Source organism: Leptodactylus fuscus, chromosome 1 (genome assembly GCF_031893055.1).
Source record: "Leptodactylus fuscus isolate aLepFus1 chromosome 1, aLepFus1.hap2, whole genome shotgun sequence".
NCBI lineage: Eukaryota > Metazoa > Chordata > Amphibia > Anura > Leptodactylidae > Leptodactylus > Leptodactylus fuscus.
Genome location: NC_134265.1, coordinates 233,373,861 through 233,445,949, shown reverse-complemented (window position 1 = coordinate 233,445,949; position 72,089 = coordinate 233,373,861). Strand labels below are relative to the sequence as shown.

General features: G+C 42.5%; 3 protein-coding genes across 4 annotated transcripts in view; 2 read left to right on the top strand and 1 right to left on the bottom strand.

Moving 5' to 3' along the window:
* Nucleotides 1-30,065, top strand: part of CHRNB3 (cholinergic receptor nicotinic beta 3 subunit) — a 39,667-nt gene extending 9,602 nt beyond the window's left edge. Inside the window, exons 2-6 of the mRNA XM_075284253.1 lie at nucleotides 14,423-14,574; nucleotides 19,758-19,802; nucleotides 21,304-21,413; nucleotides 22,886-23,768; nucleotides 29,633-30,065. Of these exons, the coding sequence (XP_075140354.1) occupies nucleotides 14,423-14,574; nucleotides 19,758-19,802; nucleotides 21,304-21,413; nucleotides 22,886-23,768; nucleotides 29,633-29,770 (1,328 nt within the window). The 3' untranslated portion in view covers nucleotides 29,771-30,065. The remainder of the gene's footprint in view (nucleotides 1-14,422; nucleotides 14,575-19,757; nucleotides 19,803-21,303; nucleotides 21,414-22,885; nucleotides 23,769-29,632) is intronic.
* A 4,891-nt stretch (nucleotides 30,066-34,956) lies between these two features.
* LEPROTL1 (leptin receptor overlapping transcript like 1) lies at nucleotides 34,957-49,795 on the bottom strand. The gene is made up of 4 exons (XM_075284240.1): nucleotides 49,620-49,795; nucleotides 46,372-46,447; nucleotides 44,389-44,575; nucleotides 34,957-40,363 (listed from the first exon to the last, which is right to left on the bottom strand). The coding sequence occupies exons 1-4, from the start codon at nucleotides 49,633-49,635 to the stop codon at nucleotides 40,247-40,249; spliced, it is 396 nt and encodes a 131-aa protein (XP_075140341.1). The 5' UTR covers nucleotides 49,636-49,795; the 3' UTR covers nucleotides 34,957-40,246.
* A 133-nt stretch (nucleotides 49,796-49,928) lies between these two features.
* On the top strand, nucleotides 49,929-63,431 carry SARAF (store-operated calcium entry associated regulatory factor). Of its 2 annotated transcripts, none has more exons than XM_075284431.1 (6): nucleotides 49,929-50,116; nucleotides 52,473-52,651; nucleotides 53,056-53,476; nucleotides 56,723-56,819; nucleotides 57,615-57,721; nucleotides 61,280-63,431. In XM_075284431.1, the coding sequence occupies exons 1-6, from the start codon at nucleotides 50,041-50,043 to the stop codon at nucleotides 61,303-61,305; spliced, it is 906 nt and encodes a 301-aa protein (XP_075140532.1). In that variant the 5' UTR covers nucleotides 49,929-50,040; the 3' UTR covers nucleotides 61,306-63,431. The 2 variants fall into 2 exon arrangements, with proteins under 2 accessions (XP_075140532.1, XP_075140522.1); XM_075284421.1 differs by having other exon boundaries at nucleotides 49,930-50,116; nucleotides 56,693-56,819; nucleotides 61,280-63,429.
* The last annotated feature ends 8,658 nt before the right edge of the window (nucleotides 63,432-72,089 follow it).

Sequence of the window (72,089 nt, the reverse complement as noted above, 5' to 3'; positions counted from 1 at the left end):
TGTCAACTCCAGTTTTTTTGCACACTATTCAGCTTCTCCCTGAAGTTCACTTCTCTCTCCTAGAAGAGTATCAGATGCTGTATACCAACCACTGATATCATACCAGTGTCCCTATAGTTTTACTCTCCTCATTTTCTGCAATAGATGTCTGCATTATATACAGTCCTATGAAAAAGTTTGGGCACCCCTATTAATCTTAATCATTTTTAGTTCTAAATATTTTGGTGTTTGCAACAACCATTTCAGTTTGATATATCTAATAACTGATGGACACAGTAATATTTCAGGATTGAAATGAGGTTTATTGTACTAACAGAAAATGTGCAATATGCATTAAACCAAAATTTGACTGGTGCAAAAATATGGGCACCTCAACAGAAAAGTGACATTAATATTTAGTAGATCCTCCTTTTGCAAAGATAACATCCTCTAATTGCTTCCTGTAGCTTTTAATCAGTTCCTGGATCCTGGATGAAGGTATTTTGGTCCATTCCTCTTTACAAAACAATTCAAGTTCAGTTAAGTTTGATGGTCGCCGAGCATGGACAGCCCGCTCTCAAATGATCTGAAAACAAAGATTGTTCAACATAGTTGTTCAGGGGAAGGATACAAAAAGTTGTCTCAGAGATTTAACCTGTCAGTTTCCACTGTGAGGAACATAGTAAGGAAATGGAAGACCACAGGGACAGTTCTTGTTAAGCCCAGAAGTGGCAGGCCAAGAAAAATATCAGAAAGGCAGAGAAGAAGAATGGTGAGAAGAGTCAAGGACAATCCACAGACCACCTCCAAAGAGCTGCAGCATCATCTTGCTGCAGATGGTGTCACTGTGCATCAGTCAACAATACAGCGCACTTTACACAAGGAGAAGCTGTATGGGACAGTGATGAGAAAGAAGCCATTTCTGCAAGCACGCCACAAACAGAGTCTCCTGAGGTATGCAAAAGCACATTGGGACAAGCCAGCTTCATTTTGGAAGAAGGTCCTGTGGACTGATGAAACAAGGATTGAGTTGTTCGGTCATACAAAAAGGCGTTATGCATGGCGTCCAAAAAAAAGAGCATTCCAAGAAAAACACTTGCTACCCACTGTAAAATTTGGTGGAGGTTCCATCATGCTTTGGGGCTGTGTGACCAATGCCGGCATCGGGAATCTTGTTAAAGTTGAGGGTCACATGGATTCCACTCAGTATCAGCAGATTCTTGAGAATAATGTTCAAGAATCAGTGACAAAGTTGAAGTTACGCCAGGGATGGATATTTCAGCAAGACAATGATCCAAAACACCGCTCCAAATCGACTCAGGCATTCATGCAGAGGAACAATTACAATGTTCTGGAATGGTCATCCCAGTCCCCAGACCTGGATATCATTGAACATCTGTGGGATGATTTGAAGCGGGCTATCCATGCTCGGCGACCATCAAACTTAACGGAACTTGAATTGTTTTGTAAAGAGGAATGGTTCAAAATACCTTCATCCAGGATCCAGGAACTGATTAAAAGCTACAGGAAGCGACTAGAGACTGTTATCTTTGCAAAAGGAGGATCTACTAAATATTAATGTCACTTTTCTGTTGAGGTGCCCATACTTTTGCACTGGTCAAATTTCGGTTTAATGCATATTGCACATTTTCTGTTAGTACAATAAACCTCATTTCAATCCTGAAATATTACTGTGTCCATCAGTTATTAGATAGATCAAACTGAAATGGCTGCTGCAAACGCCAAAATATTTAGAACTAAAAATGATTAAGATTAATAGGGGTGCCCAAACTTTTTCATAGGACTGTATAGCTGTACTTCCTTCAACCTAACAAATCTCTAAATGGCATTTTACAGTTGTTTTCGTAAGCTCAGGGCTTATTCTAACATTTCTGCTACCTGGGGCAAAAGTTGAAATGGTCTCTCATCCCGAATTATAACATTAGGCTTGACTACCACTGTACATATGCACCACTCAACAGTAAAGCCGTCTGACTGAGATAAGACATACTATAAGGGTGCATTCACACTGAGTATACGCTGAGCTGATTCTGAACGTAAAACACGTTCAGAATCAGCACGTACAAAGCAGATCCCATTCATTTCAATGGGAGCCAGCAAATGAGCGCTCCCCATTGAAATGAATGGGCTGCTTTTTTCCCTATTGGTTTCAATGTGATACGCGCCTATCACATTGAAACCAATAGGGGAAAAAGCAGCCCATTCATTTCAATGGGGAGCGCTCATTTGCTGGCTCCCATTGAAATGAATGGGATCTGCTTTGTATGTGCTGATTCTGAACGTGTTTTACGTTCAGAATCAGCTCAGTGTATACTTAGTGTGAATGCACCCTAAGGGAATGTAGATTGTGAGTAGAGATGAGCGAACACTAAAACACTAAAATGTTCGAGGTTCGAAATTCGATACGAACAGCCGCTCACTGTTCGAGTGTTCGAATGGGTTTCGAACCCCATTATAGTCTATGGGGAACATAAACTCGTTAAGGGGGAAACCCAAATTCGTGTCTGGAGGGTCACCAAGTCCACTATGACACCCCAGGAAATGATACCAACACCCTGGAATGACACTGGGACAGCAGGGGAAGCATGTCTGGGGGCATAAAAGTCACTTTATTTCATGGAAATCCCTGTCAGTTTGCGATTTTCGCAAGCTAACTTTTCCCCATAGAAATGCATTGGCAAGTGCTGATTGGCCAGAGTACGGAACTCGACCAATCAGCGCTGGCTCTGCTGGAGGAGGCGGAGTCTAAGATCGCTCCACACCAGTCTCCATTCAGGTCCGACCTTAGACTCCGCCTCCTCCGGCAGAGCCAGCGCTGATTGGCCGAAGGCTGGCCAATGCATTCCTATGCGAATGCAGAGACTTAGCAGTGCTGAGTCAGTTTTGCTCAACTACACATCTGATGCACACTCGGCACTGCTACATCAGATGTAGCAATCTGATGTAGCAGAGCCGAGGGTGCACTAGAACCCCTGTGCAAACTCAGTTCACGCTAATAGAATGCATTGGCCAGCGCTGATTGGCCAATGCATTCTATTAGCCCGATGAAGTAGAGCTGAATGTGTGTGCTAAGCACACACATTCAGCTCTACTTCATCGGGCTAATAGAATGCATTGGCCAGCGCTGATTGGCCAGAGTACGGAACTCGACCAATCAGCGCTGGCTCTGCTGGAGGAGGCGGAGTCTAAGATCGCTCCACACCAGTCTCCATTCAGGTCCGACCTTAGACTCCGCCTCCTCCAGCAGAGCCAGCACTGATTGGCCGAATTCCGTACTCTGGCCAATCAGCACTGGCTAATGCATTGTATTGGCGTGATGAAGCAGTGCTGAATGTGTGTGCTTAGCACACACATTCAGCTCTACTTCATCGGGCTAATAGAATGCATTGGCCAATCAGCGCTGGCCAATGCATTCTATTAGCTTGATGAAGCAGAGTGTGCACAAGGGTTCAAGCGCACCCTCGGCTCTGATGTAGCAGAGCCGAGGGTGCACAAGGGTTCAAGTCCACCCTCGGCTCTGCTACATCAGAGCCGAGGGTGCGCTTGAACCCTTGTGCAGCCTCGGCTCTGCTACATCAGAGCCGAGGGTGCGCTTGAACCCTTGTGCACACTCTGCTTCATCAAGCTAATAGAATGCATTGGCCAGCGCTGATTGAAGCAGAGCTGAATCTGTGTGCTTAGCTCAACTACTCCACCGGTGTAGTTGAGCTAAACACACACATTCAGCACTGCTTCATCACGCCAATAGAATGCATTGGCCAGCACTGATTGGCCAGAGTACGGAATTCGGCCAATCAGCGCTGGCCAATGCATCCCTATGGGAAAAAGTTTATCTCACAAAAATCACAATTACACACCCGATAGAGCCCCAAAAAGTTATTTTTAATAACATTCCCCCCTAAATAAAGGTTATCCCTAGCTATCCCTGCCTGTACAGCTATCCCTGTCTCATAGTCACAAAGTTCACATTCTCATATGACCCGGATTTGAAATCCACTATTCGTCTAAAATGGAGGTCACCTGATTTCGGCAGCCAATGACTTTTTCCAATTTTTTTCAATGCCCCCGGTGTCGTAGTTCCTGTCCCACCTCCCCTGCGCTGTTATTGCTGCAAAAAAGGCGCCAGGGAAGGTGGGAGGGGAATCGAATTTTGGCGCACTTTACCACGCGGTGTTCGATTCGATTCGAACATGGCGAACACCCTGATATCCGATCGAACATGTGTTCGATAGAACACTGTTCGCTCATCTCTAATTGTGAGCCCTATATGAAACAGTGATTGACAACGTCTGTAAAGGGCTGTGGAATATAATGTTGCTATATAAGTAAGCAAAATTAATAAATATGTCACTGAGGCCACAGTACATGTACACTGATTTTTTGGGGGGCTCTGGGTCCAGATCGATTACACCTACGAGTACTTAGAGAACTCAGTCCAATCATTGCTGTGCCCTCTTCTTATTTAGGGATTGTCTGGTGCCTGGTACAGTACCAAGGGACTGGCACAGAGAAGATGTGATGCCTAATTTTAAAAATTGCTTTAAGTCTTCCCCAAGTAATTACTGCCAGTGAGTTTAACATCCATTGTGGGGAATCTGTTTTGAGAGGCTCTTAAGACATTATATACAGGAGTATGTGACTGTACGTAATATTATGAGACAGACAGTGTGGTTTTACTTAAGGACATAGGTTATCCCACTAACCTGATTTGTTTTTTATGAAGAGCTGAATAGAAGTCTGGACAGAGAGAAGTCTGTGAATATAGCATTCCTGCAAAGACTTTTGACACTGTCCTCCATAGACATTTAATGAGTAAAATCAGGTCCATCGGCTTGGAAAATATAGTTAGTAATTGGATTGAAAACTGGTTAAAGAATTGTATCCAGAGAGTTGTGGTCAATGACTGCAGCTCAGACTGGTCCTGTGTTGTAAGTGATGCAGCCCAGGGTTCAGTGCTGGGTCTGCTGTTATTTACAGGGATCCTATCATTAGAATCCCTTTTTTTCTAACACATAGGAATAGCCTTAGGCTATTCTTCCCCTACCTTAAGATGTCTTCTCCACGCTGCCGTTCGGTAGATATTCCTTCTCCCGTCTTTATGCAAATGAGTTCTATCGCAGCACTGGGGGCGGGCCCCAGCGCTCAAACAGCACTGGGGTTGCCCCCAATGCTGCGAGAGAACTCTCCAGCACCGCCTCCATCTTCTTCTTGAACCGGCCTCTGCGCGTCTTCTTCCGGCTTGGCTTTCAATCTTCGACGCATGCGTAGTTGGCTCTGCCAGCGGGCCACGGGCAGAGTCGACTGCACCTGTGTGCGGCCATTTTTTTACATTGCACAGGATCTGTAAAACCAAAAAAAAAATTAAAATCCACACTACATTATGCATAAAACATGTATATTTTATTATTACATAATATTAAAAACCATATATAAATATATATATATATATATATATATATATATTTCTTATACCAAAATACAATGGTATAAGAAAGAGGAGGGGGGATGGACATGTTTATCCAAAATACCAGAGAACCACTGCAATGGTGGTGTGTAGGAAAGAAAATGCCAGAATGTGAATTATAATAATATATACATACCATTAGGGACATCATAAACGGAGAGGGGGGAAAAAAACACATCAACTGGTCCAAATAGTCAATATAGAAAAGGAATGTATAAAGCAGATATATAAGATGTGAACTCCCATTCACTAACATCCCATACAGTGTTGGCCAAAAGTATTGGCACCCCTGCAATACTGTCAGATAATACTCATTTTCTTCCAGAAAAAGATTGCAAGCACAAACTCTTTGGTATTAATATCTTCATTTATTTTGCTTGCAATGAAAAAACACAAAACAGAATGAAAAAAAAAAAAAGTCAAATCATTGATCATTTTACACAAAACTCCTAAAAGGGGCCGGACAAAAGTATTGGCACCCTCAGCCTAATACTTGGTAGCACAACCTTTAGACAAAATAACTGCGAACAACCGCTTCCGGTAACCATCAATGAGTTTCTTACAATGCTCTGCTGGAATTTTAGACCATTCTTCTTCGGCAAACTGCTCCAGGTCCCTGAGATGGGAAGGGTGCCTTCTCCAAACTGCCATTTTGAGATCTCTCCACAGGTGTTCTATGGGATTCAGGTCTGGACTCATCGCTGGCCACTTTAGAAGTCTCCAGTGCTTTCTCTCAAACCATTTTCTAGTGCTTTTTGAAGTGTGATTTGGGTCATTGTCCTGCTGAAAGACCCATGACCTCTGAGGGAGACCCAGCTTTCTCACCCTACATTATGCTGCAAAATTTGTTGGTAGTCTTCAGACTTCATAATGCCATGTACATGGTCAAGCAGTCCAGTGCCAGAGGCAGCAAAGCAACCCCAAAACATCAGGGAACCTCCACCATGTTTGACTGTAGGGACCATATTCTTTTCTTTGAAGGCCTCTTTTTTTTCCCCTGTAAACTCTACTGTATATTGATGCCTTTTCCCAAAAATCTCTACTTTTGTCTCATCTGACCAGAGAACATTCTTCCAAAACGTTTTTTGGCTTTCTCAGGTAAGTTTTGGCAAACTCCAGCCTGGCTTTTTTATGTCTCTGGGTAAGAAGTGGGGTCTTCCTGGGTCTCCTACCATACAGTCCCTTTTCATTCAGATGCCGACGGATAGTACGGGTTGACACTGTTGTACCCTCGGACTGCAGGGCAGCTTGAACTTGTTTGGATGTTAGTTGAGGTTCTTTATCCACCATCCACACAATCTTGCGTTGAAATCTCTTTCAATTCATTAATTTTTCTTTTCCGTCCACATCTAGACAGGTTAGCCACAGTGCCATGGGCTTTAAACTTCTTGATGACACTGCGCACGGTAGACACAGGAACATTCAGGTCTTTGGAGATGGACTTGTAGCCTTGAGATTGCTCATGCTTCCTCACAATTTTGCTTCTCATGTCCTCAGACAGTTCTTTGGTCTTCTTTCTTTTCTCCATGCTCAATGTGGTACACACAAGGACACAGGACAGAGGTTGAGTCAACTTTAATCTATTTCAACTGGCTGCAAGTGTGATTTAGTTATTGCCACCACCTGCTAGGTGCCTCAGGTAAGTAACAGGTGCTGTTAATTACATAAATTAGAGAAGCATCACATGATTCTTCAAACAGTGTCAATACTTTTGTCCACCCCCTTTTTTATGTTTGCTGTGGAATTATATCCAATTTGGCTTTTTGACAATTCTTTTTGTGGTTTTCCATTGAAGACAAATTAAATGAAGATAATAATACCAAAGAATTTGTGATTGCAATCATTTTCTGGAAGAAAATGAGTATTATCTGACAGAATTGCAGGGGTGCCAATACTTTTGGCCAACACTGTAAGTCCCTATGGAATAAACAATGCAACAAATAGTCAAGGCATACCTAACACACCACTTGTCCCAACGCGCTTTTCACCTTAATACAAGGCTTTGTGACTAAGGTCACTGTTGTGGCCAATGAAAGGCTGCAAACTAGCACGGCGCATACGATCCCCGCTCCCATTGAAATCAATGGGAGCGTGTATGGCCCGCAAAGGCTCCCGCGGCATAGACGTGCCACATCACGCGGCACGTTACACCGTGTGAACCCTCCCTTATACATATGTTGGAGCCATAAGGTATATAATGTTACATGGTGCTTTATGGTTACAGAATCTTTTCAGTGTGGTACAGACAGGGCGTGTTTTATTGGCAGGGATCAATCAGTAGACCCACATTTTATGACCATCATTGTTTTCAAGGACTTCCACATAGATGTCAGTTCAGGGATATTTCTTTGCACTTGAGTATGAATCACAATTAAATCCTCGTGTGTTCTCTATCAGATGTAGTTGCTGTACGAGTTAGCATGCTCCAGTAATTCAATTACATCTTAGAGCAGCAAAGACTAAGTATGACAGCACTTGATGTTTATTCGGTTTTCATCTGTTACTAAACGCTATCAATAAATAATGTCAAATAAGCTACTTTCAGCAAGTATCCTGGCCCTGAAGAAAGAAAGTCATTTACTGAATATTACATAAACAATAGTCTTGCAGGACTAAATACAGAAATAAAAAAGGGACAGTTCACACTACCATTTTTTCAGTCCATTGCTCTCATCTGTCATAGGCTGTTGTCAACGGTTATTGACGTAATGGTAGTGGAGGAATGGATACAGACAAAACCTCCTCCATTTGGATCCATTTACATTGACTATAATGTAAAAAAAAACATGATCGGTGTTTGTTTACTTTTGTAATGGAAGAAAAAGTCCTGAAAGGCCACAATGTATATAAATAATTTGGTAATGCAATTAAACTATATACCTAGTATGAAAGTAATATTTATAATACAGTATACACAGGGGCATAACTTGAGGGGGTGAAGAGGGTGCTGCCACACCAGGACCCAGGAGCCTTAGGGAGCCCAAAAGCACTGGCATCAGTATTTGGGATTACAGCATCCGTTTGGCCCATAAACCAAGGAGACCCACAGATTACCCTAATCACACTAAGATTGATTAAGCTCCTTAGTATCCGTAATCATCTCCATCAAAAATCCGCTGTAATGATGAAATAGGGGGCCCGGGACAAAAGATTGCATCGGGGCCCATAAGACTTTAGTTACACCACTGAGTATACATACTCCGACATGCGATCCAGGCATGACTGTCCCACTTATACCCCATTAGAAAGGTCATAAAGGCCAAAATATTTGGAATTAGATTCTGTTACCTTAATTTCTGCCTGGATGTTATATGTACAAAGTCTCAATAAATACTTGACATTTATTTTTTTAATGTAGACTGTAAGCCCCATATAGGGATCACAATGTACATTCTTTCTTTTCCTAACAGTATGTCTTTTGTAGAATGAAAGAAAATCCACACAAACACGGGAAGAACATATAAATTCCTGGCAGATGTTGTTCCTGGCAGGATTTGAACCCAGGACTTCAGCACTCCAAGGCTGCAGTGATAACCACTGGGCCACCATGTTGCCCCTAAAGATTTTCCATTTATGCCAGACTTTTGAGTGCAGTGGACTTTCTACTAATGGTTCATGACTTTCTTTCTGGAACCTTCCTGTAGTGTGTAGTACATCTTGATATAATACGGTATACATGGATTTTAATATAATATAGAGAAAAGCAGCTTAAAGGAAGAAGCAAATTGTGTACATCTGTCCTGTAGGCAAAGTTTAGACCAATATTATGGTAGCCCTTTAATAGGCTGTGGAGACATCACAGGGAATTTAATTTCTCTATGGAACTTGCCCTGCAGCTTTGGAGCTCACTTGTAACAGAAGTTATTCCGCTAAGAAAAGTGTAGTATATTAGGGCATTACACATAATGGAATTCCCTGATATATCAGTCATTGTAGCTCTAAAATGCAGGTTGAATTTCAAGGATTTTATAACTTAAAACATATGCAAGAGATAAAACAGACTTTCTTATTTAAATTCAACCCCTCCAACGATACCTTACTGATCCTCTTGTCTGTATCCTTTCCCTGATCGAGGAGTTTGTGTGCCATTAAAATGGAGGTGTTGAATATGCTCCTTGAAGACAACCTGGTTGCCCATGTTGCTTATTCTTTTTATTTCAAATGGCAGACTGGCCCTCTCAAATATCATAGCATTCTCGTACTCAAAACTCACACAGACTATAAATTATCGCCCCATTTTGCAACGTACATTACAGAATTTAGGAATACAATGCTAACCTTTCCTGGTTTAGTACAATAAATACCGTCAAAATATATTTTCTTCCACATTTTCTATATAAACGACACTAGTTGTAACTCAACCTTCCTTTTGTCTCGCCTTGTCAGAGCAGTAAGTAAATTTGTGCTGGGCACAACTAGACCTCAGATTCAGATGTACATCCTATGTAGACCGAAAGACAAGGGTGGACAGATCTCTCCAATTTCAAAAATATCACCACAAAGAGGTACTTATGTGAACTGGTTTTGCACCCTTGTCGCTAAGTAGTGGGTTAAAATAAAAGAGGCCTTGACCCCTTATTGTTGATATCTTTTCATTAGCTATCAAAAACCATTAGAGACAAGTCCTTTTTGCCATTTATTACACAACATTTTTTACATTTACAGGACAAGGTATTCCATTCGTTATATGGGACTCATATACCAGGCCCTTTTAGCCCTCTTTTTGATTAGCCAGAATTCCACCCACGCGATTTGCTCATACCTTCCTCATAAGACATTGTTGAGACTGTATACAACACATACACTTATAAACACAGACTTTGCAGACTTCTTGGCCTCCTGCCTGTAGATGGTAATCTGTTTGTTTTCCTACATGCAATTACATAATTTCTTCTTGTTCCTTGGGGATATCCTTTTTGAGGAAATGCACCCCATTGGAGAAGTTCCTCCCACAAGGAGTCGCTGAGCAAATTGTTTTTGCAGGTATGGGCCCTAATGCAGCTCTCATCTCCTGCTAAGCCTTGCTTTTGATAAGTTTTGAAAGACAGGGATAAGATCTCTTTTTTTGGCACAAGGAATTTATATTCACCTATAAGATACAAATAGCCTGCTGAGCACAAGAGAACAATTATAAACATTTTTAGGAATGGTACCATTTCCCCACATTGTTAAACAAGGTTTACCCCTTGGTCTCAAATATATGCTGGAGGTATGTGGAATATTGTTCCAGGTGTTTCTCTACATGGTGGGACTGTCCCATTCTCTCTATCTTTTAGACAAAGATTTTCTCTCTCTATAACAGGCTTGTGGGATTGTCTAAATCTGCTTCTCCAAGAGTGGACTTTCGGTTGATTTCTCCCAGGTCCCATCAAAGTTTGAGATAAATTTTCTGATGGCTGCTTGCGCTGTCATTCCTCACCATTGGAAGTTGACTTCCTCTCCTTCCATACTGAAATGTCTGGTAGAGATGAACCTCCTGCGAGAGACGGAGGAGCTCATAGTGATAGATCATGGCACTAGGGCAGCAGGGTGACTCAGTGGTTAGCATAGCAGCCTTGCAGTGCTGGAGTCCTGGGTTTGAATTCTGCCAAGGACAACATCTGCAAGGATGTTTGTATGTTCTCCCCATGTTTGCGTGGATGTCCTCCCACACTCCAAAGATATGTTTTGCAACACTTGGATGTATTGGATTATGCTTGGCGACAACAAAGCACTCCCTCACTGATTTATAGTAGAAATCCCACAAAAATGTTTCATCTCTGGCCTGTTGGACAAGCACATGATGTAAATTGTAATGAAGGTAATCTTGTGAATGGTGGCTGTATTAGCGAGTAATCCACTCTTTTCTGGTCCACATCTGTGTCACATCAGCAATGAGATTCTTAACTGCTTCTTATGTGTGGACAGGAAGTCTCTTTCTCTATCCATTCCTAGGACAGCCTTGATGTAAGTCTCAAAGTAATAAGTGTAGAAACTGACTTCCTGTCCACACTTGAGAAGCTGTGGCAAATGAAGAATCTTATTGCTGGTCACATGTCACAGCTGTGGACCAGAAAAGAGTGGATAACTCACAACTACAGCCACCATTCAAAAGCTTGCCTTTACTACAATTTACTCCTTGTGCCTTTCTAAGAGGTCAGAGAATAACAATGTAATGAATAAACAATAACTCCACCTATTTAGATCTGAGTCGGTGAAGCGAGCTGAATGCAGTATTCCCACGAGCAGAGCCATATTTAGATTTGTGGACACTTAGTTAAAGGGGCTCTATCAGCAAAATTATGCTAATAGAGTCCCACATATGCGTGAATAGCCTTTAAAAAGGCTATTCAGGCACCGTAAATGTTATATTAACCCCCGGTCCCGTTTTTAAATAAAAGCATTAAAACATATATGCTAATCGTACCTGAACGTGCACCATAGGCAGGGATGCACGGTGCGACGTCAGCTTCGGGCACGCCTACCTCTTCTGTCTTCTTGTAGTAACGCCCTCTGGTTCCGTGTCTTCTTCCGTCTTCTTGTCTTCAAATTCCACGCCTGTGTAGTAGTGCTTCCCTCCGGAGCGCTACTGCACAGTACACTCGCGAACTGCCATTAAGTAAAATGGCAAGTGAGTCTGCACAGTAGCGCTCCGGAGGGAAGCGTTACTACGCAGGCGCGGGATTTGAAGACAAGAAGATGGAAGAAGACACGGAACCAGAGGGCGTTACTACAAAAAGACAGAAGAGGCAGGCGTGCCCGAAGCTGATGTCACATTGTGCATCCCCGCCCATGGTGCACGTTCGGTAAGATTAGCATATATGTTTTAATGCTTTTATTTAAAAAAGGGACTGAGATTTAATATAACATTTACGGTGCCTGAATAGCCTTTTTAAAGCTATTCCTGCATGTGTGGGGCTCTATCAGCATAATTTTGCTGATAGAGCCCCTTTAAACATTTTTGCAAATATAAATTTATTAAAAACTTTGTTGAGTTTTCAAGATTTTCACTAACCATCTAACTAGTGACAGTCTTTTTCTGTATTGGTTGCCAGTGAATACAACCATGAAGGCAGGAACTTTCTGTGGTCTGGCACTTGTCAGAAACTCAGCCATGATTTCCTTATCCTGTCCTTGGACAGTTTATCAGGCCGGGACAGTCCATTAATGGAAAGAAAACCCGGCCACAGCAAGCAAGTCATGGCTGGGTTTCAGAGTACAGAAAGTTCCTGCATTTATGGCCATATGTATTGGCAACTGATCAAGACAACAAACTGTCACCATTAAGATGGTTAGAGAAAATAATAAAAAATCTGCAAAGTTTTTAATTTATAGGTTTAATTTTTAATGGTCTACAAATTCAAATACAGTTATGTTTCCAGGAAAACCCTTGGACCATCACACCCCTTTTACCAAAACCTTTTTCTGACCCCTTCTTTTCTATTTTTCTCTCCCCTCCCCTTTATTTGTTTCCCCTCTTTTCTCTCACATAATCCGTCTACTTATATACTTTTTTTCTAGTTTTCTTTTTCCTTTTATACAGTACATACCTACTCATATTTCTGGCACTTTATTCTATATACTTATCTTTGATTGGGTTTTTTGTTGTTATAATTATTACTTCTACAATGTAATTAGTAATGATTATATTACTAGATAGGAGATTATTGTCAGTGTACTGCTTTTTACTTATGAGTGCATCCATTACGGTGATTATTTGCATGTCTTTGGAAGCCATTTATTGTTCATCTAGTAAAACCTTAATAATGTAAAAAAAAAAACTTCACATCCACTGAAAATAGATATTGTAAATATTGTGTACAGTTTTTAGAAATGTACATAAAAATGATGTTCCATTTGCCACTTACCCAAAAAATCGGTGAGGCATAGGAGGGGCTTCTGGCATAGTGTCACATCTTTCCCATGGTCCAGAAAATTTACTACAATTTATGCCAGAAACTGGTGTAAATACAAGCTCAAATCTATGCCAACTCTTAGCTAGCATAGATTTGAGTTTCTGGTCATTACACATATGCACGAGATGCAGGTAATTTATTATTACGACTCACATGTCTTTAAGGGAGACTCTTACCCAGAACTCAGCATATGAACTCAGCATGCAGATGGATAAGTTCGGGTCATCTGAACCAAATGGTGTTTTCCCCTTGCAAATTGGTGCCTCTGTTGCTGAGATATCGCTGTTTTTGTCAATATGGAAATGAGCTCTTTGGCACAACCAGGGTATTGCCATTTAACTTAACTCTTTGGAGCAACTTCAAAGATCTATTACTAAAAGATTGTAGGCATGAATATCACACTGCAAAGTAAAAGTGGCTATGGGGACCCTCATTCTCTCAAATGATAAGCATCCCTAAGATCCCTAATATTTTATTAAGCCAAGAATATAACCTATAGTTAGCCTTTATAATTTGGTGTCTCTTCCCACAATCCTACAGTGAAGGTAAGTTCAGATGGAGTATTTTGGTCAGGATTTTGAGGCCGTATCCGCATCAAAACCCTAACCAAAACGATGGCTCCCATTGAAATCAATGTGAGCCGCTCAGGTCTTTTTTCCGGGAGCCATTTCCGGAAAAAAGAAGCGAGATGCTCATTCTTCAGGCCGTTTTGCATCGTGATTCGCGCACCGGCTTTCAGTCGCAGCTACCCGATTCATACCCCGTATGAACTTACCCTTACAGATACATAGGTTCTCCTGTGGCTATGTAGTAATTGCTCACAGAGTATGTTTGATGTAATTCTCACAGTTTATGGACTGAATATCGTCTGAATATCTGGGTATGGTAATTGGGGCCATTATAGATCTCGGGTATCAATGTAATTCATAAACAGTTAAATACATTAAATAAATATAAATCGAAAAATAAAAGCCTTTAACCATATGTATACAGAATCCTGAAAAACAATGAAATATTTAGCTAATTCTGTATCTTGTCTTTCTGTGTCCCTCCATGTGTTTAGTGTTCTCCATTATTCACCCTCTGGCAGAAATAGAAGATGCTCTCCTAAGGAACCTTTTCATAGGGTACCAGAAATGGGTAAGACCTGTGCAGAACCCCAATAGGACAATAAAAGTCAATTTTGGCCTGAAAATATCACAGCTTGTAGATGTGGTAAGTATTATAATTAATGCATTCATTTCACAAACTCTGGATAGCAGCAAATGGATGGCAAATGATACAGATGTCCTAGTCTAATGTTCATGAGATCAGAATGGGACGTCCTATGTCTCTGACTATTCAATTTAATAATACAATAGGTTACATGGAATAAAAGTTTGGGAACTTTACTAGCGTGAAATAAAGGTTCTGCAGAGCCTAAAAAAATTACTTATCTAAAAATAGCCCCCCATTGCAGACTGCTAGAGGTCTTGGGCTGTAGTGATGACATTATCCATTTACCAGTCAAACAATGGCCTCTTCTATGTACAGCAGCATGAGACCACTGAGGTCAGCGATTGACTACAATGGTCACACACGACCAGGCGCATCAATGCTACATTATCATAAACAAAAAACAATGGGGATGACTGGGATATTGACACTAATACAGGGGCATTAATCAGGTGAGTAAAGCTAGGGCTACATGGCTAATTCGGCTCTGACTCTGTTTGTCGGACCAAAGATCATTGGGTTACGTGGTGATTCCTTCATTCATGTTCAGTAAATCGAGATGCAATGCAACCCAAGGATGCTGCGACTGCGACAAGTTGCAAAATTCTCAAGCGATGTTTGACTTGAAGTTATGGCACTCTGAGGGTCACAATGTGAAACCATTCACTAATATGAGTGAAGGATTTGCAAGGTGACCTGGCGATCTATGGTTACACAACAGGAGTATTGTAGCCCTAGCCTAATGGGTCTTTTATTTTATGGCATTTCACCTATCAGGAGAACCAGTAGAGAAAGGACCACAGTTGCGCTCACAGAAACAAAGGTTAAGGTGGAAATATACGTCTCATTATTCGCTACGAACAGGTCACAATGTATTTCGGGGATCGGCCTCCCCTTTATCAACTGCAACAATAAATACCACCAGCTCTTTTGAGTCACTGAGGATACTTACCTACTTAACCATATGTGAAAAAGCTGAAGTAAATTACTTTAGATGAATACAAAGATTTGTATATTTTTGTGCCGGAAACTTTCTAAAAATCCTAATTGTAAATGATAAAACATATTAGATTGATGCACACAAAAAATACATCAGTGGCAGCTTCATGGTTACGATTGTCTTATAAAAAAAAAAAAAAAAGCAATTCAAGTTAGTTTTTCTGAGAAGCATTTCTACAGACAAAAGAAGGCAAGTATTAACCCCAACTCAATATATTGAGGTGAAAGGATTCTATTACCTGAAATATACTGACAAAATATGAACTTGTGGTTTATTACTGCAACATGTGCGTCACTCCTGAGCCACGAAGACCAATCCAATATAGCGTTATCAGAAAATCTTGTTACCTGTGTCAGTGGTTCGGAAACAAGATATATTACAGGGAGCTCGTGTAGCAAATCCTGAAGTCATTCTTTTCACTAGCCAGGAACAATGGCAGCAGGATTTTGGTCAGTGTTATGCACTTATTTTTGAAGCAAAGGGAACTTCTGCAGAATATCTTGATATTGTACAGTGTAAAGTAAAAGCTGTTATGTGCATATTAGTATTTAAGCTATAGACATATATTATATATATTCTTCAGGCATTTTAGTTCCCTAATTCATCATTAAGGCTAATACCCCACGTAGCGAACCACAGCTGGAAAACGCTGCAGAAAAGACCACGGTGGAAACATCTCACGGTTTTTTTTCCATACCATCTTTCACAGTTTTCCTCTGCCGACTTTCTGTCTCTATTATACCTATACAGGAAACGCCAGCATTTCAGTCTACTGTAGGTATAATTGACATGTTGCTATTTACAAAAACGCAAGCGTTTTTGACATCTCAGCATTTCCACTGAAGGTTTTTTGCCAATGTGTGGATGGGATTAGCCAGAATCCCATCCACTTTGCAGGTATTGTACGGCTAAGGCCCCATGGGCCAGAAACGCCTCGCTAAAGCACTGCAGGAACAACTGCGGCAGGAACGCATCGCGGTTCTTCCTGCAGCGCTTTGAACAGAAAGTTCATGGATTTTCCTCCACGGACATTCAGCTAACATTCTATCTACAGGAAAGCCGATGGCATTTCCGTAGATGTAATTGACATGCTGCGATTTCAAAAACCACTCCAGTTTTGGAAATCGCAGCATGTCTGTGCTGCAGTTTTAAATGCAAAGTGGACATGGGATTCGGATGAATCCCATCCACTTTGCAGTTAATGTATAATGCCGCAATTTATTGCAGCGTTTCCAGCACGTGGATCCCCAGCCTAATACACAGTATTTTTTGCCATTGCTAAAATGCTGTGTATACACAAGGCGGGGCCCGATCTAAAGAGGTTTTCCACCATTACATATATTCATTGTATAAAACCTAAGAAATGAATGGTTACCATTTACAAGCTGTTAAAAATGATCCAGTGAAGTTATGACATTTATTTATTCAGTATGGCATCCCTTGTATAACAATGTGCATGACCACCTGATGAGCTGAGTGCTGGTGGACACACGTGCTTAGTCGGCGCCAATGAAAACGATCTCCATGGTGGTATCACCGAGAGGGCTCCTCTTACAGAAGTAAGAATGGGCAAAGGGTAAAGTCCAGAACCAGGCAACACAGATTAGCAATAGCACCATCAAAAACATTAATTTAGTTCTAAATATGATTTTATGTAATACTTTGAGCATACCTCCCAACCGTCCCGATTTCCGCGGGACAGTCCCGATTTGGGTGACATGTCCCGCGGTCCCGGTTGGAGGGAGGTATGTCCCGATTTCAACTCAGATCTGCGTCCAGAGGACGCAGATCTGAGTTGAACACACATGCGGCTGAAGGAAGGAGCTGACACAGGTCAGCTCCTCGCTTCGCCGCTGCCCGCCTCTCTCCCTGACACACGCGGCTGAAGCTGCTCGCGTGCTCGCTTCGCCGCTGCGTCTCTCTCTCGCTGACACATGCGGCTGAAGCGAGGAGCTGACCTGTGTCAGCTCCTCGCTTCGCTGCTGCCGCCGGCTCCTGGCTTGTAGACGCGATGTACAAGCCAGGAGCCGGCGGCAGCAGCGAAGCGAGGAGCTGACACAGGTCAGCTCCTCGCTTCAGCCGCATGTGTCAGCGAGAGAGAGAGACGCAGCGGCGAAGCGAGCACGCCAGCAGCTTCAGCCGCGTGTGTCAGGGAGAGAGGCGGGCAGCGGCGAAGGGAGGAGCTGACCTGTGTCAGCTCCTTCCTTCAGCCGCATGTGTCAGCGAGAGAGGCGGCGAGGGAGCGGAGGAGAAGGTAAGTTTAATATGGAGGTGGAACGTGAATCTGGGGGCAGATGAAGGAGAGGACGGCATGACATTGGGGCAGAGATGGGGGACATGAATCTGGGGGCAGAGATGGAGAGGACATGAATCTGAGGGCAGAGATGGGGGACATGAATCTGGGGGAAGAGATGGGGGACATGAATCTGGGGGCAGAGATGGAGAGGACATGAATTTGGGGGCAGAGATGGAGGGACATGAATCTGGGGGCAGAGATGGAGGGACATGAATCTGGGGGCAGAGATGTGGGACATGAATCTGGGGGCAGAGATGTGGGACATGAATCTGGGGGCAGAGATGGAGAGGACATGAATCTGGGGGCAGAGATGGAGAGGACATGAATCTGGGGGCAGAGATGGAGGGACATGAATCTGGGGGCAGAGATGGGGGACATGAATCTGGGGGCAGAGATGGAGGGACAGGAATATGGGGGCAGAGATGTGGGGGCATGAATCTGGGGGCAGAGATGGAGGGACATGAATCTGGGGGCAGAGATGGAGGGACATGAATCTGGGGGCAGAGATGGAGGGACATGAATCTGGGGGCAGAGATGGAGGGACATGAATCTGGGGGCAGAGATGGAGGGACATGAATCTGGGGCAGAGATGGAGGGACATGAATCTGGGGGCAGAGATGGAGGGACATGAATCTGGGGGCAGAGATGGAGGGACATGAATCTGGGGGCAGAGATGGAGGGGACATGAATCTGGGGGCAGAGATGGAGGGACATGAATCTGGGGGCAGAGATGTGGGACATGAATCTGGGGGCAGAGATGGAGGGGACATGAATCTGGGGGCAGAGATGGAGGGACATGAATCTGGGGGAAGAGATGGAAGAGGGACATGAAACTGGGGGCAGATGAAGGGTGTATATGAAACTGGGGGAGAGATAGAGGGGGGACATATAATTTACGGGTGACTGTAGGAGGATTATACTGTGTGCGGGCACATAAAAAATTAACGAGTGGGCGGAGTCAACACAAAAGTGGGTGGGGCTAAATTTGCCGCGGCGCGCGTAGCGCACCGCACATTTTGTCCCTCTTTCAGTTCTTCAAAAGTTGGGAGGTATGCTTTGAGTACCAATCAGGTTTTCATATAGCAATCTTGTGGACTGTGTTGCAAGTGAAGCAGAGTTTTCATGCTTTATTAGTCTATCATTGATAGACATCATACACACATTAAGCTATATGAGCATAACACATCCATATAGCAAAAGCATCACATTAGGCCTATTACACAGGGACATCCATAGGACATCCATAGTGGTTAATCGGACCAGTTCATACTGAGGCATTTAGAGGTATATTCCATTGGAAAGAGAATCGTGCAGCAGCAAACAGAAAACTATGCAGCTGCAGAAATGGTACATGTACATACTCCAGCACATTGCTCTTATGTGTACATGAGGCCTTACTATTACATATGAATTTTCAAATACAGTACATATTTCACTCATACAAAGCAAGTACTGTATAATACAGCAAAGGTTATAGCCCATTATTACAATTTGTAGATTGCAGAGAAATTTACAAAGTTAAAATGCAAAGCTCAAAAACTGTAAGATAAAATAGGACATAAAATCCACAGACCTCATTTATGTGTATTATGATTTTCTAAGGAGGATAACAATGCAGAAAAAAAATGATACGCCAATACATAAAATGTGCCCATAATTTATGTTTACAGGTAAATGGCTCCTATTGCCCTCTGGTTAATAATACATAAAAAAAAACTTGGTAGCAGTTGGAGAAATATTTTGTGTAGAATTGACCTATAAAGCCTCAGACAAGTAGGATTTTGGTGGTTGTCACATTTCTGATAGTCTATAAGACATGTCACCCAGTATTAAACACTATGCACTATATTTTACTGAATTAACAGATTTTCCTTATGTTCCTGGCAGGATGAAAAAAAGCAGTTAATGACCACAAACGTGTGGCTGAGACAGGTAACGCAATTACGGGGGAAATTAACGCCATGTCATTTTTGTGGCTTACAGTTGTTACAAATGAGTAATTTGTGCCTATTTAATGACAATAGTGCAACTACAATAGTCGAGAGTGGCATTTTTCAATGGCCTCTCCACTTTTCCAAAGCCAACCCCTTTAAAGATACATACTCCCTGGTTTAGGATAAGGATGAGATTAATGATAACTTTTCAGATGGCTAGAGTAATGAAGGGGTTAAAAGGGTTCTGTAGCAGGAAAAAAAATTATGGTAAATGTCTCAGAGTAGATTAAAATAACAACAAAGAGATAGTCACCTTAGTGATCTGCTACTGCTCCTATTCAACTTCTGACACTTACTAGGTACTTGCTGGTCTCTACTTCATGGTCATATCTTCACATACAATAAATGCCCGTTGACTATGGTACATAGACTCTGTGCTTATTGATTGGCTGAGATTATATTTCTTGGGAGGTAAATATCGTTTTTTTACATTTAATTTAGTTTTTATTTTTCTTACCGGAAATCCCTTTGAACAGCACCTTTCATGTCTTCTATTGTGGCAGTTGCAATGAAGACCCTCAGTGGTATGATGCAAGCCTGAATTATCAATAGACACTGGCTTCTTAATACATAAGGCACATGTCTCTGTGTCAAATCTACGTCAGTCAGGAACTGGTGTATATTTGTTATATAACACACAACAATTTTTAATAAATATGGGATATAAGAAATATGTCAGGCTGAGGCACAAGAAAGGGCAGTGTTCCAAAGATGCAAAACACTATCATCCATTAGGCACCACTTGTTCCTTGTTTTCTAAACCTTTTCATCGATTAGTTACTTACCTCCACGGAATCTCCTTTCCCTGGATGTTCTTCCTCAACCACACTATTCTTAGTAGTTTCTCATAACCATTCCACAAGAAAGCCCCACAAGATTGTCACTTGTCCCTGTCCAATCTAACACTGATGACCATGCCTTATTCTCAGTCAAGAGAATTGGAGATAAACTGCACTGAGAATGAATAGGTTAGACCATCACTATCTCACCTTGAAGAACCCCATTCTTAAACTAAATGAGCTATTATTTTTGCACACATGGCTGGTCAATATTGGGTGTATATTTTTGTTCTTGTTTTTGTCTTATAAATTTTGTACAAATATCTGAAACAAACAAATGAGACATTTATGTGAAAACAGCAAAAATCTGAAAAGTGGAAAATAATTTTTTTTTATACTGTAGAAGCAACAAAACAATTTAGGGCAAAAAACAAACACCTACAGAATATGATATGAGAACTACTGTACAAGCTCAACTGAACTGGTCCCAATTTTTAGTTCCCTCTTGCAGGTTGGGATGTGGCATCTGTATTCAGGTTAGAAGCATAAGCTGGGATATCTTATTTGAAAACATGTCTACCAACTTGGAAATTCTATTCAAGAATATTGTTACTAGTTATTATTGTGGTGTGATGTGTATTACTTTTGTCTTTGCTATAGGAATGGGTGGATTTAAAACTACGATGGAATCCGAAAGACTATGGAGGAATTACTTACATCAGAGTACCTTCTGAATCCTTGTGGCTTCCAGATATTGTTCTGTTTGAAAAGTAAGATTATATACTGTAGTGTAGTATTTATAACAGTGCATTCAGTGTATAAGTCGTACAAGAAGTCTAACAAGTGTCACGAGGTTTTCATTATGTATCTTCTAGCAGTATATACTGTTCACTCTCATAGGCCTGTATATGCTATATAGAGGCGATGATAAGTAAAACCTAATTACAATGCGGTATCACTAGTATTGACACAAATGGTCAGGACTACAATACGGCTTTAGTCTTTGTATTGGAATCTATTACTTATAGACAGTTGTGTTCTACATTTAGCGGCTTGGGCACCCTATATGCAACTATATGCTAGTCATGTATGTTATTTTGCTTTCATAATAGTGGGGACAGCATAGTTGCGCTAAAACACTGCACCAATGTTAGCAGAGGTGGATGCAGACCGTAAATGGGTGCTGTGCAAAAATCAGGGATAGACACTGATAACAGAGGTCTCCTAGGAAGGATGCAGATCCCTGGTACTCCTCACAGAAAAACTATTCTTGGCCACATAATGTACCATTAGGGTATGACAGCACTATAGTAAGATGATCGTCATACCTAACATGGTTAAACAGATGGCTTGAGTAAGAAAGGTTGCTTGCCGGAGAACAATACATATTAAGTTTTACTATTAAAGGAACACTAAAGCCAGAAGAAAGTGATACAAGTAAATTGGGCGACATTAATTCACACTTGGCATAGAGTCAACCCTGCTTGGCAATCTACAAGAGTGTACACATTCCTGAAACAAACAGGCTTGTAGAATAGAAAAGTGTATGAGCCCCTTGGTTTCCAGAAGATCAGCATAGAAACCCTTTCCCTTATAATAAGAAGTAATAGTGAGTTTTGATATTCAGTAGCTCAGTTCCTTACATGCGGTCCTGCAAACGCTAACACACTCCTGTTTGTGACTTATGGCACAGGGGCACTAGCTAAGTCACTTTTCGGAAATGTGGGCATGTGGCAGGGGGATTTACAATAACTACTTCAGAAATTGACATATAACTGGCGAAGATTTCAGATTGAGTCGCACAGGGGGCAGGAGATGTGTCTAATTTATTAAGAGGCATGAGTCTTTTGAGAAATTAGGCACATCTTATTCTGAGCACAGGAGATCATGGCTAGCTTAGGAAATGCCAGTCCTCCAAAAGCTCCCCCTTTTTGTTTGTAGTCCATCTATCTAGCGGCATTCCTCTCCGGATTAGGCCTAGTCGGGAGGGAGGTGTCGCTCTGCGGCGGAATCCGCCTCAAGAAAGAAAGGGTATGTCGCTTTTTTTTTCTGCAAGCGGGAACAAACTGTTCGCGGAAACCCATTGAATTCAATGGGAGGTGTTTTCTTGAGCTGGATTTTGACGCGGATTCCGCGTCAAAATCCTGACCAAAAAAAAACTCATGTAAAACCAGCTTTAATGTGCTTCCTTGGCAAACAGTAAAGGTTTGGGGACTTCTGCTTTACCGTATGTGTTTTTCAGTGCAGATGGACGTTTCGAAGGATCTCTGATGACTAAAGCGATAATAAAATATGATGGAACAGTAACATGGACTCCACCAGCAAGCTATAAAAGCTCCTGCACTATGGATGTCACTTTTTTCCCATTTGACCGCCAGAACTGCTCAATGAAATTTGGATCATGGACTTATGATGGAAACATGGTTGATCTTATTCTTCTAGATGCAAATGTCGACAGAAAAGACTTTTTTGATAACGGGGAGTGGGATATCATAAATGCTACCGGTCTGAAAGGGATGAGGAAAGATGGGCTTTACTCTTACCCATACATCACATATTCTTTTGTACTGAGACGTTTGCCACTGTTTTATACGTTATTCCTTATTATCCCTTGCTTGGGACTGTCTTTCCTAACTGTCCTTGTCTTCTACCTTCCGTCTGATGAAGGAGAGAAGTTGTCCCTCTCCACCTCTGTCTTGGTGTCACTTACAGTTTTTCTTCTTGTTATTGAAGAGATCATCCCATCCTCCTCTAAGGTCATTCCATTAATAGGAGAATATCTCTTATTTATCATGATCTTTGTTACATTGTCAATAATTGTAACTGTATTTGTTATTAATGTGCACCACCGGTCCTCAGCAACCTACCATCCAATGGCCCCATGGGTAAAAGGACTTTTCTTACAGAAGCTTCCGAGGCTGCTATGTATGAAGGGACATGTCGATCGATTCTCCTTTTTAGATTCCGAAAATACTGCCCCAGCTGGCAAAGCAAAAATATCTGGTAAAAGGAAACACATTCAAGCAAATGATGGAGAAAAGGTTCTCATTGCTTTCTTGGAAAAGGCGTCCGATTCTATTAAATATATTTCAACTCATGTCAAAAAGGAACATTTTATTAGACAGGTAAGTGGAATGAATAGTAGATTTTGCTTTTTGGCAAATGGTGAGATGTCTTAGACGTTAACCACACAACAATCTTCTTTGGAGCACATGAAGAAATGCAAGTGTCACAGTGCTGTGTTTTACAGTCCCAACACATTGACGAAACAAATGCTGAGAAAAACACAATGGCGTGCTTGTTTGAAAAATGCAGCACATTAATTTAACTGTGAATTTTCAGAGGAAAATGGCAAAATGCACAAAAGTATAGCTTGAATTATTTGTTTTGTGTTTTTCACATTTTTTTTCCACAGTGCCCTTTCCGGCTGTGTTTCTAGTATTAGTGGCCTTGAAATTTGCAATTTTGGGGGGAATTTAAGTACAGTATCTTTTGTTTTCAATTGGCTGTTCCTATTGCTGCAGAACCATATATCATTTTTTTTCTTAATTGTTTAAAGGGATTCTATCATAGAATCCCATATTTTATTACTAACAGGTAGGAATAGCCTATTCTTCTCCTACCTTTAGAATTCTTCTCTGTGCCGCCGTTCGGTAGAAATCCATATGCTAATGAGTTTTCAGATAGCACTGGGGGCATTCCCCTGTGCTCAAACAGCACTGGGGGTGTTCCCTGTACTGCTTTAAAACTATCCAGCGCCGCCTCATCTTCTTATGGCACGCCTCTGTGCCGCGTCCTCTGTGATATCTTCTTCCAGCGCTGGTTTCTCCAGGATCTAAATCCTAGGCACGTGCAGTTGGCTCTGCCACCGGACTTCAGGCAGAGCTGACTGCGCATGTCTGCAGCCATTTTCTTGTGGCTGCTTACACGAGTGTACTGTGCATGCAATATGCTCATGTAAGCGGCCACATGAAAATGGCCGCACAGACTGAGTTTTCAAGCAGCACAGGGGACGCCGCCAGTGCTGCAAGAAAACTCATTTGCATAACGTCGAAAACTGGGAATATCTACCGAATGGCAGTGTGGAGAAGGCTTCTAAAGGTACTATGAGAATAGCCTTTCTTAGGCTATTCCTACGTGGTAGTAATAAAATATGGGAGTCTAATGATAGAATCCCTTTAAGGCTAAGGCTCCACATAGTGGGTCGCAGCAAAAAAAAAAAAAGCTCTGCATTAAAAAACACAGCAGCAAGACATTACGTTTTTTCCCACAGTGCTTTTCCCAGACATTTCTCAGAGGTTTCCTCTGTGAACTTTCGGCTTCAATTATACCTATAGGGAAACCACTGGCGTTTCTGTAGGTATAATTGATATGCTGTGATTTCAAAAACCGCATCAGTTTTGGAAATTGCAGCATGTCCGCTGCACATATTTTCCCACAATGTGTGGATGGGATTCACTAGGGACTATAAAACACCACATGGGCCCTGGTCTTAATGATGACCTTTCATAACATCCCCCAAACTCTGTTCCTAATGTAGTGAGCAAGGGGGTGCATGATGGCGGTGGTAGTCCAGGACTGATGGGGGTAGTAGTCACAGTTGTGTCACAGGCCTGAGTGGTATACAACCCTGTTCCCCTGTCACATACATGGACCTTTCCTTTCACTTTAGCTGTTACTTTTCTACATTGTACAGGCTGGAAAGACTTCTGTGACAAAGAGTCCAGTAACAACGGTTTTAAAGAACTTTACTTGAAAAATCTCTTGTGCATGCAAGTACAGAAATCACAGTCTCTTTAGTAGCAAATAGCAGTAAAGCTTTGGCACATATCACAAGTAATTGCAGCACTTCAGTCACAGTCCCATATCCAGTCCCATATCCACTGCAATACTGATTCTGGGTAGGTAATGCTTAATTTATATACAGTCCAGTGCAGCTTTAGCTCTACCTTGGGAGATGTAACACAGCTTGGCTATACTGTGCAATGTGGTGCAAGAGTAGGTGCTAGAGCAATGCCCTATTACAGGGTGCTAAAGTGGTGGATCAACGACGTGGAAGCCGCTTAGGTTAGATCCAGCTGGGGAACCCATGAGAAGCGTGGATCCAGGCAGAGGACTTCTTTATCCAACAGGTTATTCCTCTGACTTAGGCCAATAGAATAGGATTAGGGGGCGTTCACACTACCGTCGGTGTCCGTTGCTAATGTCCGTGAAAAATCTTGTGCGGTCATAAGCAGCGGACACTAGCTGTGTCCATGACATTTTGCATTGATTTAAATGGAGATCGAGTGCGTTCTTTTACAGTCCATGCCTGTCCTTAACTGTCCGTTCCCAAAGATGTCCGACTTTTCAAGCGGACAGCAAAAACCTACATATCGGGTTTCAAGCCATGCTGAGCTACAAACCTATACATCAACCACATAAAAGAATTATAGAAGTTAGAATGCAACATGCTGGAAAATAGTGTGCGTACAGTTACAACAAAAACAAGGTTCCTTTTGGCACATACATAACGAAAGTCCAATCTTATCTTAAACTCAAGTTGAATCTGGAACTCAGATTTTCTGTATAACAGTGCCCCCTTCTGGTAGTATGTGTTTATATGCTTTACCGTTCCATTTTTGACAAATAATACATCAAATAAACAAACCTGCTAGGAGCTAGGCTTAGGTAGTAGTTTCCCACAATATTCTGTTTGGTTAGGTTAGATTAAAGAGGTGACAGCAACATCTACTATGTTACTATTTGTTAGCAGGTGTCAAGTATGTCACTGAATCCAGACCAGCTATTCCATATTTCACTATACAATCCTCATCCTCACAGCAGTCAGGCTAGGGTTAACATACCATATGAGGCACACCAAAAAACCACAGTGCCACAATGCCTCATTGCATGGAGATAAATATGTCCATTAAAGCATGTCAATTAAATCTACGGAAACGCCGGCAGCTTTCCCGTAGATATAATATTAAGAGAAAGTCCGCAGAGGAAAACTCTGTGAACTTTCTCTTAAAAGCGCTGCGGAAAGAACCGAAATGCGATCTCGCAGCGGTTATTCCCGCAGCACTTTATCGCTGCGTTTACGGCCCGTGGGGCCTTAGCCTAAAGACTAAGTATGCCTCTGCAACCAATACTATCTAATACACCTACAACAGATGAAGAAGTATCATAGCTAAGGTTGAGCGATCGTGTTTGGAAAAAATCGGATTCCAATCGTCGATCGAGAAAATTTCACGATCGCGATCGGAATTCCGAACACGATCTTTTTAGGTGGGATCGAGATCGGTAGTATTTCCTACAATGCCTTCACACTGAGTATATAGTGTATACTCAGTGTGAAGGCTCCACTGCGGTTCCATAGGAATGAATGGAAGCAGCCGGCACCCCACCTTAACCCCCTGCGCGTCGGCTGCCTCCATTCATTCTAATGGGAGACTAAGGGGGAGTTCACACAGAGTTACGTGCCGCGTGATGTAGCACGTAGACGCCGCGGGACCCTTTGCAGGCCGTACACGCTCCCATTGATTTCAATGGGAGCGGGGATCAAATGCGCTGCGCTAGTTTGCGGCCGTGAATAAATGCACAGCCGCAAACTAGCGCGGCGCATACGATCCCCGCTCCCATTGAAATCAATGGGAGCGTGTACGGCCCGCAAAGGGTCCCGCGGCGTCTACGTGCCACATCACGCGGCACGTAACTCCGTGTGAACTCCCCCAGAGATGGCACCTCCAGAGATGGCTGCTCCGCTGCTCTTCGCCTCGCTGCCGCTCCAGCTGCAGTCTTCTTCGCCTCGCTGCCCCCTCCCTGCCAGGTTAGGAGAGTGTGGGCGGGTTAGGAGAGTGTGGGCAGGTACAGGGTTGGGGAGAAGTGACGTCTCCCCTCCCAGTACCCGCCCACACTCTCCTAACCCGCCCACACTCTCCTAACCTAGCAGGGAGGGGGCAGCGAAGGGAGAAGAAGACTGCAGCTGGAGCGGCAGCGAGGCGAACAGCAGTGGAGCAGCCATCTCCGGAGGGAAGTGGACACCAGGGGGGACTAAGTAGCCAGAGGATTAAAAAAAAAATCCTCTGGCTACTTAGTGATTCACTACAAAGCGTGGATTCTAACAATTCTTAGATTCCATGCTGTATAGTGAATAGGATTGCTTTTAAAATCCGATCTCCGATTAATAAAAAAATCCCATTGACTTGCATTGGGATCGAGATCAGGTTCGAATGAAAAATTATCGGAAATCGGATTTTAAAATCGATCCTGAAAAGTCAAGATCGGCTCAACCCCAATTATAGCAGATAGTCGTTGTTAAAAACTTACCATTTTGTGACATCTGCTGCTATGCAGACCTCTGCATCTCCATGGTAACAGGAAAGTTTAAGTGATGAATATTTTTTTTAGAATTGCTTTTTTCTTTTAATTTTTTTTACTTAAGTAATAAAAATGGTTGCTAATTTGAAGACAGTCATAAAGGGATTTTCTGGTCTATCCTACATAGAGATCACTAATAGCTAAATCTATGGATAATCCCCAAAGATCTGATATGTCAGCTAGCACCCCCATCATTTACCTGTTCTCTGCTGCTGAAACAGAGATTTGAACAGGAAGTAGACAGCACTGTTCTCTGTGTAGTGGCAGAACTGAGTCACTGCAGCTTAGGTCCTATTAAAAGTAATGGGATCTGCTCTTTAGTAGTCTAGCTGCTAGGCAGAGAACAGAGCTTCCTGTTCTACTCTGTCAATTAGCTGCTAAGGACTGTTGATCTATGGGTATGTGGGGTGTCAGCCCCCCTCCACTAATGTCCTATCCTTAAATTATATTTTAAGAGCATATAGAGGCAAATTTATTAAAATAATCTAAAAGCAAAATTGTCTTAGTTGCCTATAGCAACCAATCATAATGCAGCTTTAATTGTTGAGGAGCAGAGTATACACTTAAAGCTTTGCTGTGATTAGTTTCTATGGACAACTAAACCAGCTTTGCTTTTAGGCCATTTTAAAGAATCCGCTCCATACTGATATACTATATAGCAGTCTCATGGCCATGGGCTGCAACAGACTGAGACTGACTCACTGGGTGATGGCAGATGGTGCGCCACATTTATGACAGAAATGAGGAGAAGAGCTTAAGTAATATATACAATTTATGATAAATCTATCACAGGAATCTAATATTCTCAGTGTACTAAATGTTAGTGTGTGTGGTCAAATGCTCACTAACTAAAAACACTCAATTGTGCAATGACTTCATTATTTACAACAATTCCCGTGGGACTTACAACTTTTACTATGGGACATTATGAGCCTTTTAATAAACTGATTATATGATTTATAGACCTTTTTTTATATATGGGTAAGGACCTGTAATTCGAGCACTGTGATATGACTGACATAAACCCAGTGACTAGAATGGCGTACTTATTTTATATTACACTTTGCATTTTATTAGGCTGTATAATAAAAGCTATGTTTTATTGTTAAACTTTAATAGATGGGAAATCGGGTATATTGGGTTTGTGGCTATTGATTATCTGCCACCTATTAGGATCTTGTTTTATATATGTTGTTAGGTTGAATAAAGAAGCATGTCCATCAAGTTCAACCTATATCTCTATAGCGTTAATTCAGAGGAAAGCAAAGACCTCCCTGACGCAGACGATGAGTACACCAAATTAGGGGAAATATGCCTTCCAAACTAAATGTGTTATGTCCTATTGTAATCCTGTCTATATTGTCTGTGATATGAATGTGATGACTGCTGTAAAGAAAACTCCTACAAAATTAGCAAATGTCTATCATTAGGCTTAGTTGCCAGAATGAAAGTTGCAGGATTTAGTAATTTAAAATAAATAAATGTCCATATCATTATCTTTAGTTCTAAATACCAAAAATTCTTTAAAAATATGTTTAACATATATATTTGGTTATTAACATGGGTAATTTTCTGGTTACAAGTTCCCTCTAAAGCTCCTCACTAATTCACATTTCTTGTATTCTAGGTTGTACAAGACTGGAAATTTGTGGCTCAGGTTCTCGATCGAATCTTCCTCTGGCTATTCCTCTCGGTATCCATCACAGGCTCTGTTTTAATTTTCACCCCTGCACTACGGATGTGGTTGAATAGCTACAATGTCTAATCTTGTCACATCACACAGTATCCTCAGACTATTCCAGGCAGATCACCGCTGACAGCTGTAGCCATGTCGTGTCAACTTCACTTTGTAGAAATCAATATCTTATGTTATATTCAGACAGTCCTATTTCTTCAGAGACCCACTGTCAAATTAATGTATGTCTCAATGCAATATATAACAGGCAGGTGATTCTTATCTCTGGAACACCTATCTGCTCATTTTACATGTGATTTGTACCTTGATTATATCATATTTTAAAGGGAAGTGGTAAAATATTAAATGTGTATAGATAAAAAGACACATCTATTCTTCTAACAAGTTTTTGTATTTTCCAACCTGTGACATCATTTAAGGGGGCCAAAGGTAGCAGGGAGTTGCACCAAAGCTCAGGAGAGGTGAGTAACACTGGTTATTATGTTTTCACCTCCTCTGGGTCTGAGTTTTACGCTCCAGAGTCTGAAAAGACCTCAAGGTATTATAGTTTGTGGGTGCTGAACCCATAATTTTTGCAATATTTGCAACAAACACTGTAGGGGCCACTGAAGGTCATTATATTGTGTGGCAGCCTCCACGGGCCATTACACTGTGTGGAGAGGCCACTATGTGACCCTATGCCATGTGGAGGTGCCACTATGGGACATGATAGTGTAAAAGAGTCATTATACTGTGTGGGGGCCAGGAAAGGGGGTGCTATGCCATGTGGGGATCCCAAGTCAGAAGCTTGCTAGGAGGCCCAATCTTTGCTAGTTACACCCCTGACTGTGGGGCATGGCCTTCTTGTTGACTATTGGAAAAGTAGTTTAATAACAAATATTTCTGGAGGTTTGCAATAAGGCAGGGATTAATGCACATGGTTTGGAATACAAAAATGAAGCTATAATGCAATTGTATTTAATTTAAATAATTCCAATATTATATAGGCTGTAAGGAGACATATCTAGCTCATTACAAACCTTCTACAGATGAAGAGAGCAGACTAGGGACCTTTAACCATAATACTGTGCATAGGGGCCAATGGCGACCATTATACTGTCTGTAGGGGCACTGGAGGACATTATACCATGTGAATGGGCCACTGGGGACAGTTATACTCTATGGAGGGGCCACTATTAAAGCGGACTGTTATACTCTTTGTATTATAGCACCATGTGATGTAACTGCGTCCTCGTCACTTCTATGGGATAGACTGAAATTACATTGTATGGTATCTAACTGTGCAACGTAAACAGAGTGGTCACAGTATTTACAGAAGCATCATAGCCTCTTCAAAGAGCTGATCATTGTGGGTCCATGGTAATGGACTCCCATTGGTCTTTTATTATACTCCTGAAGGTATGTTATGAGCAACTCTGTAGTTTTAGTACATTGTTCCCCAATGGTAAGATCAGAAAATAAAGAACAGAGCAGTAGGTGGAAAATCTAATGGGAAAAGAAAGGAATAAAAAGCAGTAACACAACATTTTAACATTCACACTGACATTTTACCAGACATGGGGGTAAATGTACCACAGCCAAGGCTACAAAGAGAAAACCAGTTTTTCAAACAAAGCAAAACATTTTACCTCTTCACACCACCCTCAAAGATCTTTTGCTTGAAGATACTCCAGAAATTCTCAATTTAATTGGTTGAGAACAGTGGTGAACCTAGCTGCCTGAGACGAACTATAGAAAGGCATCCCCTCCCCCAACTCTTTTTGGTTGTGTGAAGAGGCCCTCCTAATTAAGACATACCATACTCCACCATTGGTAGGTTAAAAAAAAATCTTGTTACATAGTATAACACCCCCCTTGTTTTTGGCCACCACACAATATACAACCCCCTTTTTGCGGCCCGGCACACAGTATGGCCTTTGCAGAGGTCATTTTCACACCTTCAGGGACTCTAAAGGGGACTACCAGCTTTCTTCCCATGATTCCAGCCCAAAACACGACTCTGCCACCTGCAGTCTTTATGGGATATGGTGACCATTCACTACTGTATCCATCTGGCCCATCCAGGGTAACCCAAAATTATTTTTCATGTACATTTAGGTCAACTGCAACAGTTTCTGGTTGTGACCTTTGTGACCTGGAGGATCCTATACCTTGAGGTCCATATGACTCCAGAGGCAGTCACAAATACCTGTTTGCTGCTGTGTAATGGTATTTTAGCAGCTGCTCTCTGGCAGAAACCTTCCTTATTATGCCTTCATCTGCACAAACCCCTCTGTGCTCCACATCTGCCATAAATTGCTTCGCAGTATCGTGATCACACTTAAAGGGGTTGTCCCATGAAAAGTATCCTATCTATACTGCTTGTTTGTGTGGATTTAAGACTCATCCTAAATACATTTCTTTATCAAAACTGCTTTGTTTGGCCGCTATCTTAATTCATTCACTTACACTGCGTTTCTATGGCCACTGGGCTTATCTGCTCAGTTCCCAAGTGATGTAGCTGCCTGCTCTCAGGGGGGAGGGCGGGGCTGGGAGCAGCTCTGAACTGTGTTTGTCTGACAAGTAACAGAGCTCCTCAGATGGGGGAGGTGAGATCTCCGGGATTACTGTGCTGTCTATCTTCAGCTTTTCCACTTATCAGCCGGTTTAATTGAATTTGACTGATAAGGGCTGAGATAACAAGTCCGGTACCTCTGTATGTAATGCAAGCTGACTCAAATCCAGCTCTGCTACATCAGTTTCCGCATCAGCTTTATACTGTGGTAATGCATTTACAACCAATCCCTCATTACAGACTGCAAACACAGCAGATAGCAGAGCAAGTGAAACCCTGCCCACCAATGTGCCGAGAAAACCAGGAAGTGAAGAGAGCACAGAACCTGCAGGCGGCAGAACAAGAGTTATGGGAATACCCCTTTAAGTTTTGGTCTAAGTTTACATAATGTCTTCATACCTTGTACATGGCATTACACTATTTGACACTTTTCAGCAGCAGAGAGATGCTTTTGCTTCCAATATTACTTGAAGCCTATGGCCTGCTTAATATTGTGGTACGTTCTTCTTAGGCTAAGGCCTCACACTGTGGGAAAAGCTGCAGAGAATCTGTTTCTTATTTGTGTTTATCTCAAGGACCATTTTTTAAAGTTGGACTGAACACGATTCCCATATAGAGATTAGCGCATAATTTAGATTTGGATGGGTCAACTCCTGTCTCTGTCTTTAGCCATAAGACTTTCCTGTTACAATTAGCTGCTTGTGAGGCCACAGTCTCTTATGCACGCCAGTGCCATTAAGGGAGGCCAAGATCTCCTGTCCTCTAATAAGCAAGTCTCCCACTGAATAACCAAACCAAAAAAAGAGCAGGCAACACAAGTAGAAGTAATATTGGCTTTAACTAAAACAGATGTTTCCCAGGATTTTTTTCAGTAAACATTCAGCCTTAGGATACATTGGATCCTTAACTTAGGACACGTGATTAAATGGGAGAGTAGAACTTTAGGGGTTTCAATTTTTTTTTTTTTAGCATAAATTCTGCATCAAAAGGAAAGCACACATTCATTACAGAAGACAGAACGTCTACTTTCTGGGTCTTCCCACTTACACTTGATTAATTTCTTAATATTATTGTGCATAGGAGGGTTCTCTTTTAGGGAGCGTTCACACCACCGTCTGTGTCTGACAGATAGTGTCTGTTCAAAATCTCGCACGGACATTAGGAGCGGACACTAGCTGTGTCCGTGACAGTTTTCATTCATTTAAATAGCGATCGAGTGCGTTCTTTTGCACTCTGTTCCTGTCCTTAACTGTCCATTTGTAAAGATGTCCGACTTTTCAAGCGGACAGCAAAACCCAACATGTAGGTTTGTTCTTTTTTTTTTTTTTGTAAAAACAGCTTTAAAAAAGCCAGGCTATTTTCCCCTCCTGTAAAGTGAAAGGGCTGAAAAAACCGCATTGCATTTTTTCCCGCACAGTTTTTGCAAAGAAAAAACGTGCGGTTTTCACCTCCCATTCACTTCTATTGCTTTCTTCAGGCGGAAAACACCTGAAGAAGGTCATTTCGCTTTTTTTTCTCTGCTAGCAGAAAAAAAAAAAAAAAGCTAGCATTCTACATAGATTAACATTTTATAGAGGAGGATTATGACGTGGATTCCGCTGTTAAAATCCTCGTCCATGTCCCCGTGTGAACTAGCCCTTTGCCTTCCTCCGTTAACACATTAACTGCCAATTTTTTATTTTTTTTTTAATAATATGGGAACTGCACTGTGAATGACCTCAGGTAAACAAGGCAATGCACGTACGTACGTGATCAGGGCGACATCCTGCTGGAGCACATGAATGTCCTGTTTCTATTCAATGACAGATGGCGTCTTAAAGCACCCAATCCACAATTGGAGATTGTGGCAGTTAATGGGTTAAGCAGGAGGCATTCTCCCCACCCCACCCCATTGGGTCTCTCCTATAAGCCACTGTAGATGGCACGCAGGTGCTTGAGCAGGAGAAAAAAAAAAATGACTTCCACGAGGCCGAGATCCAAAACCAGAAGTCGGGTGGCGCATGCTAAAGAAATAATCACACACCATGTTCCAAAGACAGGAAGTTTGGAAGTCCCGGTCTGAGCAGCAACACTATTCCTGCAAGAGAAAAGGGGTGGAGAGTGGAGACAAGGCTGGGAGCACAGAGGGCCCAAAGCCCGTCTAAAACTCTCATCCAGCTTTGCACAGAAGCAGGATACTGGAGCCAGGAGACCTGACAGGTTAAGAAATAAGGAGCAATTGGTTCACAATTTGGCAAGAACTTCCAGTACACTGCCCTAAGGACCATGTAGAGCCACAGGACTTCTAGGGGTGGAGTTCTTCTTAATCAGTTTCCTGTCCCTTCTTGTACCCTCCCAGTAATGAGGTCATGGAAGATGACTAGATAGATCTTCGAAAATAAAACGGATCAAAAACAAATGTCATTCCTGGCAATCACCCTGTCACATACATATATCTTATAGACACCAAAGGACCCTCATCCAACAGTCTTTTCTTTTGGATGTGATCATAATGTGTAGGCTGCTGAATGTACTCCTAAGCATTTGCTAGGGATAATGGCATATAAATTATCAAAATGTAAAGAATATGTAAATAAGACGTAATCGAACTACAGATTTATAGGAACTACAGGATCCCTATAGATCAGTGCATGGGTATTCAGATAAAATATTTTTTATCTATTAGAAAGTAGAAATAATACACAACTCTTGAAACAAAAACAAAAATTTAAGTCTTTATTATTTCCAAAAACTATTTGTAGAGAACAAGCATATTTCAGTCATATTACATGAAAACATCTTGGATATCTAAGTACAGGACACAACAGTATTATAACTACAGTACATGTTTCAAGGGAAAAATAGATTTTCTTAAAGGGAGTTTGTAACCAGAACCCAGCATACCAACCCAGTCCCACGGATAAAGGTGACCCTAACCCAACAGTGTTTTCCCCTGTGAATCAGCATTGGCATCACCTTTTGTCAATATGCAAATAAGCTCTTTGGAGCAATGAGGACATTGCCATTAATCCAGGGAGGAAAGCAGCAAAATCTTCATTGTTCTAAAGAGCTCATTTTTGTATAGATAAAATAATGGAGCAATGGAGGCACTGATTCGCAAGGAGAAAAACACTTTTTGATTCAGATAACCCTTACCGATCTATCTGCAGGACCGAGTTTGATACAATCGTTTCTGGTCATAGACTGTTTGACTAAATATTAAAGGGTTTGTCAAATTATTGTAATTTTTTTTTATCTGCCGTGCAGATATTGCCGTTATAAATCTGGCATCTCAGGATGTTCCAACGATGCCCCACTCAGGACATCCATCTAATACATCTCCTTCTGAAGACCACACACACCAAGTAACTTATGTCCACTAGGGTTGTTGAATCAGTAGGTCAAACCAATTCTTACGCTTATTTTTACACAGTTCGACTTTCAGAAATAGCTGACAGCTACGGCCAAACAGAAGCAGTAAAGCCAGCGATTGTTGTATAATTACTAATTATAGGAAGTCATTCTATTAATCTAATTAATTATACAATAGTATGAAGCCAAAGGCCTTGTTTCACTGCCTGAAACCTCTCGTACACAGGCCTATAAGTTAGCCAACCATTAAGAATCAGTGGACTTGAAGTGGGGAACCATCACGTTCAGCGGGGACTGGGAGCAATAATACAAGAGTGGGGCACTTTATTAAAAAACAAACCCCCCCAAAACACTACAGTAATAGCTAAACACAAGTATTAGAAAAAATAAATAAATCGTTCTAACAAAAAAATTGCAAGCCTTATATAACAAATGTAACAATGGGACATCTTCAATTTTGGCTCCTTAGTAGTACTAAACATAGTACAAGACAGTAACGTCACAATTTCTTTTATTTTTTTTAAAGTTTTAACTATTTGCTAGGTGTCCACTTGCTACTCCTGTATATTGACCTCCTCATACAGGGGGCCACTGCCTTACCAAATGTAACTACTCAGTTTCTTGGCATTTACTCACAACGTGACATAAAAGTGTTACAAAAGCTCTGGCTGTTTGTTGGGGTCCTCCCCATCTAGAAAATTCATATTACCTAAGAGGACATATGAACAGTAGCCAATAATGTAAGAGAAGCAAACAGACTTGTCAATAATCCATCCCTTAGGGCTAGTTCATACAGGCATAGAGGGTGCGGATTATGGCGCGTACTCCACGTCATAATCGGCCCCCTTACAATGGTGGTCTATGGAGACCGCCAGGTTTCTTTTTTCATGTTGCCACACACAGGAAAAAAGAAGTGGGCTGCCCTTTCTTGAGGCGGATTCCGCGGCTCGCTGTGCAGTGGCGTCCGCCTCGCGGCAGCACCCTCCGGAGTCAGCCCCATCATTTGCGCAGACTCCAGAGGGGGAAGCTGTGACAGTCGTGGCAGGCGGATTTTGACCAGAGAGTGACGCGGCTCCCCGCGTCACTCTGTGCCAAAATCCGCCTTACCACTTCCCCTTTACAGACTTTCAGAAGAGGCATGAATATCTAAGAAAGATATAGTGATTGTCTAAAATAAATATAACCTAAGAAATGAAGACACTGGATCTAGCAAACTATTGACAGTCATAATAAAAAAAATACACATGCAAGCCATTACAAACTGCAACATATTATCTGCTGTGCTTTCAATGCATGGCTCTGTCCTAACACACTAAATATTTACTGCAGTTATCTTCCAAGAAAGCCAAGAGCCATTCAGCATAGCCCTGAGAATGTGTCTGAACATTTCCTCCAGCCTGAAATAATAAAAACCTTTGGACACAAGTTTGTGCTGTGCAACCTTACGGAAAGCATCAGTGTAAAAACTACCAACACAGGATAGATTGTAACTATATAGAGTACATACCGTATACCCAAAACAATATACAGGGAGGAGGGTAGTCATGGACTCTTACAGAATTGCTACAGTCATTAAGTGTATTGTTGTGTTCATATTGATGCTGTAAGAGCAGACATGACATTAATGCATGCACGCAGACTGCTATATGTAACATTGGGAGAAAGGCTACTTATTTTAATGGTCCTGAAATGGTCCTATACTAGACTGAGCTTAAATGTGAGTGGTCACTGCAGTAGTGTTACACATAGGTGGAGGTACCAAACAAAGAAATTACCTGGAAATCTTATTCGTTCCGATGGCAGTTATGTCAATGTCTAAGCTATTTCTACATTGAGCACTAACAGGATGGAAACAAAGAAGGGGAAACGTCCAGTATTAAAACATGGAGACGTAAAAAACATATAGGAAATAGTAGTGACTGCATGTTTAGGACAAGCTAGATTTTAGGTTTGATAATATTTGTATACATGAATTTATCAAAGGGCATAACATATGTCATGACATATCTCTGTGTCCACGTGCATTCATCAACACAACTGACACTGTTGTAAAGATCTAGCCTCCTGCTTGTGTTAAAGGGGCTTTCCTTTGCAACATCACATCTAAGAGGTTAATTGACCGTGTGATAGCAACTTGAATGGCGCTATAATGGTTAGCATGGTTCCAGCGACCTGAACTTCAACCATCACAGGGATCAAAGATGCTACGACTATGGGTTAGTAGACCAGCATTCAAAACTGTCTATTATAAAGCCTTAAAACTATTTAATTAAAGGGAATGGCCACTTCCACAAAGTAATTCTACATGCCCATAAACTGCTTGTTGTGTCACAATAAACCATATAGATGCTTACGCTTTACTCAAGCAGGTTAGAAGACACATGGCAGCCCATTTGTATGCAATGTTAATAATGTATAACCAATGCCCTGCTACTCATCGGAAGCAAAGTGGCAGAGGTCACATGATTTATACATATGACCACTTTATTTGGCTGTTACCTGCACAGAAGAATAGCTGAATACACCTGCACCTAAACATCAGATGCCAGGTCCACAGCTCTGCACTTTTTACATGGCCAATAGAGGGGCAGCCAAAATGCATTTTTAAGAACCTGCTGTGGTAAAAACAAGAGGCTAGACAGTTTGGGACTAAAATTAATGCTATTGCTTAAATTACCACTCAACTAGTCGAATGACATTGATAAGATACAAATGTTTTAAATGTCTAGTCAGTGACAGCTAATACAGTAAGAAGTGAATACAGACGGTGTTACAATGTGCTTTACAGGGTGACATAAGCAGCATACAGTGGCATCCATTGTCCACAGCCAAAGAATATATGAACATTTGCTAGATGACTTTCTATTGAATAGCACAGACATATTCTGTGTAAAAAAAATAGCATATTGTTACATACCAGCCCAACAGAAGCCAAAAGAACACTTTTAGCTTCTACCGGGGGACTGTAAAACCCGCACACCCACAGTTTTTTGGTCAGGATTTTGAGGCCGAATTCGCCTCAAAATCCTGACCAAAAAGACGGCTCCCATTGATTTCAATGAGGGACGGTTGTTCTTTTTTCCGGGAGCTGTTTGTTCCGAAAAGAATGGACATGCTCATTTGCAAGGCGCAATCTGCCTGAAGACACCCCTGACTAGGCCCATTCATTTGGGCCTAATCCGGATCGCAGTGCCGCGACTGGATGCCTGTGCACTGCACCAGCATCCAGTCGCAGCTACCCCATATTTTGGACCAGAACCTGAGGAGGCCTCCGGTCCAAAACTAGTAATTAAATCCCACATACTACATAGGAGCATGTAGTCTACGTTATATATACACACGTGCAGCAATGACTCGTGTAATCTGCTTATGCATCTTTGTAGTGGCTACTGAAAAAAAACAGATGGTAGATACTCTGATTCAACAATGTCTATACTAACCATGTGAACGCTTCAGAATATCATCTAGGGAAGCCAGCAAGAGATGAAAAATATTTCTACTGAAGAGAAATAACGGTACATAAACTGCACACACTAAAAATGAATCCAAATATGTAAAAAAGCAAGCTGCTAAATGTCAGGACCAAGATACTCAACGGAAGGAAGTTTTATTTAAACCCCTCTTAGGTTAAAGATATGGGCAAAACCATAGAAAATACAGGTTAAAATTACACCACAAAAGGTAAGGATACACAGGAGTGAAAACTATTTTTTCACAATGCGTTCCCCTAGCCTTTTGCTAGATTCACCCATCTGTATCATGGATCTATGTCAGAGTCTATGTACCAGCCACAAATCTGATCCACTGGGATTGTACTGAACTTAAACAGAGATGATTATATAGTTCCATGTTGATCTAAGTTAAGAATAACATTTGTAATATGAATTATAATGTGTGGCCATATTATGGTGCAACACCAATGATGGATGATCTGCTTAGGTTGGGATAAATCCATTTTTCACACTGCCGTGTTCAGGACACAAGAAGAGAACATAAGCATGTTCTTGCCCACAGCAGCAGCTTATTCAGTGCCTGAGAAGATACTCAACTTTCGGGTCCATTTAACAATGATAACCATAAAAACTACTTACATTGGCATTTCTGCCTTCAGTTAAACTAACGGAAAAAAAGAATTCAGTAATTTCATTTGCCACTGCCCATAACAAAAAAAACAAACAATAAGGACAAAAATTCTTATGGTAAACTCCATTGTAATATAAATAAACAACTCATATGGATCGTAATCATAGAATAAAATACATAAAAATATCTACATTGGACATCTCAAATAAAATAGTGCATTGTCTAGGCATTTCCTATGAAAACGATTTGATACACTGAGGCCCTAACTAAGGACAAGGAATGACCTAAAACAAAAAAACAAAACCCTAAAAGAGAAAGCTACCAAGACAGTATGTAAAATAACATAACACATCAAGGAAGCTGGATATTTTTTCTGACTAAAGTAAATTCCTGGTAAGCCATTCTGCATGTCCATGGCAAAAGCATGATTAAACAATGACAAGACTCCGCATGCTGATGCCAGTTTTATCTGTGCTTAGTCCTTATCACTGGCTGAATGGATGGGCGCTGGAGTCAGATCATGGTCGTTTTGTAGAGTTCAGTTCTAGCATTATATTTCACCACTGCTGCCAACTGAAATCATCATTGCTGCCGAACACAAGGAAGAAGCCTAAGATGGTAGAAAAGATGACTGTGTTTCCTGTTAGGACCAGTGCACATGCTCCCCAAAAAATCTGTGAACAAGAGAAAACAACACAAAATGGATTATTTTCAATATCTCCAGCAAAATGCCTGATCAGTTTTCTGACATAGACGTGTTAGTGTAAGTTCACACAGGGATTTTTGGATCAGAACCTGAGGCGGAAGCTCAGGTTCCTAACCAAAAACCAGGCAGCCGCAACTGAAAGCCAGTGCATTGCACAGGCATCCAGCCGCGCACTCTGCTACAGATTAGGCCCAATGAATGGGCCTAGTCTGTAGGAGGGAGTGTCTTCAGGACGAAAATTGTGAAGCGACTCGGCCTGAAGAATGAGCACCTAGCTTCTTTTTTCTGGGAGCCAGAAGAAACGGCTCCCGGAAAAAAAAACCTGAGCGGCTCCCGTTGATTTCAAAGGGAGAAGTCTATTTGGACGGTGTTTTGAGGCGGATACGGCCTCAAAACCCTGACCAAAAAAAACTTAGTGTGAATTTACCCTTATAATGTGGCGCATCTTTGGACATGACCCTCTCTTGTGCCAAAGATGAGCCACACCTCATTCTGATAACCTGTCCTCAAAGGAAATCAAGCCATGGTTTGACAAGTGCCAGACCATAGAAAATTTCTGCATTCATGGTCGTATCAATTAGCAACCGATTAAGATAATAGACTGTCACCTCCAAGTTTTAATCGTTTATATTTGCAAAAATGTTTAAATTTCATTGTCTACAAATCTCAATATGGTTAAGTTCATGCGAAAACCCTCTTAAAACGAAGGCCCCACGTTGCAGAAACACAACTTCTTCAGCAACTTTTGTTGCAGATTTTGTTGTGCTTTTTTGAGCCAAATCCAGAAGTGGATTGAGCAGCAGTTAGAAGTATAAGAGTTTCCTATATATTTCCATTCCTTTTGTAGCCACTCTTGGCTTTGGTTCAAAAAAATGCAACAAATACTGAAGAAAAAAAAAAAAAAAAAAAAAAAAAAGCTGAGTTTCTGCAACGTGTGGCCTTAGTCTAAGAGTACATTCCTATCTATCGCATCAGTTTTTTTTGTTCCTTAAACTTTGCGTTTCCGCAAAGTGGGGCCTCAATGTAAAGTGGACCTTTGATACAAGTCTATGGAAGAATACTGTAGGGACAGGGGGCACACAATACTGAATATCGATGAGGATATGAAAGGTCCTTATTAAAGTCATTACTTCCGATGATGCCTTAAGATTTTTTTTTTTTGTTCAAGTTTACAAATTTCTACACCAACAACATAAGCGGTCATCAGTTTTTACTAGGATGGCCACACAAAGTACCGTATTTTTCGGACTATAAGACGCACTGGACTATAAGACGCACCTAGGTTTTAGAGGAGGAAAATAGGGAAAAAAAAATTTGAAGCAAAAACTGGTAAAATATTTAATGTATGGGAGTTGTAGTTTTGCAACAGCTGCAAGGCCACATTGACAGGTGACCCTGCAGCTGTACGGGGATGCATAGAGTGGTTTTTTTTTGCGGGGCCAGAAGTACTTTTTAGTTATACCATTTTGGGGAATATCTATTGCTTAGATCACCTTTTATTGAAAAAAAAAAAAAACGGTGGTTTATGATATATGATTTTCTACATTTATATATATATTCTAGGGACAGGAGGTGATTTAGAACTTTTATTTATTTCATATTTTTAAAGCTTTTTTTTTTTTTTTTTTTTTTACTATTTTGTCCCCCCCCCCCGGGGCTTGAACCTGCGGTCACTTGATTGCAAGTCCCATAGACGGCAATACAACTGTATTGCCGTCTATGGGACATTCTGTCTATTAGTATTACGGCTGGTCATAGAGACCAGCCGCAATACTAATACAGCAGTGACAGGCCTGGGAGCCTCATTAGGTTCCCGGCTCTCACCCGAACAGGTCGGCTCCTGCGATATCGCCGCGCAGGAGCCGGCCTGCAACTTCACAGGTACGGGGCCGGTGGGGACCGGCCCCGGGGGAGAAGGGGCCACCGATACTGACCCGGCATCCGCTGTGCTAGAGAGGCGGATGCCGGGGAGGGATAGACGCCGGGGCCTGAGACATCGCTGCCCTGCCCTGCATGAAGCCAGCGGCAGGGGGACGGAGGAGCGGAATAGCATCACTCCTCCCGCTGCTGGCTTCATGCAGGGCAGAGGAGCGCAGCGATGTCTCAGGCCCCGGCACCTGTAATGGCGTCTATCACTTGCCGGCTTCCGCCTCTCTATTACAGCGGATGCCAGGCGCCACATTCGGCCTATAAGACGCACCCTTCTTTTCCCCCCAAATTTTGGGGAAAAAAAGTGCGTCTTATAGTCCGAAAAATACGGTAGTTCAAGTTCTGTCATGTAAAGTCCAAAACACATCCAGTATTTATGTTATTTTTTTGACAAAAAGACGTATCTGACTAGAAGACAAACCCAGGTTTAGATAAGTTTATAATGCCAGGACACCAACGCTGCATAATACTACATAGGAGGGAACTAGCATTGCATTACTTAGTTGTCCTTATACATAATTCACATTAACAGTGGCTGGGAGGAACAGTCTCCTTACATTAATCCCTTACATTAAGTGGCAGAAGGGATCAGCAATCGTCTCTGCAACCTGCACAAGAGTCCTCATGGGTGAAGGCAGCAGGGATGATCCCTGTTGTTGCTAGTGCAGGGGATCAGAGCCTGGGAAGGGACAGCAGGCAGGAGATGAAGGTTTCTCCCAACTGCTGTCATAATGAAAGTGCTGGGAGAAAGAGGTCCAACAGCAGATGGCCCCGTACTGTTACAGTAGCGAATTCAGCAATTGCTGGATTCACTACTGGAAGAGGTGAAGGGGCGGGTTCGAGCTGCATTGCCTACAGGAGAAGCTGCTGAGCCCAAGAGAGCAACCCCTGCTCAGGTACAGTAGTATAGCTGGCAAATGCAGCACATAGATGAACTGCACAGAACACCAGGTGCTCCTGTAGCCATCTTCAGGCAGCACCTGGTGCTGCAGAAATTTTAAGAAAACCGGATGAAATTTTGCTGCAGGTAGTGTTTTTCCATCTGTCGAAGGCACAGATCCATCTCCATATGGTGCCAGAACAAATACCTCTTGTGCCAGAACCAATGTCATACAAAATTTATGGGATCCGTAAAAATTGCTGAAGGGAAACCTGCACAAGTACAGTTCATATCACACAGTACCTTTCAGGTTTGTATAATTAAGAAAATAAATAAAATAAAATTATATATATATATATATATATATATATATATATATATATATATATATATATATATATATATATATATGCACACACACACAAATTGATCAGTATTCAAAGCTACGAACACTATAAAAACCCAATGGAATTTGTCTTAGTATGTATACCCTATTGTGCAGGTTGTTTTGTTTTACTTGATGCTATTGTGTTTTATTACATGTATTCCTACTCTGCCTGCAACAAAGTGGTATGCAGTAAAGTATTATTCATACACATTGTAGTGCTAATATTTCGACTATCTTGGTCTACATCCATTATCTGTGCACCAGTTAGGCACCATTCACATCTGCGCTCAAGTTTCCATTCGGAGAGTCCGCTTTGACCCCCCTTGCCTCCCCGAACGGAAACCTATATGCATTAAAAAGTGGTTACCTGGGAAACATGCAGACCCCATAGACTATAATGGGGTCTGTGTTATTTCCGCATGAAGCATGCGGAGAGAAAAGCGCTGCTTAAAGGTTTTTCTCTCTGCAGGTTTCGTGCGGAAACCCTACAGACCCCATTATATTCTATGGGGTTTGCGTTTTTTTTCCAAGAAAATGCATATAGGTTTCTGTTCGGGGGTCCCCAAGCAGACTCCCCAAAGGCAGATGTGAACTGGGCCTTAGTGTGGTTTTGTCATTTTGATCAGCTTTATGTATTAAAAAAAAATTTAAAAAAAATTTATATTTGTGCTCTTCAATAAAGTTGAATTTTTATATTTGTAAATTGCTTGGCTGTTTATTTTCTTGATTTACGGTAAATACCTGGAGATGTCAAAAGACAATGTACCACATCACAAAACAAACTCAAATTGCTTACCAAGTCTGCTCTGGCAAAGACGATAGGCAGTCCAAAAGCAGACACCACAATCCCAGTAGTAAGAAAAATGGCCAGTTCCTTGCATGCATTACTTGCAGCATCTGTGTCATCTACTACTCGTCTTGCTATGCAGTATGGAATCGGTGCCAACACGTAGAAGAACAGTACAAATAATGGCAAATACTGACTGCAAAAGAGAAAAAAAAACCACATCTGACAACCTGAGAATGAAACTTTCAAGACTGGAAAGCAGAAAAATAGATCCTTAATTCAAACTTCCTTTCTTCATGTCATTTAAGTATGTGCTTGGAAGTGAAAAACACAGGCAGTCTTCTAAGATATTATTGCTATGGGAAACAAGAACCTTTGTCCCAAAACAGTAGTCAGGACCACAATTCCAACCATTACTTCACTCAAAATGAAGTAAACAGGACATAGTCGGGGCAATATTTATGGCCATTCTATGCCTGCACAGGCAACTCTAATGCTCCTTTAAGCAGCCATCTGACTCTCACCACCCTCACTTATCTGATGACCTATTCATAAGGATAAGTCATCAATAGCAAATTCCCACAAAGATGCCTTCACACATGGAACTTCTTATTGAAAATCAGTCTGGCAAAAAATTCTGTGTGTAATTCCCAAAGGCCAGAAATCCGAACGCCGGTATGTTTAAATGGTAGCTGTCATTTCAACCAATTTTGCATAAATCAATAGTTTTTTTTTTTTTTAAAGCAAACTATTAATTTATGCAAAATTGGTTGAAATGACAGCAACCATTTAAACCATACCAGCGTTCGGATTTCTGGCCTTTGGGAATTACACACAGAAACCTGTAGACCCCATTTACCACAATAGGGTCTGCCAGGTTTCCGACAAAAACGGCGGAGAGAAAAGACCACCTTCCAGGACTTTTCTCTCTGCTGATTTTAAACAGAATCTGGAATGGAGAGGCTCAAACATTAGTGTGCACCTAGCGTAAAGGAGCCATTATAAGTGTAGATGCACGTACTGGTAATAAATAAACCGGCTACATGCAAACAACCATAGTGGTTTTTACTTTCCAGAAAAATGAATCTGTAATCTGCAAAAAATGTGTCCATATTGCATCTGTAAGTCAGCTGTAATCACAGATAAGCTCATCTACCTGTATGGTTTGTCTTTGCTGCAAACATGGACAAAGGACTGGCTCCATATTTTAGAGATGGTTTCTACGGCCTGGACACTGTTGTGTTGAAACTACCAACATGTGTATGTGGCCACAGCAATACTATCTGCAGTTATGGATCTGTAACTACAAATAACATACAGAAATCTTCTCTGGTTGTGTGCATGTAACTTAAGTAATACTTGCTGGTCTGGGTGACGCTATTATCAGTGCAAACATCTGGTCCTCCACGCCGGCACCTGTTTACATGGATGTAGCAGGGAGGTGCTTGTCTATCCAAATTACCACTGCAGCCAATCACTGGCCTCAGTGGGTAGTTACTGTATACAGCTGTGGTCAGAGGTTGTAAACATATTCTGGGTCTGAGGACTGAAAGTCAAGCTAAAGTAGCAGCATTGCCTAGGAAAGGTAAGTAGCACTTGGATTATTAGGGGTCATTCACACAGTAACGTCGGGCGTGGATCACAGCCATACACGCTGGCGCTACGGCAGACTGCCGAACACTTCCCATTCACTTCAATGGGAGCGCTCGTAACAGCGGCGTTTACGAGCGCTCCCATTGAAGTGAATGGGGAGTGTTCAGCAGTCTGCCGTAGCGCCAGCGTGTACGGCTGTAATACACGCCCGGCGTTACTCCGTGTGAATGCCCCCTTATATTAACTAGACCCAGCTTCTACCACACAAATAAAATAACTGAGAAAACCCCTTTTACTTGTCTCTATAACATCACAAAAAATTACTTAAGGGAGACTTCCTCATTTCTGAGTACCCCAAATATACTAAAATATTTAGCAGAAGGCAAAACTTTCACTTACTTATACTGCGGCAGGGCACATCCAAGCATCAAGAACATCAGTCCGATTGCTCCGCCAAATGACAGGCTGATCAGAGCTAAAACAAAGTGAACCTCAAAGAATTAGTCATAGAAATAATAATCTCAAAGAAAAGTTATAACCAAGCAGGATTATTTGAACTCAGAAGACCACCACATGATCGCTACGGTGTTTTAAAGGGCATTATGGTATTTTACATAGACAAAGAGAGAGAATGTACAATTCTAATCTCTGTCATTAAGGAGTCTTCCTTATCAGCCACATTCTTAATATAAGAAGCAAAAGATTCCTACCACAGTTCTGTCTAGTGGTCTCCATAGCAGACAACAGTCTCGTTTTAGGCACAGATAGCTCGCAACACTGGGGCTTTCAAGTGTTCAAAGATCTATGGTCAAATAGCTAAAACTGGAGGTTATGAACATCAGCAGATGAGCCGTGCGACCAGTCAGCAGGCAGTCATCTGACCACTGTAATCCCTCCAGGCAGTTTAACTCTTATAAAGTAATGACAACATGGCAGATTTCTGAATATCTGTGCCTGACTGAAGAATGTGTCTAGGATCAGGGGTAGGGAACCTTTGGCTCTCCAGCTGCTGTGAAACTACAACTCCCAGCATGCTCCATTCACTTCCATGGGAGTTCCCAGAACAGCAGAGCCAGTATGCATGCTGGGAGTTGTAGTTTTGCAACAGCTGGAGAGCCGTACGTTCCCTACCCCTGGTCTAGATCATATCTCCTCAACTGCTCACTTGAACTAGGTCAGACAGGAATATACAATAGATTGAATGAGGCAAACGGCACTCTCTCATAAGCATGGCATATTTATCAGATGCCATGCGTGGCACATACAAGAAGGAGAAGGGATTTGACAATGGAGAAAAGGTGGAACAGTTCACATTATTGCATTTAAGTGTCTGAACAGTTTCCCCTACCAAACACTAGAATATAGGCACCACTGCTGCACCACATTTCCATACTTCTACAGCTGGTCTGGTTGGGACCACTATGAAATAAGTGCCCAAAGGAAAAATAGACAAGAGAAATGCAGAAATCACTTATTTTCAACCTCAGCTGGTTTCCACAATGCATTACTCTCAGCTGCTACTTTAGCTTTGTGCAGTGGCCAGCTGATATCTGTAAATAGAAAAGCATGTCAGCCATAAGTGGTATTACCCTGCTGCAAGGTAATGCATTTCTGTATAAAATTCACTTATACCAGGCACATTCCAGGGCTTGCGCCAGTGGAAGTCCTCACCGCACATAACCGCTGAGGTCAACTCACTCACATACATCCCTGCGACATACCAGGTCCTTTCCTTAGGTTGCTGGTTGGCCACAGCTATCTCATGTTGTGAAGACTTCTGCTGGAACAAGCCCTGGGCGCCATGGGACTGATCATTGGCCCGGGACCAGTGGCGTAACTACCACGGAGGCAGCAGAGGCAGCTGCCACAGGGCCCGGGACATTAGGGGCCAGGTGACAGCTGCTACCGCTGCTATCATTATTCTCTGAGGTCTTTTCGGACCCCCGAGTATAATGATCGGGGCCCCCTGTTGGTGGAATACTTTCCACCAACAAGGGGCCCGAAGCTGCAGCAACGGCTGACACACAGGAGCTGCAGGTCTGGCTCCTCTCAGCGCTTCAGGACGCTCCCCCTCTCTCCCCCCCCCTTTCTCTGCCTGTCCTCTGTCCACTAATGAGAGGGCTGAGGAGAGCCCAGGAAGCGGGGCTTACCCCTGCCGAGCTCCTGCCATCCTGCACACAAGAGGAAAAGAGGAAGAAAGGAAGAAGGAAAATGAAACTAAAGATACACAGATACATACTGGGGTTACTATACTTATTAATATCAGGCATTTGGGGTGATTACTTTTGTTTTAGTAACTCCATGTGCCTCATATTAATAGAAGTTAACCCTATCATGTCCCTCACATTAACCCCTGTGTGCTTCACCATAAGAGTTACTGATATGTGAGACATATGGGGGTAATAATAATGAAGATACTTTATTATTACCTCCATGTCTCTCACATATCAGTAACTCTTAACAAGGGTTAATGTGAGGGACATGATGGGGTTAACTGCTATTAATATGAGGCACATGGAGTTACTAAATTGTAATGCACATGACCAGATTTTTTTTATCCACAATTGTCCTGGTATAGCGGTCAGTGGTGACGTGACAGTATTTAGTCCTGTAGGGGCCACTAAGGGACATAACATTGTGTGCAGGGGCCACTATTGGGTATAATACGGTGTGCAGGGGCCACTATTGGGTATAATACGGTGTGCAGGGGCCACTATTGGGTATAATACGGTGTGCAGGGGCCACTATTGGGTATAATACGGTGTGCAGGGGCCACTATTGGGTATAATACGGTGTGCAGGGGCCACTATTGGGTATAATACGGTGTGCAGGGGCCACTATTGGGTATAATACGGTGTGCAGGGGCCACTATTGGGTATAATACGGTGTGCAGGGGCCACTATTGGGTATAATACGGTGTGCAGGGGCCTCTAAGGGACATAATACGGTGTGCAGGGGCCTCTAAGGGACATAATACTGTGTGCAGGGGCCACTATTGGGTATAATACGGTGTGCAGGGGCCACTATGGGGTATAATACGGTGTGCAGGGGCCACTATGGGGTATAATACGGTGTGCAGGGGCCACTATGGGGTATAATACGGTGTGCAGGGGTCACTGTGGGACATAATACTGTGTGCAGGGGCCACTGTGGGACATAATACTGTGTGCAGGGGCCACTGTGGGACATAATACTGTGTGCAGGGGCCACTGTGGGACATAATACTGTGTGCAGGGGCCACTGTGGGACATAATACTGTGTGCAGGGGCCACTATTGGTCATAATAGAGCGCGCAGGAATGTGTAGGAGGGACTCGGTCGAGATCTTCGGTGTCGGGGGGGCCCCATGTCAAAAGTTTGCCACGGGGCCCCGCCATTCCTAGTTACGCCACTGCCCAGGACAATGGAGAACTGAGGACAGGAGAGAATATTTTTTTTTGTTTGTTGGTTTTCACCTTCCCCTGCCTACAGGAAAAACAAAAATAAAAAAAAATTGGATTTCTTGCACAACCCCTTATGCTTCAAGTTGTCAGTTCTTCAAAAGCAGCTAAGTAAAGAGAGGTGACACATCCCCTCAGAGTAAGGCACATAGTCTTCAGCTGTCAGGGACTCCATGCACAGGGGTCAGGCTTTCAGGAGGAACATTACCTTTAATTCCAGCCATTGCAGCCTCTTCAAGCTGTGGGTTAATACACTAATGAACCGAGCCCGCCTTATTCCGCCTCCTCTAACGCTCAGCTCCGCAATGACTGCTGTGTTAAGCAGCCAACGAAACAGGCTGGGACTCGGCGATTTTTGCTTTCTGCACCCGAGACGACCACACCGCTTCCGCCGGAAGTAAGCGTACCTTCCCCTCAGACCTGTAATGGTTTTCTCTTCTGCATAACTTTATTAACAAACGGACAGAATGACGACTTCCACGCCCCTTTCGGTCGCTCCACCAATAGACATTTGACAAGCTCCAGGTAGGGAAGTGAGTGATAAACACGACTGATGTAACTGTGTGTAATGCGACATCGCTGAGGAGCTTCCTGAGTCCCCGCGGGTACATTGTGGACAGAGCCGGGACATGGCAGCGGTGGGAGACATGCTGGTACTGCTGGTTGTCGTGCAGCTGTCTGGAGCCTTTGGATGGAATCAGCACGGTAATACCGGGAGAGGGCACAGGTGTCTGCTTAGTATATGACAGCAGAGGGGTTTGTCATGGCTCAAATGTGGGACTGATAGGACTGTTCACAGAGCTTTCTCCCAATTCATCTTACTGCCCTCAGTCTGTGTACCCCTCTATTCTCCACTCCCTTGCGTGCAAATACCCTCCCTGCTGCTGTTTTGTGTCACAGTGTCTGTCTCATTTTGTTTCTTATTTTTTTCAGTCAGTTCTGCATCACACTCCTCTGACCAGACAGACTTCAAGGGGCAAGGAGGTGATGTGCTGTTATAATGTTTCATTTGCTGGCTGAACTGCTCACAGGGAGGGGTAGTGAGCTTGCAAGTGAAACATGACAGCTGTGGTTAATGACCAGAAAAAAAATAAGATAAACAATGTCGAACATAAAGGGATCCTATCTTTTAAACACAATTTTTTTTCTCTCTAACATGTCGGAATAGCCTTAAGCCTTTCCTTTTCTTTTCCGCGCCGCCGTTCGCCTGCAATCCCGTTTTTTCTAGGTATGCAAATAAGCTCTCTCACAGCACTGGGGGCGGGCCCCAGTGCTCAAACAGCACTGGGGGCGCCCCCAATGCTGCCAGAGAGCTCTACAGCGCTGCCTCCATCTTCTTCACCGCGTCGTCTTCTGGCGGCGTCTTCTTACTTCTAGGCTTCGGGCCTAGGGCAAGCCAACTGCACATGCCCACAACCACAAGAAAAATGGCCGCTTCCACAGTATTGAAAGCGGCCATTTTCTCGTGGCCGGTGGTCATGCGCAGTCTGCTAGCCCGAGGCCTAGAAGTAAGAAGACACCGCCGGAAGAAGACGCGGTGAAGACCTCGTCGCAGAAGAAGATGGAGGCGTTGCTGGAGAATTCTCTGGCAGCATTAGGGACGCCCCCAGTGTTGTTTGATCGCTGGGGCCCGCCCCCGGTGCTGCAAGAGAGCTCATTTACATACCGAGAAAAACCGGGATTGCAGGCGAACGGCGGCGCGGAGAAGAAAAGGAAAGGTAGGAGAAGAATAGCCTTTCTTAAGGCTATTCCGACATGTTAGTGAGAAAAAATTGTGTTTAAAAGATAGGATCCCTTTAAACACTATATATAATAGTAAGTGGTTTTATTGCTGCATCCTATTATTTTTTTTTATTTTATTTTTTTTTTTTGAGGGAGAGGGAGACTGCTGCATCCTATTATTTGGTCCATATTTTTAAACACTTTATAACCCGTTTAAGGCAGAATCTGACCAAAGGTTGGGCAGGACACCAGTTTTCAGCTAGTTGAAAATGAAGCATCTGGGGGGTAGTTTAATATAACTTTAGCAGTGCCTGGATAGCCTTTTTAAAGGCTATTCACACATATGTGGGGCTCTTTCAGCATGATTTTGCTGATAGAGCCCCTTTAAAGGGGTTACCAACATAAAATGATACTTTAACACTAAACTTTATCAAAAATGTAGGTATATTTACCCAGATCGCTTGGACGGTCATAAGCCCGCCCCAGGCACATTTGCTAATTTTCCAGTGACGTTTTGTTTCCGGAAACAAAATGTCACCAATACTACCCCATCCCCCTCACCCCATCATACTTATCTGTCTTCATGTCTGGATCTTCTGGCCACAAAACATCACTTCCTTCAGGGGGGGCGGCGCCTACTTTTCCTGATGTTTGCTGGCCTCCCACGCCTGCACAGGCTCCGACAGATGTGAAAAGGAGAAGGGGTCAGCCTCCTGCGCAATAGAGCCAGAGTGCCAGCTCTATTACTTAGGCTCTGGCAGATGTGAAACAGAGAAGGACAGAAGGTAAGTATGATAGGGAGTGGGGGTGGGCTGTGTGAGTTAGTTAGGTAGAGCTAGTAGGCCACAAGCTAGGTAGAGGGAACAGGGAGGGGGTGTGAAAGAGATGGGGGAGGGAGTGAGCGGGGGATCTGAGTGAAGAGCAATGCATCATGGTAGTTGTTGGATAAAAGAACAGAAAGCTATCCATGTAAACAAATGCAGAGGATACCAGGAGCTCCCAGAGAATCCCAGAAAACACTACTAGAAATATTTGGGTGCACTTATTAACCCATTAATAGCACTAACAGACCTTCTTTGAAAAAATATTTTTTGCACGAAAAACCCCTTGAACGTCTTCCATTAGCCCAATAGACACTGAATGTGCATCCTTGACCACCACTCTATGGAAGCTCCTCCTTACTGAGGTCCTGCTGTGGAATGGAAGGATATAAGCTTTATTCGTAACCTATAGTAGCTGATGGTCTGTTGTGCGGCTTCATCTATGTTTCTCGTGTTACCATTATTGTGATTTTGTTATGTTAAAGCTGTAAAAATCAACCAAATGTCATTTCTTCCAGAACGTGTTTTGCTGAGGGATATCCAGGCTCTCACATTATATTCTGACAGATACACCAATGGACGGCGGTCTGCTCCTGTCCCACAGCTGAAATGTATCGGAGGTAGTGCTGGCTGTGGCACCATGACACCACATGTGGTGCAGTGTTACAATAGAGGATGGGATGGCATTGATGTCCAGGTACATTGCTCACTGTAGAGATTGTGCTATGTATTGTATTTGTTTTTCCCGCTCCTCATGGTTTACTCTACTTTCCAGCTTATTCTGCTGTAGGAACAGTGTAGTACCGTATAGGGGCCCACCTGAATAAGGTTGACTTTTCATGGCATTTGGGGTCATGCAGTGTAATCACAATGGTGGGAATTCACCACACCATCTATGTCAGTTTTCTAGTATGGAAAATACTTAATTTTTGTCATTTGTTACAAAAAAAAAGTGGGCAGAGCAGGGTGGCAGTCTCCATGGCTCAACACATTCATTATAAATTCACCCATAAAATATTAGCGGATTAAGTGTTAGCTAGTCACGTTTGTGTTGGATTTTATGAGTATGTGGGCTCAATGAGATTTATGTTTACAATCCAGTGGGAATGCAAGGTGGACATGGACAACGCTTACAGATTTGGGAAAGTAGAAGTGAGCTGCGAGGGCTTTGAGTATCCTGAAGATCCATACATCCTGCGTGGCTCATGTGGACTTGAGTACACTTTGGAGCTTACAGAGGAAGGATGGAAGAGATCTCAAAGTGGCCACCATTCTGCAGGATATGACTCTGGATTTTTCCATGGCAAATCGAGTGACTGGAGCTCTCATCGTTCTTCTGATGCTATTGGAGTCATTGCGTTTTTGGTCATTCTGGGGTTGGCTTATGGCGTGTACAAGGTATTTTTAAGTGGGCCACCAAGATGGCAAGAGAATCCCCAATATGATAATTCTGGACATGAGAACCAATACTACAGTCAGGCTAGTGCACCTCCACCTCCAGGTTTCAAGTCAGACTTTACAGGTAAATACTTGCTTTCATTTCTGATTTTTTTATTTTTAAAGGAAGACTTACAAATATATTGGAAACTGATAAATAGACATGTTTGCTTCCCAAGATATGGAAGTGATAAAGATTTGACAGACTTTCTTGTTCAGTTGGACCACAGCTTTAGTTATTAAAAAAACAGAGGTATCACTGGTTAATAGCTGAACTGCTGCATATAAAGCTCAAAATCTGTGTCTTTCACTAGTGATAACTCGAAGTGAAGAACTTGAAGTGATTCCCCTTCCTGGGAAAATGCTCCAGCTTTACATACCAGCAGTACAAATGTATGAAGATTTTCCCTGGCAACAGCTCAGAGGGTTGCTAGGGAGAATTTTACAGCCAGTGTTCAATTAAAATAAAGTTTAATAGGTTAATTAAGTATATTACAAAAAATATTTCCCAAAGGCACCCCCACCCCTGACACAATAGCTAGGCATTAGAGATGAGCGAGTAGTATTCGATCGAATACCTCCCCTGCATAGTTATTGGTGTAAAAAAGCACCAGGGAAGGTGGGAGGGGCATCGAATTTTTACTGCGTTTACCGCGTGGTATTCGACCGATTACACCAATAACTATGCAGGGGAGGTATTCGATTGAACACTACTTGCTCATCTCTACTAAGCATCGCTTTTGCCCGGAACATATATAGGCAACTGCTACTTCTCCTTATTTATTTCTCCTGGTTTTGACTCCAAAAACAACAATGTAGAACCTGAACGAGGAGAGTCAGCGATATAGATCCTTTAAAGGGATTTTCCCCATATCTTTGTTTCAGCAGCTGTGCCTGCTGTCTATTCTCACTTCTTGTGTTCCTTATCAAACAGTCACAGCTGCCTCCCCCCAGCTTGCTGAACAGTACACCATGAAGTATCACAATACTTATTCTGATTATTAAAAATCTAATGTACATGCTGATCGAATAATATGAACATGCTGCTAGAGAATAGACTCTTGTGTTATTTGTGTTGTTTACTTAGAGCAGGGGTCCTCAAACTTTTTAAACAGTGGGCCGGAGGCAGAGCAGGTCACACAGACATTGGGAGCGGTGCCCTCCAATAGGTAAATTGAAGTGCTCTCCATGGCCTGGCCTGAGCTCCCTAGGAGCTTCATTATAAATGCATGCCTGCCGGCGTTGTCAGCGGGGCCAGACAGAAGTGCTTGGCGGGCCACATGTGGCCCGCGGGCCGCAGTTTGAGGACCCCTGACTTAGAGGAATAAGGGCTAGTTCACACGTGGGCAAAGGGGAGGTTTTTGACAGCGGAATTCGCTTCAAAAACCTCTCCTTTAACATGGTGGTCTATGTAGACCACTAGCTTTTTTTTTCCTCCTAGCGTTTTCCGCCTGAAGAAGCGACATGACCTTTCTTCAGGCGGAAAACGCCTGAAGAATTGCATAGAAGTGAATGGGAGGCGAAAACCGCGCGGTAAAAAACCGCGCGGTTTTTTGCACACAAAACCGCGTGGTTTTTTGCAAAAAACTGCGCGGTTTTCGCCTGCAGTTTCTATAGCACATATAGGAAAAAAAAAACCTAGCGAAAACCGCTAGCGAAAACCGAGTCAAAAACCTCATCAAAAACCGCGTGGAATGCAAAAAACAGCGTCAAAAAAACTCCTCGAGGTTTTTTACCTCGCACAAATAAGCTAGGCGGTTTTCACGTGTGAACTGACCCTTACAGACACTGCTTTATGAGGAAACTGCAAAATCTGTAGATAACAGTGAGAGCAGTGACGCTAGGTTCACACCTGCGTTCGGTTCTCCGTTCTGTGGTTTCCGTCTTCTGCATGCAAGAAGACGGAAACCACAGACCAGGTGCGGCCGTGAGCGGCGGTGAGCGTTTTATGCTCTCCGCCACGAAACCGTTTTTTTTAAAATTGGACACAGAGTACTGCATGTCCGACTCTGTGTCCGGATTAAAAAAAATGGTTTTGCAGCGGAGAGCATAAAACGCTCACCGCCGCTCACGGCCGGCGATCTTTCAAACCCATTCAAATGAATGGGTATGAAAGAGTCCTGCAGGTTTCCGTCTCCTGCCTCTGTTTTGCGCAGGAAACGGAAACCTGCAGAACGGAGACCGGGCGCAGATGTGAACGAGCCCTCAGTGATTTAATTTGTCCTGTCTTATCACACAGGTCCGACTCTATGGAAACGCTGTGTAAACAATGGGAGGAATCTTTTAACATAGCAGGAAAACAAAGCAGAATTGCAAAAGCAATATATTTAGGACAGGTCTTCAGTTTACCTAAGCTAGCAGTATAGATAGAATCTTTGAAATGGGAATACCCCTTTAAAGGGGTTGTCCAGGCTAAAATTATATTTTTATATGTGTTTCATCAGTCTACCTGCAGTCTTTTCTTCTTACTTCTTGTATTTCTCCTCCTTCCCTTTCCCTCCTGCTAAACGGACAGAGAAGTCTCACAACACTTCTGCAGATCAGATAATATGCAGATACTTGTACAGAATGGACTCAGTGTTATCTATGTGTTTACATAGAGAGATAATAGACTTGCAAACTGAAATTAGTTGAATGAATGTCCTGCCGGCAAGAGCAGTGAGTAAGTGACGTCACTTGTCCTATAGGTCCGTGGTTATAGCAACACTGTAAACAATGGGAAGAATAAGGTCACATATCAGGAGAACAAAGCAGAATTTCTAAAGCAATATATTTAGGAAAAGTCTTCAATTTTCGTAATCTACCAGTATAGATAGGACAACCCCTTTAATGATGCCGGGGAAAGTGAAGAAAAACAAAACAAAAAAATTCACCTGTCCTTGGTTCACAGCGTAGTCTAGTCCTGCAGCTCTTTTGTTGTATTCCAGTCGAAGTCCCCACTGCACATGACAGGTGAGGCCATACAATGGCGTAAGCTGAAGGGACCTGGGACGTCACAGCCAGCGAGGAAGTCCATTGCAGTAGACAGCTGAGCAAAAGAACCAGACCATTTTTTTTTGTTTTGTTTTTTTTCCCACCTCCACCAGCCTAATCAAAAAATATTTTATCCTGGACAACCTCTTTAAACAAGCATCAGTCATGCTATACAATAGTTGATTGCCATTCATTACAGGCAATTAATCTGCCTTTGGAAAAGAAAAAAAACCTCACCATTTTAATGCAGAATTACACTAAAGTAGGGTTTATAATTTATTCACTGTAGGATATCTATATTTCTCATATTGTTTGTTGTTTTATTCAGGTGCTTCATCGGGTTTTGGTAACTTTGCAGGTACATCAAACTTTGGCAGCCAGACAAGCCAAGGACCTGGGTTTTGGACTGGCCTAGGAACTGGTGGTGTACTTGGCTACCTCTTTGGCAGGCAAAGGTAAGCATTTTACAATCTTAGTATTAAAGAGGTCAATTCACCCCAAACTACTATGTTAAAAGATGATATAATAATTGCACCACTAATGTATAGTAAAAATCAGCTCACATATTTTTATTAAATGTGCATGTTTACTTTCATAGTACCAGACAATTAAATAATGGGAAAACAACTAAAATCATATAAATGCAAATAAATAATGAAGGGGATGTCTTGGGACATTCCCTTCTTTAATGAATAGCTTTCATCTATAATAGTGTAATAGTAGAAGGAAAGGTCTGCTCTCCTGAGAGCACCAGAGATCCCCAGTAGAAGCTCTGTACACAGACATGCAGATGAAGCCAGCATTGAAAACAGGCATCCATGTCGCTGGGTAATCTTGCACGTGCCAAGTGCACTTTAATATTGGTTTGGAGGCTTTGCGTCTGTCAGTAAAAATAAGAGGGGCATGGAGGCAGGTGGAGAGTCGGGACACTTGTAAATGAAGCTACACCCAAAAGTAGCATATTAAGGTTTAGCTGCTAATTTATAAAAGTATTGATTTTTCTGCAATGGAGCTGCAGATGCCCATAACATGTTAAGTGCTCTACAATGCCGTGTGGTTAGTTTACTATTGGTGTTCCTGCTGATAGACTCTTTTTAAAGCTCAGAGCTGGACTGATGGTGTTCAGCTGCTTTCCTCATATTAATGGGATTGTCTAATGTTTTCCACAAAAAATGTGATCAATACATGAGAATACTTGATTTGTTTATTCAATAGTTTCTATAATTTTCCTTTTTTAATTTTTTCCTTAGAGACAGAACACACCATTCAACATATATGCCTTATCACAGTACATGGAGTGAACCTTCATATTCTAGACCTGTGTCATCCCAGAGTACTGGTGCCAGAACAGTATCAGGTAAAATGGTTACATAGTACATTGGCTCAGTAGTTCATTGGGAAGTCCCTACACACACATTTTTTCAACTTAGGGGGCGTTCACACTACCGTCAGTGTCCGACATGTAGTGTCCGCTCCTAGTGTCCGCTCAAAATCTGTCACGGACACTAGATGTGTCCGTGACACCTGTCATTCACTTGAATGGGCATCGGGTGCGTTCTTTTGCACTCCGTGCCCGTCCTTCTCTGTCCGCAAGAGAAGATGTCCGACTTCTCAAGCGGACAGAGGAACCCTGCATGCCTGTCCGTGACAGATTTTGAGCGGACACTAGGAGCGGACACTACATGTCGGACACCGACGGTAGTGTGAACACTCTCTTAAAGAGGACCCTTCATGATCTCATGCATGTGCAGTTTTATATACTGCTAGAAAGCAGACAGTGCATTGAATTCAGTGCCCTGGTGATGGAGATATCAGTTTAGAAACTAACGGCACCAATACCTCCACCGCTGTGGGCTTTCTAGCGGTATATAAAACCGCACATGTATGTGGACATGAAAGGTTCTCTTTAAGGGAATCATTGTCCATATCTCACAATTGTACTTTACTTTGCTCCTTCCAAAAATTTTAGCACAGTGATGAAACACGTGAAGTGTATATAGTCTTTACTAAAGTGTTTAAAATTTCCTGCCAATGCCTTTAGCCCCTGTGGGGAATCACTCAGGTAGATGCTTCTAGCAGTGCAGGAAACAGGGACACAGACACTGGATTGCACACAGGTTCAGGCTTTATTCACTCGTAGCGCATACACTGCCTTTGCAGAGGCACAGAATAAATAAAACAAAACCCTTCTCAGCTGAGAAAACTAACTTAAACGTAAGGAAACTTTTCCTTGACTATACAGGAGACTGGCTACCAGTCTCCCACCTTGGCGACAACAACAGGTGGCACAGTACCTGCTTTGGAGATACGGTCTGGACAGTTCAACTCTGTCCGTGTGGTGCCACCCTGCTAGTCTTCACACTCAGACTGTTATTAGGCCCTGATTAATCAGCTGACCTCCCTGGTGTGAATCTTTACCATACACCCTTTAGGTGCCTGGCTGGAAAGTACCTGTCTTCCCAGACCACACCCTTCACTCTCTCACACCCCTGTTAAAGGGGGTTTCCTCCCCAGCTCCACAATGGTACTGGCAGTAGTAGGGCTTCTCAACCTCAGGGACAGGAAACAAGCAGGAAGCATTTAAATGGGCTCTGTAACATACCTGTTTCAGTTGTTACCTTTTTTAAGCTTGGTGGGTTCATTATAGGCATTCTGTAGGTGGTGGAGCTGGATCCATACTGGAACCCTCAATCAGAGGTTTGAGTGCTCCCTTCGTAGCCACGCTGCTTGGACCTCTCCTATAGGAGTGAAGTAGCATCTGGGTACCAGCTTTCAAGGTATCACTGGGGAGTTGGACCCAAACTGATCACATTTTGATGACCTTTCCTAACAATAGATCATCAACAGAGTTCCAGAAAACCCATGTAAAGGCTAAGGCCCATGTAGAAAGCTGCAGCCAAAAAGCGTTGCGGAACAAAACGTGGTGGAAACACTTTTTTCTGCAACACTTTTCACAGAAAGTCTACAGTATACCTCTGCAGACTTTCTATTTCTTTTATACCTATATGGAAATCGCCAGCATTTCTGCAGGTATAATTGATATGCTGCAATTTACAAAAACACAAGCATTTTTTAAATCACTGTATTTCCGTTGCAGATTTTTTTCTGCAATGTGTGGATGAGATTAGCCAGAATCCCATCCACCTTTGAGATACTGTAAAATGTTGCGTTTTCACGTAGTGGAGCACCGGCCTTTGGTTGGCAATGAATCTCATCCATGGTCTATAATATGGGTTTTAAACCTACAGCATGTGAATTATTGCTGGGGGTTCATCCACGACTAGACCCACATAGCAATGTCCAGGTAAGCCACAGCGAAAACCAAGTGTTGTCACCAGCTGTTCCCACCAGTTTTAGTCATATAGATTCTGCTGTTGTCTATTAGGCTATAGTGTAGTAAATGTAGTGTATTTGTGGTAAGAAGTCATTTTATTTTTTTTTTAATTTGTAGCATTCACCAACCAAAATATCTTTGCCTCTTTATTTATTCCATTATAGATGCGTTATTTTTTTTATCTTTACTTTTTTTTTTTACTTACAATGTATTATTAGTATGCCAGCACATTACCTAATATAAATTCTACTAGCAATTCTCACGACTTCGTCCACGGCACCCCCTCCCATGAGACCCACATCCGGTGCAGCCCGGCCTCCCTGTATAGCATCCTGTATAGCTCAGCCCACACTGTCGCACAATCCAATGGGAGAATGGCTCAAGGACCTGAGATGACGTCATCTCGGGTCCTTTAGCCTACAACGAACCGAAATTCATTGCTCGCGGTCACGAAGCCTGGTGATATACAGGGATACTAAAGTGCCTGTGTTCGAATCCGGGTGCCATTCTATCTGTGTGCCAAATTCGCTTGGCCGTTTTGGCGTGATTGAGGAACAAACATACAAACACACAAACATACAAACTTTCACATTTATAATAGTAGGATACTATACAGTTATATACGTTTATGTACATATTATGGCTTAGCAATTGCCAGTGTAGCAGGGTGCTTTCTAAGATATCGGACTGCCTGATCACATTGGAAAGACCTTGCTAAGAGTAGTTGAGGTAGTAGTATGAGTCATAAAGGTGTATTGGTACCATCATTGTGTCTCTAAACCCATATAACTGGAATAAATGAATTATTGTTAGTATATTTTATGTAGTGCATACTTCATATCTTACTAGTGCTATTAAACATACCTATACTTTATTGGAAACTGTAATAGATTTCCTGTTTTTGATGATAGTCAAAGTCCAGTCCTGCTGTCTGAAGTGAAGAGAATAGCGAGCGTTTCAGCTGCATGAGCATTTCTAGAGAGGCTGCTGCATGCCACATGTCATTACAGGTCACTGCACCAGCCTGTAACTGGCTCTGCTATTTAAACAGCCTGGAAAGCAAAGTTTCCTGTTCCTCTGAACCATGTAGAGCAGCAGTACCTCTAGGAGAGAAAGTGGGCACATAATGGTAGTGCTGGTCAGTTTCTGCAGCAACATATTATGCCTTGTACGCCAGTTTTCCACATAAAAAGTTGCAATTTTTTGCTAGATTTATCATCATTTGCATCAGTAATCTGGCATAAATGATGGTTCAGATGGTGGTTATCCTTGGCTCTAAAGAGCCCATTTATACATTGATTTTTTTTAAAAAAAGCGATAACTCTGCAAATGAGGCACCAATTTGCAAGAAGAAAACTTAATTTGGTTTAGGTGATTATGTACTTGCCGGGTTCTGGTTACAGGGTCCCTTTAAGCAGCAAGACTGGTTGGGGATCTGCTTTTTCAAAATGGATGCAGGTCCCAGAGGTGAATATCTAGTAGATCTAGTAGATATGCCATAAATGTCCTAGATTGGAATACTACTTTAACCTTTCCTTGTGGGTAGTCATAAGTTTTTTCTTTTCTTTTTTGTGTGTGTAGGTTTCGGAGGTACCAAAAGAAGATAAATAAGCAAAGAGTTTTCCACCGGAGTATGAAGAATGGCATCAACATGTTAATAAACCTGTGTATCAAACATTTTACAGTTCTAAAGGAGATTTTTGTAGCATTGTGTTATCTGTGATTTTGATCCATCATTTAATATGTATGAGGTTTTTTTTGTACTGTGTGGTAGAGATGTGTGTGTATGTATGTATATATGTGTATATATATATATATATATATATATATATATATATATATATCTTTATGTAGAACCTACCTGCTGATAGCATATAAACCGGGGGACTTACAGATGTAAATTCTACATTTGTGGCCGACATGACTTGATGTTAAATGGCTGGTATCATGAATTCCAGTCCATGGCAGTAGTGAAGGTTCAGATTGGAGAATCTGAAACCCAAGTCTGCAAATACTTGATGGCACATTAAAGAGATATCACACTGATCAAAAGTCTGATCTGCTGGTGGCGTGTTCTGAAGCTAGAGTAGCTGAGCAGATTGAAATACTGAATTTTTCACTTAGCATTACATACTTTTAAAAAAAAATTTCAATGAAGCATCAGCTAATTTTGGGCTTAGGAGTCCAGTGGGTGGTTCTGCTTAGTGACTGAAAGCTATCTTTGTTTGTGCATTCATCCAGGGAAGGTTGACAATCATTGAGTTACCTACCTACTGGACTCCTAGGCCCAGAAATAGCTAAGAGTTAAATGAATAAATGACACAATATAATATAACTGCTCTAACAAACTTTCTACAGCTTTATAACATGCTATCTGCAGAATGGACTGCATTTTCACACGACTGTTCCCTTTTGTACTGTTCTCTTATTATATGTATTTGCTTGTCTGCAGACAACGTGACCCTTTCTTTATATTACCAAGATTGTGCTATTTTTATGATTGAAAATGCTGTTTGTTTTAATCTTATAATAATCATAATATATTTTTGAAGAGTAATACGGTATATACATTTGCTGTGCCTAATATATCTGGTAAATTTCAAATGCTTTGTCATAAACACAAGCGACTAGTGTTGAGCGAATAGTAGATTCTAATACCTCCACTCCCATAGGAATGCGTGTTAGCGGCTGGCGCATAACCCCTTGGTGTTCGGCCGCTTACATGCATTCCTACGGGAGCGGAGGTATTCGACTAATAGTTTCGAATACTATTCGCTCATCTCTATAAGCGACCAATTTTTTAAAAGCAGCATTTTATATACCAATCTTAGTGAGAAGGCATACTGGAGCAAGTGTGACAAATTTATTATGAAGTGCATGCTTCTTCCTAAATTTGGCATACCTCTTGGCTACCTTTGTGCTACAATCTGAAATCTACAACTGATGTTGATTTGAGCTGTAATTTTCTGGTATAAATTAAAATATGCCAAGTTGTGGTGACAGGGGGTGGAGAACTGCAAAAAAAAAAAAAAAAAAAATTCTGTGTAAAGTAAACCAAAAAATTCAGTTTTGTGACTTTTTGATGCCATAAAACAGATGTAAATTCTGCTCCATCAAATTGAAAAGGTCACTGTATCTGTAATACCCAACTCTAATGCAGTCCTATAAATTTAAAATTGTGATGTGAAAAATTAACATATAATCATCAAAGACCAAAAAAAAGTGTCCTTATGCCATTCTTCTGGCTGGCAGGGAGGTAGGTAATGGAATAATAGACTAGCTATTCCATCACTCAGAGTGCACTAGAAAAACATGTATATATACTTTTTTCTCACATTGTAGCTTATGGATACCACTGTTTGTGATCCTTCACAGGCTGAACTTTGTGCGTCATGTGCTGAACAGATGCCATTGCAGCCTAGGGCTGATTATCACTGCCTAAAAGTGGAAACTTTCACCCATAGGTTATAGTGCCACCCATTTAGCATAATGAAAATCTCATGATGTTAAACTTGCTGCCCACATCTTCACACTCTACATTGCTTTAATATCCATTAGCATGATTGTATCACTGTCAGGACAAGAAAAATGCAGCAAGAAAGACTTGACTATTTAATTTACTGTCCTTTTGAAATCCCCTATAGAGTTGTTACTGTGAAATTAGAACATGTATATTAAGTTGTTTAAGATTAACAAAATATTTGATGTTTTAAATAAGAAATAAAACATGGTTTTCTGATGTAAAAATTGACACTTGCTACTTGGTTGTCACAGAACTACATCTGGCTTGTCGATATTTGTTTTGGAGGACTTGGTGTGGCCATGTATTACAGCTAAGTTCTACATTGAGGCTATAGGGAACATTGGGATGTACCAGCAGATTCACTCTTAGGGCCCGTTCACAATTATGGTGCGGAATCCACGTTATAATCCGCCCCCTCACAATGGTGGTCAATGGAGACCGCTAGCGTTCCTTTTTCCGCTAGTGGCATGTTGCCGCTAGCAGAAAAAAGAAGCAACATGACCTTTCTTGAGGTGGATTCCGCCTCCGGAAGTCAATAGAAGTGAATGGGAGGCGGAAACCGCGTCCCCCGTTTTTGCCGTTTTTTTACGGTCCATTCACTGTACAAGAGGGGAAACCGCCTGGCGTTTTCTGTAGCGGTTTTTACCAAAAAACGCCTCAAGGTCCAAAAACCGCTTCCTAATTAGGAAACTTTTTTTTTTATGGACCAAATTACGCCACATTGTATTCGCGTGTGAACTTAGCCTTACTGATTGGGTTTCAACAGTTAAATAACCTATGTTTATCCTTGCTCATGACCGTACCTTTGCAAGAGGAGACTGCCCATCCAAGGACAAGATATTATATATAAAAACATATCACTGAAGGAACCCTTAACTGATAGCAGATGAAATAGTTCTGTGCAAGATGCCAGCAGGCCCATGCAGTATATGATAAAAACACCACAGGTACAAAACACTAATAATGCAACACAAACCAGCCTACTCTCTGATGTAGGTGGATGCCAGCACTACAAATTCACACAGATAACACTTATACAATACTGTGCTAATACTATTAGATCAGATGGGCTATCAGCACCTCCATACTTGTATTCTTATTATTGTTTATATAGCACCATTCATTCCATGGTGCTTTACATTTGAAGGTTTACATATGTACACAAAATATGCAAACAAATATAATACTACAATGACTTACTGGCACAGTGGGGTAGAGGGCCCTGCCCGCAAGGGCTTAGTCTTTGAGGGAACAGGAATAGAGACAGAAGGTAAGGGGAGAGGCAGTTAAGATAGCGCTGTGGTGACAGTAGTGTTATTGCAGGTTATAGGCCTTCCTGAATGTGTGAGGGTCAGTCTTACTTATCTTGGTAAGGAGTTCTACAGTATGAGGATTGCACGGGAGAAGTCTTAGAAATGGTTATGTGAAGAGCGGATAAGAACAGAGTAGAGGGTCTTTGGAGGATAAGAGGTTATGTGTGGTGTGAGAGAGTGAAGGGTGTAGTCTGGGAAGACAAGTATATTCCACACTTTTGAGTTGGTTTACGGCAGACATCCTAGGGGTCTCTTGGACATCGCCAAAGAGACATGGGAGCAAGAACCCACCCCCCACAAAAGTGTTATTGAACATATTGCCGGTATGCAGGACAGGATAGCGGCAGTCATGCCCATGGTCAGAGAGCATCTGCAGGAGGCCCAAAGGGCTCAAAGCCGTGTTTACAATAGGTCGGCGAGGGTAAGGACCTTTAAACCCACAGTGGAGAATAAGTTTCTTGCCCAATGGCAAGGCCCCAATGAGGTAATGGAAAAGATAGGGGAAGTGAACTACAAGGTTCGTCAGCCAGGTAGGAGAAAACCTGAACAGGTTTATCATGTAAACCTTCTAAAGGCGTGGAAAGACAGAGAGAGTCTGATTACAGAAAGGTCTCCAGCTAAACTGTCTCCTGAGAAATCCCCACAGGCTGTAGTTGGGACTACAGAAGTAGCAGCAGGGGTAGGAATATCAGAAACCCTCACAAAAAGCCAGCAACAAGAATGCAGAGTTTGCAGCTAGAAATACAGATGTGTTCTCTGAGCAACCTGGGCGTACCATCTCTAATCAAACATGATATTGTTACTGAGCCCCATGTTAAAGTATGGATGAGGCCTTACCGGGTCCCCGAGGCTCGCCGACAAGCCATTTCAGGGGAGGTACAGGAAATGTTAAAATTAGGAGTCCAAAAGTGAATGGGCCAGTGCCATTGTCCTAGTACCCAAACCAGATGGGAAATTGCGTTTCTACAATGACTACAGGAAACTAAATGAGGTGTTTAAGTTTGATGCCTACTCCATACCTCGAGTAGACGAACTTATTGAGAGACTGGGAGGGGCCCGGTACTTCTCCACGCTTGATCTCACTAAGGGATATTGGCAGGTACCCCTGACAGATAGCGCCAAAGAAAAGACTGCCTTTATCACCCCTGAGGGACTTTTTCACTATGTCGTGTTACCATTCGGGCTCCATGGGGCCTCAGCTACTTTCCAACGGTTAATGGACATAGTGTTGAAACCACATAGAAAATATGCCTCAGCATATCTGGATGACATCATCATTTTTAGCAATGACTGGGAGAGTCATTTGGCCAAGGTACAAGCTGTAGTGGATTCGTTGAGAGCAGCTGGCCTGACTGCCAACCCCAAAAAGTGTGCTTTGGGGATGGAGACACGCTATTTGGGGTATGTGATTGACCGTGGTATAATCAAACACCAGGTCAATGCTATCCGGGAATGGCTACGACCTCTGAGCACCAAACAAGTTAGGTCATTCCTGGGCATAGTTTGGTATTACAGGCGGTTTATACCCAACTTTGCCACGGTATCTGCTCCCCTGACGGACCTCCTAAAGGGTAAAAAGTTTGTTATGGTGCAGTGGAATGACCAGGCCGAAAGTGCTTTTCAGGCGCTAAAGGTGGCCTTGTGTGGATTGCCTGTCCTCATTACGCCCAACTTTAGGAGGGAGTTTGTGGTCCAGACGGATGTGTCAGATGTAGGGCTGGGAGCTGTCCTGTCTCAGGAGGTGAATGGAGAAGAGCATCTGGTCACCTACCTGAGCAGGAAACTCACACCAGCAGAAAAGAATTACAGCATATTGGAGAAGGAGTGTCTGACCATAAAATGGGCATTAGAGGCCCTGAGGTACTATCTGCTTAGGAGGCAGTTCCGTCTGGTGACCGACCACTCACCCCTCACTTGGATGAGCAGGGCCAAGAACAAGAATGCCAGGGTTAATAGGTGGCTCTTGTCACTACAGAACTTTAAATTCACAGTGGAGCATAGAGCCGGGAAACTGCAAAGCAATGCAGATGCCTTGTCCCAAACTTATTGTTTGGTGGCTGGAGTTTGCCCCGAGGGGTCAGAACTTGGGGTATATGAGAGAGTGAAGGATGTAGTCAGGGAAGACTAGTATATCCCAGCCAGGCACCTAAGGGGTGTGTGGTGAGACCCACACCAGGGAGGTCAGCTGACTAATCAGGCCCTAATAACAGTGTGAAGACTAGCAGTGTGGCACCACACTGACAGAGTTGAACTGTGCAGACCGGAGATCCAAAGCAGTGTATATAGGTGTATTACACCAGATTAGGGCACAGTGCTCATTAGCAGCTTGTAACATTATACATACTTACCATGTGATACCACCGAAACTTTAGCCATCCATGTAAGTTTACAATGAGATTGACCATTGGTTGTTCATTGCCCGCAGTTCATGCTAATTCTTACCGCTTTAAATGGAGATATCCCCCTTATGTCTTTTGTTTCAAACATCAAGGTATACTTTGACTTTCATTTTCTCTTTGATCACAATTTTTGTGGAGCACCTATTTTTATTGAGCACCAGTTTAAACCTTAACCTTAAAACAGATAAATTTCTGTGTATTCCTGTTTTGTTCTCCCTTTTTTTTTCTTTTGTTGTTTTTGCTTATCCTTTATGAAGACCATGTATTTGACGTATAATTTGTTCAGAAGTTCTCCAATTATGACCCTTTATTAAGTTTGGCTTTTCTTTATTATAATTTTGCTTGTTTTGTGCACTTCATGGATTATTGATTTTGTTATTATTTATTTTTTGTTGATGTAGAGTCTGAAGAAGGTATTGTTATACCGAAAAACATTTAACTCTACTTCTATCATCACTGCTTGAATAAAAATATATGAAATTTCCCAGCACTCCAAGTGTGACGTTCTTTCTTCCAAGTATATTAAGGGTCGGGACCCTACGTCTACACAACAAGAATCTCTGACTGCATCCCTCTAGACCTTCAAAGCAGGTACTGTGCCACCCATTGTTGTTGCCAAGGTGGGAGACTGGTAGACAGTCTCCTGTATAGTCAGGGAAAAAGTTTCCTTACGTTTAAGTTAGTTCTCAGCCGAGAAGGGTTTTGTTTTGTTTATCCTGTGGCTTTACAAAAGCAGTGTATGCGTTACATGTGAATAAAGCCTGAACTTGTGTGCAATCCAGTGTCTCTGTCCCTGTTTCCTGCACTGCTACAAGCATCTACCTGAGCGATTCCCCACAGTGGGCAGGTAGCGGGAGATTAAGTCATTGATATATAGAGGGGACAGGTTGTGGATGGCTTTGTCAGCGTTAGTAACTGTCATGTTTGTGTCTATGCCCAGACCCAAAATGTGGACTGCAGACTGCACCGCCAAGGGAACAGGGGAGGGAAACTTTCCCTGATGCTACAGCGGCTAGCTAGGCCCTGCCTGCGAGTGGTGGTCAGCTGTTCCCAAGCTAGCCTTGGCCCCGACAACTCCTGGCTCTCTAACACATAGGCCTAGAAAGGGCGAGAGCTACAAGAGAGTTAGGGACTGGGGATACTAAGGTGGTCACCCCTAAAGAAACCAAGGTGCAGCTGCAAACAAAAACAGGATGGGATGTGCTGGACAACAGACACGCAGCACAACACAATACGCAACAAGAGAGTGAGGAGAGGGACAGTGGAGAGGTAAGGAAAGGGTTAACACAGGACTGGGACAAAACAAACTGGAACCCAAACTTCCTCACCAACATCAAGACAGTGGCAGGCAATCAGAACTGTAGGAGAGGGCAGAGTAGAAGTGTGGAGGGACAAACCAGACTCACACACAAAGCAACACTCACACCACTTCCAAGTCAGCTGAAGTTTCAAAAACAATCCTCCTCCATGAGCCACAAATTCTACGCAAGATACAATGAAAACCGGCAACTAGTGAAGCCAGCTCTCCTCCTAATAAAGGCCCCTGAATCGTCCCATAGGATAATGACAACGACCAACACCTGAGGTTCGCTCCAGAGAACCTCAAGCATACTCTGAAGGCCGATACCGAATGGACCAATGGCAAGGAAACCACCCGAAGACCACACAACCCTGGATCAAATCCCCACCAGAAAAATACACAATTTTATTACTAGAATTCAGGTCATGACAGTAACTTGAACTCTATTCACCAGGCAACGGGTAGCCAGTGAAGGGATTGGCGGAGGGGAGCAGTCGATGAAGAACGAGGAAAAGGTGTAGTAAGCGAACAGCACAGTTTAAAAGTGGACTGGAGGGAGGCGAGAGTATTTGCTTGGAGGCCATTGAGAAGGGTGTTACAGTAATCTAAGCAAGAGATTATGACAGCATGGACTAGCATCTTTGTAGTTTAAAAGGTGAGGAAGGAGCGGATTCGATGGATGGTCTTCAGTTGGAGGCGGCAGGAGGTGCTGAGGGTTTGCATGTGCAACTTGAAGGATAGGTCAGAGTCCAAGGTTATCCCAAGGCAATAGATCAGGGGTAAGCGTGGTTCCATTAGCTTTGATAGATGGGTCAGGTAGAGGGGCCGTACGGGGTGGGGTGAAGATGATGAACTCCGTTTTCTCCATGTTGAGTTTGAGAAAGCTGGAGGAGAGTAAGGAAGCTACGGCCGCTAGACACTTTGGAACTCTGGCCAACAGAGAGTTAAAGTGTGGTCCGGAGACATATATTTGAGTGTCATCAGCATAACAATGTTATTGAAAACCATGAGATTCTATGAGTTGGCCCAGGCCGAGGGTGTAGATGGAGAGCAGGAGGGGTCCTATGACAGAGCCTTGGGGGACACCTACAAAGAGAGGGCGAGGTGAGGAGATGTTGTACGAGTGGGAGATGCTGAATGTGCGGTTGGTGAGGTTTGAAGAGATCCAGGAAAGGGCCAGGTCTGAGATGCCAAGGAATGAGAGCATTTCTAACGAGGGAGTGGTCGACTGTGTCAAAGGCAGAGGAGAGGTCAAGAAGGAGGAGGAGGTCTACTAGAAAAGCTGATTTGAAGTGGCCACTCCTAGGGATCCACTTTCTTTTTGCAAATCAATTGACTAAGTTTTGTCACCAAGAAACCTTGTGCAAGACATATCCTCCCTGGCACAGCCAAGGAAAGTGGGCTCTTCAAACATGTCATGGCCATGGCGATCTATAAGCCAGTCGGTGCTTCTTCCCATCTGTGCCCTGCTGTGTGCACAAACAGCAGATTATGCTCACATATATAACATTATTGTACCTGGGATACCCCACCCAATGTCATATGTAGGTATAAACTGATTATGAGGCACACAACAAGGTGCAATATGATTTTTAGAGCACAGATTTAGACAGTTTGTTTTTTGGGTGCCATGCCACTTTTGCAGAGTACCTGAAATGCTAGTAGAGTGGAATCCCCTAACAAGAAGTCTATTTTGAAAACTGCAACCTTAAAGGGGTTGGCCACTTTCAGACCAATATTGACAAACAAATGTACAATAGAAAGATATACAATTTTCCAATATACTTTCTGTATCAATTCCTGACAGTTTTCTAGATCTCTGCTTGCTGTCATTCATTCTGTTACTTCTAGAGGATAAAACTCTGACCATGGTCATGTGATTTACGGTCCATGGTCATGTGATTTACAGTCCATGGTCATGTGATGTACGATCCATGGTCATGTGATGAGCACACAGGCGCACAGCTGATTACCAGGCAGATGTCTGATTATTGTGCTGTGACTGTAACGAGCGGCACCTGTGTGCTCATCACATGACCATGGACCGTAAATCACATGACCATGTGCTCAATCGGATTCAGGTCTTGGGAATGGGCGGGCCATTCCATAGCTTCAATGCCTTCCTCTGGTGAGCACATGGAGGGCTGTGCGGCCCTCCAAAGAAATACCACCCAACACCATTAATGACCCACTGCCAAACCGGTCATGCTGAAGGATGTTGCAGGCAGCAGATCTCTCTCCACGGCGTTTCCAGACTCTCACATTTGCTCAGTGTGAACCTGCTTTCATCCGTGAAAAGCACAGGGCGCCAGTGGCGAAGTTGCCAATCCTGGTGTTCTGTGGTAAATGCCAAGCGTCCTGCACGGTGTTGGGCTGTGAGCACAACCCGCATCTGTGGATATCAGGCCCTCATAGAGTCGGTTTCTGTTTGTGCAGACACATGCACATTTGTGGCCAGCTGGAGGTCATGTTGCAGGGCTCTGGCAGTGCTCCTCCTGTTCCTCCTTGCACAAAGGCGGAGGCAGCGGTCTCATGCTTACAATACTGTGCAAGCGGCCATTTTTTCGTGGCCTGTGGGCATGCGCAGTCTGCTCTTCCCAAGGCCTAGAAGTTACAAGCCACCGCCAGAAGAAGAGGTTGAAGAGGACATTGCTGACGAAGATGGAGGCGGTGCTGGAGAGAGTTCTCTCGCAGTATTGGGGATGCCCGCAGTGCTGTTTGAGCGCTGGGGCCCAGCACCAGTGCTGCAAGAGAGCTAATTTGCATACCGAGAAAAAACTAAATTGTAGGCAAACGGTGGCGCGGAGAAGATGACGAAAGGTAGGCGGCAAATAGCCTTTCTTAAGGCTATTCCGACGTGGTCCAATATAGTTCACGATATATCCAGCAAACACTCCCGTAATTAAAACGTAGCCTTTATTTGACATGTATCCGGAATAAAAGTACATCCATATATACGGTTTTTAAAAAAAGCTCATATTGGCAAAGAAGAAAAAACAGCGTCCGGCTGACGCGTTTCGGAGCTTTAGAATGGCTCCTTACTCATAGCCATTAGTAAGGAGTCATTCTAAAGCTCCGAAACGCGTCAGCCGGACACTGTTTTCTCTTCTTTGCCAATATGAGTTTTTTTTTTAAAAAACTGTATATATGGATGTACTTTTATTCTGGATACATGTCAAATAAAGGCTACGTTTTAATTACGGGAGTGTTTGCTGGATATATTGTGAACTAGACTGGATTATTTACCTTGGGCTGAAAGGCTGATTTCCGAGCAACATCTAAGCCAGAAGCAATTTTGCAGCAAAAATTGTGGATTTCCAAAATTTGAAGTCAATCATGGACACGTGAGTGAGCTGACATTATAAATTTTTTGACTTTATTCCGATGTGGTACCTAGAAAAAATTGTGTCTGAGTGATAGGATCCCTTTAAGTGTTCCCTTTATTTTTTTGAGCAGTGCGTTTTCAGGCAAAAAATCAGGACTACAAGTACAGTATTTACAAAATCATGAAACAGAGCATAATAACTGGAGAGTAGGGTTGAGCCGATCTTGACTTTTCAGGGTCGATTTTAAAATCCGATTTCCGATCATTTTTCATTTGAACCTGATCTCGATCCCAATTCCGATTCCAATGCAAGTCAATGGGATTTTTTTTATTAATCGGAGATTGGATTTTAAAAGCAATCCTATTCACTATACAGCATGGAATCTAACAATTGTTAGAATCCACTCTGTGTAGTGAATCACTAAGTAGCCAGAGGATTTATTTTTTTAATCCTCTGGCTACTTAGTCCCCCCTAGTGTCCACTTACCTCCAGAGATGGCTGCTCCGCTGCTGTTCGCCTCGCTGCCGCTC

Coding starts and splice junctions, on each gene's coding strand:
- LEPROTL1 (XM_075284240.1), bottom strand. Junction 44,576..46,371: donor TGTGCCCTGCCGCAGTATAA/GTAAGTGAAAGT, acceptor TCTCTTTTGCAG/TCAGTATTTGCCATTATTTG. Junction 40,364..44,388: donor TCTTTGCCAGAGCAGACTTG/GTAAGCAATTTG, acceptor TCTTGTTCACAG/ATTTTTTGGGGAGCATGTGC.
- SARAF (XM_075284421.1), top strand. CDS start 50,041: ATGGCAGCGGTGGGAGACATGCTGGTACTGCTGGTTGTCGTGCAGCTG. Junction 53,477..56,692: donor TTTCAAGTCAGACTTTACAG/GTAAATACTTGC, acceptor TGTTTTATTCAG/GTGCTTCATCGGGTTTTGGT. Junction 56,820..57,614: donor TACCTCTTTGGCAGGCAAAG/GTAAGCATTTTA, acceptor TTTTTTCCTTAG/AGACAGAACACACCATTCAA.